The sequence below is a fragment of the Hydra vulgaris genome, chromosome 03 (assembly GCF_038396675.1).
Source record: "Hydra vulgaris chromosome 03, alternate assembly HydraT2T_AEP".
NCBI lineage: Eukaryota > Metazoa > Cnidaria > Hydrozoa > Anthoathecata > Hydridae > Hydra > Hydra vulgaris.
In genome coordinates this window covers 62013909-62085997 of record NC_088922.1, presented here as the reverse complement: position 1 = coordinate 62085997, position 72089 = coordinate 62013909, and the positions used below count along the sequence as shown (strand labels likewise).

Below are 72089 nucleotides of genomic sequence, written 5' to 3'. Positions count from 1 at the left end.
AATGATGAAAGTTGTAATCATCATACTGGGTTTCCATCAATTAATATTTGAAAATCTGTTTTAGAATTTTTAGATCCTGGTGAAAATGGAAGAAACATAATTTTATACAACAACCAAAAAACCAAAATAAGTTCATCCACCAGACGTACAAGAGAATTAAAGCCACTTGATGCATTTTTTTAAACATTGACTCGTTTACGCAGGAGTTTCGATCTTCGTCATTTATCGTTTTTATACAATATTTCAGAAGGAGCAGTCTCAAATACTGTAAATACATGGATAAATTTTATGTATATAAGACTTGGATCAATCTGCATATGGTCTAGTATGGAGTAAGTTACGAAAACAATGCCGCAACCAATGAAGGAAAAGTTTCCCAACTGTGAAGTGCATCATTGATTGTGTAGAACTCTACACAATCAATGATTTTAGACACAATCTAAATCATTTATGCACAAAATTATGTATTCAGATTACAAGTCACACAACAGTTAAAGTTTTGGTAGGAATTGCACCTGGGGGAGGATTTACATTTATTTCAAGTGCCTACCCAGGGAGTATTTCTGACAAAGAAGTTGTTATTAAAAGTGGATTTTAAAGTCAAGCATTATGGAATCCAGGTGAAAGTGCAATGATTGAGCTTGGCTTTACAATAGCAGAATACCTCAGACCACTTGGTGTTAATCTTGTTTTACCATCATTTTTAAGGGGTAGAGAACAATTTACTATTGAGGAAACAGTTTTAAGTCAACAAATTGCAAATGAAAGAATCCATGTGGAGAGAATGATACAGAGGTTAAAGTGTTATAATATATTTGATTACGTTATCCCAATGAGTATGATGGGTTCTTTAAATCAAATTATAACAGTAGCTGCTTTATTGCCAAATTTCCAAGATCCCATTATCGAAAATTAAAATGAACAGGTAAGCTAATTTAAAAGCATTTAAAAATATATATACATATATATATATATATATATATATATATATATATATATATATATATATATATATATATATATATATACATATATATATATATATATATATATATATATATATATATATATATATATATATATATATATATATATATATATACATATACATATATATATATATATATATATATATATATATATATATATATATATATATATATATATATATACATATATATATATATATATATATATGTATATATATATATATATATATATGTATATATATATATATATATATAATATATATATATGTATATATATATATATATATATATATATATATGTATATATATATATATATATATATATATATATATACATACATATATATATATATATATATATGTATATATATATATATATATATGTATATATATATATATATATATATATATATATATATATATATATGTATATATATATATATATATATATATATATATATATATATATATATATATATATATATATATATATATATATATATATATATATATATATGTATATATATTTTTAAATGCTTTTAAATTAGCTTACCTGTTCATTTTAATTTTTGATAATGGGATCTTGGAAATTTGGCAATAAAGCAGCTACTGTTATAATTTGATTTAAAGAACCCATCATACTCATTGGGATAACGTAATCAAATATATTATAACACTTTAACCTCTGTATCATTCTCTCCACATGGATTCTTTCATTTGCAATTTGTTGACTTAAAACTGTTTCCTCAATAGTAAATTGTTCTCTACCCCTTAAAAATGATGGTAAAACAAGATTAACACCAAGTGGTCTGAGGTATTCTGCTATTGTAAAGCCAAGCTCAATCATTGCACTTTCACCTGGATTCCATAATGCTTGACTTTAAAATCCACTTTTAATAACAACTTCTTTGTCAGTTTTTAATATTTGAAAATCGACAAAATGATGACCAAGCTGTATTTTGCTATCAATGTTTCGTGGCGAATCCTTTGTTTTCGATCACAGCCTTGCATCTTCGAGGCATGTATTCGATCAGGTGATCAATGAAACTTTGTGGAATCGTTGCCCAGGCCTTTTGGATTTATTCAAATAGTTGATCTTTATTACGAACACCTTAACGATTAATTCTGCGGTTGACGATCTCCCACAAGTTCTCGATAGGGTTAAGACTACTTTTGCAGTGTGTTTCGGATTGTTGTCTTGCTGAAAAACCCATTTTATTGGCATATTCCATTCAGCATGAGGTAACATAACATCTTTCAGGATATTTTTATACATGAAACGGTCCATTATTCAATCGTTTTTGATGTATTAGAACTAGACCGTTAGCAGAAAAACACCCCCAGACCATTATATTGGCTCCACCATGCTTCACGGTCTTATGGCAGTAACGTAAATCGAGGGGTTTTCCGGCCGGTCGACGTACACGGCAAATTCCATCGCTCCCAATGATTTTAAACTTCCATTCATCACTAAACAGGACAGTTCGTCATTATTGCACATTCCAGTCAATATGAGATGTAGCAAACAGGAGTCTTTTCTTCTGGTTTTTTAGTGAAATCAGCGGCTTTTTAGTGAAATCAGCGTCGAGAAAACAATCCGGCTTCAACAGCACGTCGTCTGATTGTTCGGTCTGATACAGGCAGCTTTGTATTTTTTTTTTTGCTTTGTATTTTACTTTGTATTTTACTAATTGCTTTTGTATCTCGACTGATGATATCTAGGGGTCCTTCTTGACAGATCTGACGATCATAGAATCCTCTCTAGAAGTGGTGGAACGCGGTCTTCCACCTTTGTTATCTGCTGCCAACTTCCCCGTAGAACGATATTTGGAACATAGTCTTGATATGGTCCCATTTTTTCACGCGTATTTTATGACAAATACCTTTTTGTGACATTCCACTTACGTAAATGCTAATAATTTTCTTTCTTAGTTCCAATCCAAGACTGTTGGGAGCCATTTTTGCACTTGAAGTCATAAAAATAATAAAAATAAATAATCACGCTTCTCAAGGCTTACCGTGTTACATTTACCTTGTGATGATACAATAATGCTCTGTGGAACACAACGTCTTGGTTGGAAGTGGACTGTATTGATGTAATGAAACACTTGTTGTATTTCACTTCTTGTATTGATGTTCTTCGATAAAACACTTTGATAAAACTCACTTCGATAAACTGTCTTGGTAATACTGACTGATTGACTTCCATATACTGACTGAATTACATGTCGATTTACATGTCTCTTATATAGTAAAATGAACCTGTGTGAACCTGTTCTAAAAGATTCTAGATGCTTCTTTTCGATGCTTCTGGAAGCTTCTGGATGACTCTGACTCCTGAACTATTTGCTGTGGTAGTATAGTTCGTTTCGTTTTTAAGACATGTAAAATTAGGAACACTATTTAGCATTGTTTGATGTTGGTTGCAAATGTTTTGTCCAATACTGTTTATATATATATATATATATATATATATATATATATATATATATATATATGTATATATATATATATATATATATATATATATATATATATATATATATATATATATATATATATATATATATATATATATATATATATATATATATATATATATATATATATATAGAGCTGACATGTTAAGTAAAGCGAAGAAACGTAAAGATGCTGCATACAAAATTAAAAAAATACAAAACAAAAAAAATACAAAAAAAAAAAAATAATTTTATTTAAAAACTTAAAAATAATTTAGTTATCAAAAAATAACTCCTGATGTTGAAAGAGTTTTAAATACTTTGTCTGATTTAGTGTTTTTTACTTAATGTTTTTTTAAGAATTACCTTTTTTTTTTGACTATATTATTGTATTCTATTTTATATTTAAGTTTATCTTATATTTATTAAGAATTAAAAAAAAAAACACATAAAAAACTTAAAAAAGTTTCATAACTGCCTTAACAAGAAAAGGAAAGAATCCAGAAATGGAGGGTTAACCTAAGGCAACAATACTAATACTTTACATTAACTGCCTATCAAGAAAAGGAAAGTATTCAGAAATGGAGATTTAACCCAAGGCAATAACATAACAATTTACAGATGGAGTGGAAAGCCCTATGGCTTACTTTCTTGTTGGTGCACTTCATTAAATGAGTTAGACAAGTTATAAATGTCTAATTTATGAACAGAATAGCCAAGGCAGCATTTTCATTAATTTTATTTTAGATGGGTAGTTGAAACAAATGCCAAGTAAGTGATAATAAAATAATACCTTCAAATTTAGTTGCTTGATTCTCAAAATCTTTATCATCGTATCTAATGCTTTTCATTAACCTGGACTCTTAGTTTATGATTTAAAAGATAAACATCTGACAGACGTTAAACTATTGAAATAATTTCAAGTGCGTTTGGTTTTAGTAGCTTGACTCACATAGCATCACTACAAAGAAAATTTGACAAGCTATTTTTGAACTTTTAACATCAATGTTTTTTTCCTTTAAAGTAATTAAAATGAATAATTATCCTAAATGTTTATAACCTTTATCTTGTAAATAACAAATAACATTTGTTAGCTCTATTCATAACTAAATTGTAAACAGATTTAAAACTTATACAAAATCTTTAATAAATATTATATTTGCATATTTACTGACATTAATGATTTATGATAATTTTTAAAGTAGTATGTAAACAGAATCAAAAGCAATAACTTTTTAGTAAAGTATAATATTATAATATATATGACATAATAAAAAACCACTTAAGAAAATAAAATAAAATTCTAAGATTAAAAATTTAAACTAAGTTGAAAATTTGCTTGAAATAAAATTCTAAATAACAATTTGCAAACCAAGTCAATCACCCTAGGTGAAACTAAAAAAAAACAGTACTCTGAGATAAAACATCAACCAGAGTCCGGATTTGTTAAAAACCAAAATTGATGTAAAACAGGAAGGGAAGAGACGTTAAAAGCATACAGCTGTATACAAGAATGAGGAGGAGGGGGGGGGGGGAGGTGTTAAAAAGTCTACTTTTAAATAATAAGAATAAATTAAAAATAACAATTATTTAGAAATATTGTTTCACTCAATCATTATGCTAATTTCATCAACAAATAGAGCACTTTCTAAGTTATCTTTTGAATGGTCAAGAAGGTTTTTTAATAAGTGAATGAAATAGAAATTAAGAATATTTTTTTTTAAACAAGAGATATTTTTCGTAATTGCTATTGTTTCGTAAAACTTACCATGATTCATTTTCTTTTGGGCAATATTGTTACCGATATTTTTATCTTTTCGAAAGCCCGATATTGTGTGCTAGTGTTTTAATAGTGTTTTAATAGTGTTTTAATAGTGTTTTAATAGTGTTTTAATAGTGTTTTAATAGTGTTTTAATAGTGTTTTAATAGTGTTTTAATAGTGTTTTAATAGTGTTTTAATAGTGTTTTAATAGTGTTTTAATAGTGTTTTAATAGTGTTTTAAGCCCCTTTTTACCTTTTACACTTTTTATTTTATTGCACAATGACGCTGTAAAACGGTTATTTCTTTTTTCAAACCTAAGTGAACAACGAGCTTAATAGCGTGTCAATCTCTCGATTTGATCAATGTCATCACTATTAATTTTAAGTGATTCAATTAGATTTAATGCCTTTAAATCTGTTACTTTTTGTAAATACTTATCAAGATTACAATGATTGTTGTTAAATGGGTAACTTGGATAATTATAGCTATTAAACATTGGCATATTTGTTATATCTTTAAGATTTGAATATACATTAAAGTTTGGTTGCATTACTGGAGCATGAATAGCAAGTACAGACCCTTATAACATCATGTCCGTAAAACAAAGAAGACAGTAAAATCTTTTCAACAAGCACTATTTTTGTATATACAATATAAAGTATAAACTTTTCTTATTACAATGATCTTTATAAAATAAAGAATTAAACAGACAGGGGCTCAAAGATGATGACAATACGTCATCACAATTTTTTCATAGATATATACTTTTAATAGAATATAGATATTATATTAATAACCCTAATGGGCATAAAACTGCTGCGCTGATCAGTAAATCAAATAAAGATAAAAAACTGAAAAATTAGAATCAAATAACTTTAGAGTTTCTCCAGCACAAATGAATATTAAATTTTAAAAATTTCTATTTTGATTTGAGAATTAAATGATTTTGATTTGATTTGAAATGATTTTGATTTGAAACTTTAATAACTTTGCAATAAATTTAAATCCTTTTTGATAGATATTCCATATACTTGGACCTCGATATGCAATGCTATATTCAGTATATTTATGAACGTTTTGATGCAGTTTTTTTTGTGTTACTTATATTTGCTCTTAGATTTTAGTTTTCATTTGTGCCCTCACATTTTAGTTTTTATTTGTGCCCTCACATATGGGCAGGGGAGGGTAAGCGTTTTAAGGCTTTTTGTTCACAGGCCTCCGCCATCCCGATATTTTGCAAGGCCTCCTCATTTGGTATAGGTATAAACAAACTTAAGTTATAATTTTGCACGATGTGTGAAAGTGTCTTATCTGGAACATCAAAAAGTTCTGAGGGCGCCCATACATTTGTGTGCATAGAGGAAAACTATACCCTCTACTCCATATACCATACATCTTTTTATGTTGGCAAACTAGAATCTTTAGTCAGAATGTTACTTTTCTATTGATTAGCTGGTTAATTGTGATAAATTAGAAAATCGAAGTACGTACTTTTAAATTGAACACTCCCCCCTCCTTTCTCCCATACGCTTTCGTACGCTTTTTGAAGACCTCCCCCCTCCCCCCTATGAGCGTACGTACTTTATGGACGAGGTCAGGCAACTTAAGAAGAAGGTTTTCTTCTTGTATTTTTTTTATGGAATGATATATAGTTTGTTTTCTCTGAGTTGAGCGAGAGTTTGTTAGCCCTAACCAATTATTTACTTAATTTAGTTCAATATTCATGTCTGCATATTGCGTCTTATTATTATTGTTACTAAGAAATAGATTAGTTACATCAGCAAACATAACTGAATTCAGTTTTATAGAAGCATTTCAAAAACTATTTGAATAAATTAAAAACAAGAGTGCATCGAGGACAGATCCTTGGGGAACACCACATAAAACATTTAATACTCCAGATTGTATATTACATACATATTATTTTCTATTGGTAAGATAACTTTTAATCCAATTGTAAGTTTTATCAATTATACCATAGTTTTTAGTTTATCTAATAGGATGCAGTGATCAACTATATCAAATACTTTTGATAAGTATATAAAACTGCCAAGGTAAATTTATTTCGTTTAAAACCATTAGTTATTTGATTAACTAATTCAATGATTACATGCTGATTCAATGATTACATTTGAGAGATTTTTTTGAAATCCAAACTGGTTTGGGTAAAATAATTTGTTTTTAGTAAAGTGAATATAGAATCTCTTATAAATTACACGTTCGAAAAGTTTTGAAAATACAAAAAGTATTGATATAGGTCTATAGTTGGTTATGTCCGAATGTTCATTACATTTAAATATAGGATTTAATTTTGCTAATTTAAGTGTATTAGGGATAAATCCCAAAATTTTTTGAGAGCCTTAGTATATGGATCAGAGGTATGCTTAAGCTAATTTTGTTGATGATAACTAACGGGTGATGCGGAAGTTATCGGACAAAATAAAAACGTAAATAACTTATTTATAAATAAAAAAACAAACTACTATTACATTTTTTTAAAATAAAGCATTTATCTTTTTATAAAAATAAATTATTTTTTATATGAAAAAACACCACCATCTGCAATTGATCTCAATTTTGCTCTGATGCCTTTCATACGCGACTGTAAAAAGTTTAAATCAATTTCTTGTAGTTTTAGTTTAATGCGATCAATCAAAACTTGCTCTGTTGAAGCTTGCCAATCTCCCTCGTAAACCTTCTGTGCCAAATGTCCCCGATTTAGAATAATGAGAACTTGCTAAATCTGGCCAAAATAAATAGTTAAAGTCTCCATGATACTTGTGAATAATTGGAAGTTGTTTTTCTAAACATTCATTAATATAGATTGATGAATTGATCGCTACAGCCTTGGAAGTGCGAAACAATGGCTCGGACATACCACGGTCAGATATGGCTATCCACATTGATAATTTTTTTGGAAATTTCTCTTTTCCTATAAAACGAACACTTTCTGGGCATGTCTTTTTGTTGTTTGTGTAGTATCCAGAATTTCCAGGCATGTTGTCCCCTGCAAAACAAAAGTATTTTTTGTCATCGATGACTGAAAGCGATTTTGTGTTATAGAGTTGGTTAACTAGTTTCTTGCTTCTTTTCTTTGCCTTTATTTGTTGTTCTATAGTGTATTTCGGAGTCTTTTCATGTTTTCTATATTTAATATTTATTTTTTTAACTGACAACCAATTGTCGATTGATTTACACCGAATTTAATACCTATTTTTCTCTGACTGACCTTTTTTCGATTGTTGACAAGTCTCGTTAATTCGGCTTTCTTTTCTTTAGTCCAGGATGTCGGACGACCAGGGTTCTTTCTATCAGAAAACGATTGAACTGTTTCAAGTCTTTTTAGGTTATCATATATTTTACTTCGAGCAAATCCTTCCTTTTCAAAATGATTTACGATTTATTTTTTTTTATATTAGGTTTATTTAGAAAAAACATTTTTAGTTGCTTTCGAAAAGATTCTCGTTTAGCTGCATTTAACCTTATTTTAAATAATTGTGTTTCAAATAATAAAGTTTATATTTTATAAAGCGTTTGTGCCTACGCATAAAACCACAAAAACTAATTATTACACTCAAATAATGAAATTAGGATTTGTCCGATAACTTCTGCATCATCCGTTACTACATGGTTTGACCCGCGCCAAAGTAGGCTTACAGCATCTAAATTTCATAAAATTTACACAAAAGTAAACCTAATTAAACAAAAGAAGTATATGACTAAAGAAATATTTTTGATGAAATTTTGGGACAAAAAACATTTGAGACTATTTCTACCAAATACGTACCAAGCCATATGCAAAAACATCTACCAAACCATATGCAAAAACTGAAGTTACCAAAATTTTTAAAAAAATTTAAAAAAAATTTTAAAATTTTTAATCCTGGAATGACAATTGACCTTAAATATCCTTATATATCAGTATCTCCAGATTTAGAAAACTTTTGTGATTGCTGTGGAAATGGAATAATAGAAATCAAATGTCCTTATTTCATTTGTGAAACAAAACCTTCAGTTGAAAACCTAGATTACTTAGTTGAAAAAAATGGCATTGTGAGTTTAAAGCCATATCACACATATTATACACAAATTCAAGGCCAAATGGCAGTAAAGAACCTTCAAATTGGTTGGTTTTTTGTTTACACTCACCATGGATATTATTTAGAAAAAATTAACTTTGACTTCATTTACTGAAATAAAGTTATTAAGAACTTAATTTACTTTTGGGAAAACTATTTGGCGATTTGATTTTGAAAGGCACCAATCAAAATTCTGCCATCAAATCAGATTTTGCTGAAAACATTGCTGCGAAATCAATTAATACCACTATTACTGGTTTAGAAATTATTCCAATAAAAAAAATAACAAGAAAAAAACAGTTAAAAAATCTAAAACTAAAGTATTGTTATATCTGTGTGATGTGTGCCATCTGCGAAGACAATGCTAAATCCTTTGATAAAATTTCTATTGCATGTTCGTTGTGTTCAAGATGGTATCATTTTAAATGTGTGGGTATATTGTTTAAATCTGATATTCCTAAAAAAAATAAACAATGGCTTTGTCGCATATGCGCCTAGTCGAAAACGCCACAAGAAATTTATTAATCAGCAAATATTGGTGGTAATAAGTTGCACAATGCAGAACATATTAGAACAATATCATCTATAAAAGAAATTAATTTGTTAAAGTTCATGTGCAAGAACCTTGAATGTTTTTAATTGCCTTATTACTTGTTCCACGAGGATTCTAAGATTAGCTATTTGCTAAGTTTTTTTTATTTCTGAAGGTAGCATTTGATGTAAACCTCTCTTTCCAGGTGGTACATAAAATGTTATGTTACGTGTCAAACATTCACTTTGAATGTTAAAACCTTTGTCAGCCATAACATTTTTTTTTTTTTTTTTTTTTGTTATTCACCTCCTTAAGGCCGAGAAGGCCACTACAGATGAGGAGGCTACTTAATAGTGGTTATAACCCTCTCTCAACTCTATAACTCCGAAACACGAACCTTAGGGAACAAAGTTAATAATTGAATTAGGTGTGATACTGACTAATACTTTTATTGTGTTATGATGTTTGTATTCAGACCAAGTCAACTTTTGCAAGTCAGGATTTTTGGATGTTTCTATAAATAATTATGTTGCATCAATAATTGAATTTATATCTTTGATATGATCAAATCGTTTTGGTCTTGTAAAATTTAATGCTCCTTTATCAGGAATAAAAATTGAATGGCGTAAAACAGAAGCTAATCCTTTAACCCATGTTACAAATATGCGACTTGCTAGAGAAACCGATATATTGAATCTATGAGATAAATCTTTTTTTGTTAACGCTAACCTTATTTTCATTAAAGTTAGTAACATTTCATCTTTAGTGCATAACTTAGTTTTTGCTCCAAGTTTATTAGGAAACTTTATAAATTTTTTGTTTATTATTGATTTTGTATAAGAGCCATTCCATTTTCTTCTTATGACTGGAAACACAATATTGTGTATGGCGTTGAAAATTTCTTTATTTTGAATACCGGTGTAAATTAAAACATTTTCATCTGTATTCAATATTTGTTGATAAAATTTTTGGGATTCATATTTGGCTAGTTTTCTACGCAAAATTTTATTATTTTCTAGAAGCAGTTTATTTTTATTTACAAGTTCATCTAGAAGTTCATTTTTGTTATTAAGCTCATTTAGCAGTTTATTTTTATTGAAATATTTTTTATTGTTTTCTGTCAAAAATGAATCAATATTCCCATTATTTTTTACTGTAATAGTATCTACGTTAAGCTAGTGCAATATTTCTGAATCACAATTTACTTTCTTTTGTGCTGGCTCATTTTGATTAGTTTCCGGTAACAAAGTCACACTCTCAGGAATTTCATATATATTTTCAATTTTATTAAAGTCTTTTGATTTAAAAGGCATTTTTCTTTTACAGCTATACGAAAGCGAACCTATTGGCACTAATCTTTGAATTCTTTGAGAAGCATCATATCCAAGATTCAATGTTGGATTGATTTTAAACCGGTTGAGTAAAAACTCTGGATTTTGCACCAGGACTCCAAATCTTTTTATTCTTTTTTCTATTGATGAGCAGTTTCCATATATTTCTTCTCTCCAACTCTTTTTTTTTGTTGGAAAGGTATGCAACCTAAAAAAAAATTAATTTTATTTTAGCTTTAAACAAATATTGTAGGCTAGCAACAGTATATTTAAGATTTCGTTTTATTTTGATTTAGATATGTAATAATATAAATATCTTAACAAGTAATGTTCTTATATTTTAAAAGCTTTTGCAATCTTATATATTTTCTAAAGAGTAAACAACAAAAAAATATATATATACTTTTACCTAAATGGCGCTTCACAAGAACATTTAGGATCATCCCTACACACCCCATGTTCTTCACAAATAGCTTCGTTCCATTTTATTAACTTATATTGACCATTAGAACATCCTTTTACCGCACAATGAGTCGACATTTTTCATTAGTTTTCTCAACTAAACTTGCATAATTGTTTTGTTTACCTCCCAAATTTTTGCGCATGACATTTGTAAATACTTGCGCATGTCAACTATCCAATTTCGCAAATCGTGTATTATTTTCAATAAACAGATTTTATTTAAATTATCTAGGGTTGTTATTTTATTATTTACAATAATAGTTCACGTTTCTTATTTATATTTATTATAAACAAAATAATTCTCAATATTTTTTTATTATCAATTTCAATCGTTTGAAACTATTTCTATAATTTATTAAATAAAAAACAGCAACTATATTTTTAAACACTTTTGTGTCTTCAAGCGAAAAACCTTTCGCGTTTTTTGTTTAAAGTTACATTAATTAAGATTAAAATCCTTATGAAAATGAATTTTGAAAAATGAAAAAGGCTCTCAAAAGCTAAAACAATAAAATTTGCTACGGTGCCCTATGTTATGTTATACAGTGCCCAATGTTATGTTATGTTATACAGTGCCCAATGTTATGTTATGTTATACAGTGCCCAATGTTATGTTATGTTATACAGTGCCCAATGTTATGTTATAAAGATGATTAATTTTATAATATTTTGTTTCTGTTTTTAGAATTAAAATAAAATAGGAAAAAAGGCTTATTTCAGAGAAGAATGGTTAAGCAAAGACATTTGCCCTCATTTTGACTCTTGGCTAATGAAAGGGAAAAATAACAGTCAGGCAAGATGCAAATTATGCAATAAAATAATTGAACTTTCGAACATGGGTATTCAAACAATAAAAAGTAACGAGAAAAGAAAAAAAAAATTCAATTTCAAGCAATTTCTCTTGTTTTTTTAAATCATCTGCCTCTAAAAATAATAATTCACCTAATTCAGTGGAAGATAACTGATAGTTTCTCAACGGGACAAATTAAACACCAATCGTTAGAACTCATTGTATCAAATTCTAATAAAATCTGTGCAGAAATTATGTAGGCTTTGCATTGTTGCTTAACTAAAATTTCTAACAATTCAAACAAAAATGTCACAAATTTGTTCCAAGCAATGTTTTCTGACAGTGATATTGCCAAATCTTTTCAAATGGGACCAAATAAAGTTGGATATAGCATCACTCATGGTCTTGGGCTTCATTTTAAAGGTTTGTTTAAACAACAACTAAGCCTGTCACCTTAGCTTGTCATATCCTTTGATGAATCCCTTAACAAAAAAAATCAAACTTGTCAAATGGATTTACTCATCCGATATTGGAATGAGAAAACAATGCAAATTGAAGTGAGGCATTGGGATCCCTTGTCATAGTACCAGTCTTGATTTATTAAATCATTTTAATGAAAAGATAAGTGATCTTAAAATCAGCAAAATTGTTCAGGTCTCTATGGATTGACCCAGTGTCAACTTAAAATTTCACAGAGACGCTCAAAACAAACATGAAGAACACGAACTATCTAAACTTATTGACATAGGCTGCTGTTCCCTATACATAATTCATGGTGTTTTTAAAACAGGAGTAGAAGCAACTGATTGTGAACTTAAAAAGACATTTAAAAGCTGCTTGACCTTATTTCATGATTCTCCTGCCAGTAGAAGTGACTTTATTATTATTACTGAAGGTTCTGTGTTCTCGCTTTTATTTTGGGTTGAAGACAATAAGGTAGCAGATAGATTAATTAGTATTTGGGTATCTACTATTTAAATTGTTATTGGGAGAAAAAAATAATTATTGGGAGACTCTGCCTAAAAGTAAATGATCATCTTGCAAATCATATAAGTTTGTTGTAAATGCTGTTAAAAAAGAACTTTTCCTTGTAAAATTCCTGTTTTTTAGCTACCTGTTGAGCATATTTAAACTGTTTCTGAAACTCTATCAGACAGACGCTCCAATGTTGCCTCACATGAATGGTGATCTTGTGCCGTTGGTTAAGAGTATTCTTAGGATGTTCGTTAAATCTGAAACTATTGAGGCATGCTCAAAACTTTCCAAAATTGATTTGCAAAATAAGGAGAACCATTTGAAACCCAGTGAAATTGATATTGGGTTTGCTGCTGAGTTATCACTGTCAAAGCTCAGAAAGAATGCTGCTGTTATTTTGAAGGATATTAAAGAATTTAAAGTTCAATGCATGCATATTTTGATTTCAGGTGGTGAAAAGTTATTTAAAAGATGTCTGCTTGATTCTGTGATTGTTAACACGAGTACTTGTTTGCTGCCCAATTTTTATGCTCAGATCACACCTGAAAAAAATAGGAATCAAATGAAAGTATTGCTGCATCATCTTATCTCACTTGGAATATTAACTGCTTCTTATTCTAACAAAGTTATCAGCCAGTTCTTAAAGTTTATGTCATCAGAATTTGCTATGAATGGGAATGTTTTCATTAGTAATGATCAAAAGAATAAACATCTTGAGGATTTTTACTTTAAAGACATTGACATAAAAAGTATCCAGAGTTATCATCAGTTATGGACAGGCATCAGTTGAACGGGGGTTTAGTGTCAATAAGGATGTGGTTACTGATAATATATCAACAAATGGTATTGTTGGGCGGCGTCTTGTTCGTGATTTCATGTTTTACAACAACCTCAACCCCCACTCTGTCCAGATTACATCAGAAATGAAAGTTGCCTTTAAATCTGCACATCAAAAATACCAGATAATGCTTGAGGAAGAGAAATCAAAGAATAAAAAACTTGCAATGCTAGATCCGAAAACCATTATTTTGTCTAAAATTGAAGAACTAAAATCTGAAATGGGTCTCCTTACAAAAACTTCAATGATGCTAGAAAAAGAGTTTGTCTTAACTGTGGAACAAGCGGAAAAGGGAAACAATATATCATTGGTCAGCAAGCAAATACTTTAAAAAGGTAAAGTGAGGAGAAAACGAAAGACGTTGCTAGGTTGCAGGAAACATTATCGATATTAGAAGAAAAGAGAAAGAAACTGAATTAACAATTGTTGCTTTTTGACAAATTGTTTTTTTATATATAATATTATTTATGTTGACATTTATGCAAATATAGCTAGTTGAAAGTCTTTAATTATATTTTCAATATAAGATTTTGCTTAAATATATTTAAAAGGTCTTTGCAATTTAATTAAAGTTAGTCTAGCTATCGATACTCAAAATTTTTTTTAATGTTTCTAAACATGTTTTGTTATACTGTACTATTTTTATCTAAAGGTATTGGTGAATTAGCAAAGATACAGCTACAAATAGTGATAACAAGCGACTATCCCAAAGTAGTCTCTGTTATAGACCAAATATTGCACAAGATGTTGAAAGATATTTACACAGATATTTAGTTTATTTTTTTGTTAGTGAAAGATGATTTATAAAATATTTTTTGTGCATAATATTAAGATACTTTTAAAGATCATCAGAAACTAAATTTTATGTGCATAATATTTATATTTTTTTTGAAGATCATGAAACTTCTTAGTGCTCATTCTTAGTCATCAATAATAATAAGATCCACACTAATATGTATAATACAATCCATACAAACATCCAACTTAACTAAACAGCTAAGTTTTATAAGTTTTGTCATTCAAAGCTTGTACAATTTTAGCATTTTCATTACAATAGTAATTTTAAACATATAAAAACCATTGCAAATCTTGAAAATGGTCATGGAAATTCATCTGATTTTTTAAAATAGTTAGGGAAAAGTCAGGGAATTTTATATAAATATTTGGCTAAGAACCCTGTAAATATAGATGATGCCATAACTGGATATATGATGTTTATAACATTCATTTCAAGAGTATTCTTTTGAATAGGGTAGATTAGGGTAATATAAGCATACTAAAAGATTTCTTAGATGTAAGCAGTGAAGTTAAAGTTGCTTTGTATTTTTTGAATCGACTTTATGCGGTGATAACAGGAATCAGTAGAATTATATGCAGTAATTAGAGACAATCATCTAATTAAAGCGCTGTTAAATTTTTTATGTTGTTGAAATAATATCATGAATAAATCTGTGGGGCGAAACTTTGGGGCTAAAATAATAAAAATAATTTTTTCATAAAGAAAAATATGTTAGCTAAAATCCCATCCATTTGTGTTTGAAAAACAATGTATAGAAACATTTAGTTTTGACTTTATTTAAAGATGCCATTTTTGTGTAATATGAGTATGCTCAAATTACCCAGTGTGTTTTATTGAAATTACCTAGTTTAAAGTCCTAAAATAGCAGTGATTTTAATTGCTTTTTGAATAAAAACAAAACGTAGTAAAAATTTTAATATTTTAATCATACTAAATATTTTTCTTTAATTTAAGTTCAGAAAATTTAAAATTTTATTGTTCAAAGATTTGAGTTAATAAAGTTGAAAAAATAAGGAACTAATTTTTTTTGATTTTGTTTTGCAGAAAAATTAGTAGTTTTATTTCATCGGCAAGTAGCTTAAGATTTTATCATTTAATAAGTTTCGTTAATAACGAATCATTATATTCTAAAAATGAGTTCTAATTGTCAGATTGGTATTTTATTACTTAATGCTATTTTTTTGAGCTAATTTAAAGTGCTCATATTACCAATTGGGCTGGGTAATATGAGCACTTTTGCTACTTCTTTAAAACCTGTGTTTTTAAGAAAAAAATTCGCCGTGCTCAAATATCAAAAGGAATCATGAGAAGGGATCCCTAAAAATTTTTTATTCGCAAAAATTTTGGATTCGGCATTGTTATTTTTGAAAATTTTTGCCTAAGGTGCTCATATTACCCTAATCTACCCTAAATTATTATTTTACATAAGATTATTATTAGACGTTAAGGATGATTCAAAGTTAGTTATATTTATATATTTCCCTATATATTTCTTTTTCACTGGTGAGCATTAAAGGACTGTTTTTAATATAACGATTTGTGTTCAATGAAAATCTCCTAGGAATAGAGCCATAAGTTGTATCATCAAAAGAAATGTTTTAAAAATAGAAAAAAAAAAGGTTTTGAAAATAGTAAACAAGAGCTCGTAAGATTTTACATTTATTTATATAATTATCTTTATAAATAAATCGCATAGCGAAGTAAAGTTAGAACTACAAAGTCACAGCAAAAACAACAACAAATATTTAATTACAAAGGAATATTGATCGCAAGTGATTGCACGAAATCTTTGCAACAAACAATACCAATAATTTTTTTTATTTATAGTCATAAAATATTATTATGACCGAGAAAAAATTAAACTTATGCCTTAACACAAAATAAAAATGTTTGCAGGAAAAAAAAAATGGACCGAAGATTCTTTTTTTTATTATTCTAAATTCCCGGTTCGTGTCCAAATAATATTAAATTTCTATAACTGCGTTGTTTTGGTAAAATGAACATCATAGCTTAATAATATGATTTGTTCTGATCGTTTATTGGCAATTTTTCTTAAATATAAACTCTTTCTTGAGCTAGGATCTATAGTAGATTAAGGCACTTTTTCAAAACTTTTTCATTAATGATTAAGTTAACGCTGCTGAGCAGAACTGATCTAAAGACTCATGGATGGTGCTCTTTAGATTCACAAAAGGAGTAATAAATAAGTTTTGGAAATTATATAAATAAAGTTTCTATAAACATTTTAAAAACTTGAAGCAAAAAAGGTCTAGAGCTCTTGTCATAATACGCTGACAAAATCATGCTAATTCCAAATAAAAGAATTTAAGTTATTTAGAAATCGACTCGGTGTACTTAATAACAAATAACATAACAAACAACAAAATTTATTAAAAATATCGAGAAGCCGTTTATATTACGGTAAGTTCTTAGTTACTGTTTTTTTTGTTTGTTTGGTATTTTATATCAACTGAATTAATTGATCACATCGACTATAGTGGGCTGACGACACGGGTTTCAAAGTGGAGAGAGATCAGTTTCTAGAGAAAGTTCTCTATATTTAAATTTTTTCCTTTAAAAAAAAGGTGTGAGGGAAGAGGCATGCGCCCCGCGACCCCTCGGTCCTCTTGCCCCCCGATGTTGTCGTCCCTGTTATAATCTTTTTTCACTTATCGGCATCAACTAAAATCTTTTTTTACTATCTTTTTTTTTTACCTACTATCCTTTCTCGACTAATATTTTAAAAAAGCCATTAGAAATTTATTTAACTAATTGTTAAATAAATTTCTAGTTTGTAATAATCATTAAAAAATTTAATGATTATTACAAACTAGAAATTTATTTAACAATTAGTCGTAAAATAAATTTCGAATATTAAATCAAGAAATGATAGTAGATAAGTAGAAAGCCCCCTTTTTTTCGAAAGGATTTTTTTTTATTTTTAAAGAAAATGCTAGGTATAGAGGACTTTTTTTAGAAACTGACGATTTGTCCCTCCACTTCGAAACCACTGTTTGTCGGCCATGTATAGTCGATGCGATCAATTAATTCAATTGATATAAAATACCAAATAAAAAAAAGGAAAAAACAATAACTAAGAACTTATTGTAATATACAGTAATAAAAACGGTTTCTCGATATTTTAAATAAACTTTGTTAACGAAGCACACCTACTATTTGACCAGAGCCATCGACACCGGAAGGGATGGGGGGGGGGCACGTGCCCTCCACTTTATTTCTAATGGACCTTTTTTTTTTTATTTCTAAAGAAAATTCTAGATATAGTAGGCTTTTTTAAAAAATTGGTAATTTTAAAAAAAAGTCTACTATAAAAAAAATTTGCCGCTACGCCAGTTAACATATATATATTTATATATTTCAAGGCTATATTTAATCAAGGCTATATTTAATATAATTTAAGGCTATATTTAATATAATTTTATTTATATTTAATCCTATATTTAACATATTTAATGCTATGTTTCACATATATCTGTTTATATTTATATCCTTATATTTAATATATAAGGCTAATATTTAATATAATCAAGGCTATATTTAATATAATTCTTTCAATATTTTGTGTACAGCTATAGCTTGCTTTAATAGTATATCTGTTAAAAATTTTGTGCAATTTATTAGAAGGAGGAAAATATTTGTCTACTAATTTTAAAAACGCTTTTCCAATATTTGTTAAAACATTTTTGCTGTATGGAGGATTAAACCAAATTATATTTCTATTTTGCTATTTTGCAATTTTTGTTTCAAATTTTGGCTCGAAATTTTTAAATCCACTTTTTTTTAGGAGCATCTTCATACACACGTTTATAAGAGTTAAAAATGTTTTTATTAGAAGAATTTTGATTTAGTCTATTGTTAATTGAAATAGGAATTTGTTTTAAGAATTGAGGGGGATGATTTGAATCTATATATTTATGCTTAACTTAATAGTAGTAGTGCCCTTTCGAGCGTGTTTGACACGGAACTCTTGGCAGCCATTGCAACCAAGGTAATGGCGAGTTATAAGAAAACATGTTCAAATATGTATGCAAATGTCTCACTTATGTAAACTTCAAACTATGTATCGTTAAAACATATATCAAGTTTTACAGTTTTAGTTTTAATTGTTCTCATGAGAGGATGTTTTCATTTTATTCAATTTAATTGATTAAAATGAACTATTCCATCGCGACACAAGCCTAATAGGCTTGTGTCGCGATGATGGTTTAAAAATAATGAAAAAAAATCAGGGCTTCAACTTGCTTGAAGAACAATGTTTAAATGAATTATTTTTCTACCATTTATTCAAAAAACATTAAAGTAAAGAAATAGAGAATAGGTAAATATCTGTATAATATAAAATTCTATTTTTATAGATAATGTGAAATAAACCTCCCTAGACCCGTATTTTATGTGTCATGATAGCTAGTTTATATTAATATATGAAAATTCATCAGGTTTTTCATAAGGCCTTTTTTATAAGAATTTTCCGAGAGGTTAAATGTGACATTAAGAAAATTCACAATTTTTAAATTAATTTTTATTTTATTATAAAAGCAAATGTTTTAGAAACTTTTTATTTTTTTTTTTCTGATTTTGTCAAGTTGAAGCCCTGATTTTTTTTCATTATTTTTAAACCATCATCGCGACACAAGCCTATTAGGCTTGTGTCGCGATGGAATAGTTCATTTTAATCAATTAAATTGAATAAAATAATTTATTTTAGCTTGACAACAACAACAACAACAACAACAACAACAACAACAACAAAAAGCAATATATTTACCAGAAATATAGATGTTTTACATAAGAATGTTATACGTTATAAAAAATATTTGTACAGTCTACATTCTGGATGGTTCACTCTCATATAGCTAGGCAAAATCGAGGAGAGCGACTTGAGAATTAAAAATATATAAACCCACAAATTCGCAAATTTCTGTAACATTTCTGTTACATCAAAGCATTTTTTTCCACGTCACGTTATTAAAGTAGAGTAAAGTTTTTCTGCAAAGTTAATTTAGACGAATAGTGTCGTCTGTAATTTCAGTGTGGATTTTTTCAAATTCTATTGTTTAGTCTTTAATTTCTGCCGTAATTGAGAGGTAAAAATCAAAAATATAAAATTGTATAAATGTGCCTTCATTTTAACCATTGTTATTATAAAACCAATTTATAACATAAGTGGTATTTTTCCACTGTTGCAAATTTAATTTTTTTAGAATTATATTATTTATTTTATCTAATTTAACTTTACTAATTTGCCCTAGTTCACTTTTTGAAGGTGCTAGTAGCCTACAAGAGAGTTTATTTTGAAAATTTGGTTTATGATCATTTAGTATGATAAACGTTTGCGCTGGCGCGACTGATTCAATTATAGCTTCTAAATTAATTGTTTTGTCTTCTAAATTAATTGTATTTTCCAAGTTCTTGGGGGCTTTTACGTAGTTAATAAAATTATTATCGCGCAGTATTTTATGACGATTATCTGGGGCTATTTGGTACATGTTGCTTGTTTTATCAACAAAAACTAAAATATTAAGGTTTGGTTTTAACTTATTAATGCCTAATTTGAGTTCTTTTTGGAAATCATTGTCAATATTTCAAAATTTTATTGTTTTAACCAAGTGTAGTAAATCATTTTTGAAGTTGTCTAGGTTGGGAATAAAAGGTGAAGCATTTTTTGTTTTGAATCCAATTTTTTTTTTTGTTGTTGGTTATTTTCAGTTATAGGATTTTTATTGGTTTCAGATTTTGTGAAAAAATTGGCTTTTTAGTGAATTTTTTTAATAAAGTGTTTTATTTTTTCAATTAATGAAACAGTGTAACTTTTTTTGTTTGGGATTGGGATATTTTTTAAGGAATAAATAAAATTGTCAATTTCCATGTTTATGTTATGTAAAATACAATTAAGAGTGCTTAACAAGTATAGACTTGGAACTTAATAAAAGCGTTTTTAAAATTTGTAAACAAACATTTCCCTCTCTCAAATAAATTGTACAAAACTTTTAACAGAAACACTATTAAAGTAAGCTTTAGCTGTACAAAAAATTTTGAAAGAACCATAAAAGGTAATAACTTTGCATTTATTAAAAAAAATGAATTTCTTAAAAAAAAATACTAATAATTGTAAATGCAAGCAAAAAGTTGACTTCCTATGATTGGCAAATGCTTATCAAAAAATATTATTTACAAATGCATTGTTTCCTCACAAAACAACCCTAATAAACAATATATTGGCTTAACCGAGGGCGAATGGCAAAAACGTTACGCTAAAATTATGCCAAACATTTTGCCATAAAAAAAACTCAAAAGAGACTATGCTGTCAAAATAAATTTGGCAACTAAAAAAAAAAAATTTAATTTTATATTAAACTGGTCTATTCTAAAAACTACGCCTGTCTATAATAACATTTCCGAAAAATATATACTATGTTTACAATAAATACTGTCTACGAAAAATTTGAAAATTTACTCATTTGGATCAAGAAAACATACTAAACAAAAAATCTGAATTTCTAAACGCAAACATGAAAATATGTAACTTTTAAAAAGTTATAAAAACAAATGCTCAAACTAAAATTATCCTAATTTTAAAGAATTCTTTTCATAAATAATTTTTTAATGAAGTTGATGCTGGTTTTTTAATGAAGTTGATGCAACTTCCTTTTTAATGAAGTTAATGCAACTTCCTGGTTTCAAAATAACTACAGTTATTACATAATTAATTATAACAATTGCCAATTTCCTGTGAAATATATTTTCTATAATTTGAATTTTTTGATGTTTAGACATTCTTCCTGATGATCAAGATCAGACAGATCGAGAAATAATTTGTTGAAGAAAAATCTAGATAAGTGTTTTTACTAATTTTATTGCTCTGTTCTTTAAGAACATTGAGCACACTATTTGTATTATATTATATATTAATTTATATATTTGTATAAATTACATAAATTTTTTTCATTTTTAACTATTTTTAGAATTTTAATCGGTTTCATATGTATTTTTGTCTATTTAAACCAAGAAAAAAAAAAAACTTGAAAATTTTGAACTATTTTTACCCCTCCCGCCACCTTTTTTTAAATACTTTTTTTAAATTTTGCCAAAAAGGACTAAAAATATTTTTTTTAATCAACTTTGTTCACATTTTTAACAGTTTTCTTGTTTAGTTTTAGTTTAATAAAACCTAATGACATTTTTAAAAAAATTTCATATACGACCCCCTTACAACCCTTTTAAAGTGTTTTCCTTAAAATAATCCCAAATAAACTTCTTACATATATCTAATAATATATTTAACTAAATACATATTTTTAAATAGTTTTATATATAGTTTTTTATACTAAAACTAAATAAAAACTTATTCAAAAACAATTTGCCAACCAAGACACGCGATCTCCCACCCCCCTCCTCCTTATACTCATGATACCCCAACCAAGCATTTTTAAATGGCTCATAACTTGGAGTTTGACATTGTCCGAACATCGTTAAATAAACAGATGACAAAACTCTTTCTAATATATGGCGTCTGCAAGCACACCAAGTAACTTTTTATTGAAGTTTTCTTCGGTTAACTTTGCAGAACTATTTATCCATTCCTAATTTGATAGAGTTGTGTCAAAAACTATTGCTACAAGTGTTTTTTCTAGTTTCCAGATCTTTACAGCATCTATGGTTGCTGTTGCCTAACTTTTCCCAGTTCTATCGGGAATCTTGGACACACACAACAATTTTACTTTAGGTGCACTTGGTTTTCCTGTTACTGCAACAGCCAAGCGTTCTATTTTATCATCTACCTCAAATGCCAGCTTTGAATCCCAGTGAATGGAAGAGTACATGGGTAAAGTTAATGTTATTTTAATGTCATCGGAAACTTGCTGTCAAATTTTATTACCTGATCTGCTTGCAGTGCTTTTTGAGTGTTTTATCCAAATTGTGACCTAATACTTCAGCTAAAGCTAAAATGATCCAAGATCTTTCTCTGTTGGATGGATTTAACCTATCAGCCATTATAGAAACTTTAGGATGTTCTAATATCCAAACTATTTTTTCTGTCTAGTAATAGCAATTTCTTCTTTTTGATTGGGTTCTTCATCGTCAAATTCTGGTAGTATATTGGATCTATTATTTTTATATTTTGTTTTCTTGATTTCTCTTTTTCAATAGCTTTTATTTTCTGTGATTTTTTTGCTGTTTTCTTCTTACCAAGTTCTTCCTTCTTACCTTTTGTTGTTTTCTTCTTACCAAGTTCTTCCTTCTTACCTTTTGTTGTTTTCTTCTTACCAAGTTCTTCCTTCTTATCTTTTGTTGTTTTCTTCTTACCAAGTTCTTCCTTCTTATCTTTTGTTGTTTTCTTCTTACCAAGTTCTTCCTTCTTACCTTTTGCTGTTTTCTTCTTACTTTCCAAGTATAACTCTTATTTTCATAATCTGGCATAAGTACAAAATGGCTTAAGTGCAAAATGCCAAATTGCACTTATGTTTATATATGCAATTTTATTGGCAGTTTGCAAAATAAGTTTGCAAAAGAGCAAAGCAGTTAAAAAATCTGGCACTTATGCCAGATTTTTTAACTGCTTTGCTCTTATGCTAGTTCGCACTTGTGAAAGTTGGCACTTGAGCCAATGTTTGCAAATCCTTTTGGTGTACTTATGCTAGATCGCACTTATGCCAATTTGCACTTATTCCAGTTTTTGCAAATTCTTCTGGCGCACTTATAACAATTCACATATATGCCAGTTTTTGTAACTATTTTGTAACTTATGCTAGTTCGCATTTATGAATTTCGCACTTATTCAGTCTCCCATTTAAAACCTCTTTATTGTCATTAATGCTCATCTCAGGCCTAATAATAAACCTCAAGTTTACTTTTATTTTAAAAATGAACATCACCTTTGCGTTTTTTGGTTTTATGCGCTAGCTGGATCATACTAATAACTGAAAAATAGAGATTTCAATTAAAGTTTGTCACCAAATTTTAGACATATTATACTGTTTGAGGTTTCCTCTATTAAAGTACTTTAAACTATAGTTTTCTCAATCTAATGACCAAGTCTGTTAGATTAAAAAAAGTTATATGATAAAACTTTAACAAACTTATGATATGGTAAAACTTTAACAAATTTACTTTTTGGCTTTTAGTTATTTTTTTCTATAGGCAATTTTTTCTTTATAATAACGGTTCTTTCACTAAAGATTTTATTAGCGTATAGTTTTTCATTTCCAAAGTTTTAATTTTCTAAAGGTAACTTTGAGGTTAAAAAATATTGCTACAAATCTTCTGAGTTGATATTTTTAAACTCTGTTTCAATTCCTTCTTGTTCAATGTGCGCTTTCCATAGCTACATCATACGTAAAACATAAAACGTAAAAATGTGGATTTTAAGACTTTTTTTTTAACTTTCTTTCCATCATTTGTTTTTGCTTTCTTCGACTCTAATTAACCTTGGGTCGTTTCTACGACCCTAGTCTTCTAATTCGACTTTCACATTAGTGTTGTTATCTAGTTCTTTCGAATTATTGTTATCACTAAATTTTATGCTATTTGTTTGGTGATCAATTGATATTGTTTTATTATTCAGCTCAGTTTTTTTCAGTTCATTTCAGTTATCTTAAATCAACAAGTATCGCTTTATACTTCATAATTTCATTTCATAATTTTGTCATTTTGTTTTTGTTCTAGGTATTTTCCATTAGTAATAACCAATAAGCAAAGTTTTGATTTTAGTTTGGAGTTAATGTCGGATAAAAAAAGTTTTGATAACCTTGCTACCCCATTCAGAGGATTTAAAGGACTTTTATGTCAATTCTATTAAAATTATCTTGATTAATCAAAGTTTCCTTAATTTATTTAGTTAGCCTTTCAGTCTTAAATCAGTTTTTAAGTCATTAGAAGTTTTTTTAAAGATTTTTAAATTTTTTAAATTTTTTTTGGCGTTTATTAGGAAGTAATTATATTAATCTTTGGATACGCATGTGCATGCTGAAGGTTCTGTTAGCTAGAGTTTTTTTTAATCTGAGAAAAAGCTTATCATTATTTATTTTTTCTTTAAAAGTGTTGTTGAGAAAGTGAAATTTTATAGTTTTAAAATTTATTAAATCTTTTTTTAAGAGATACTGTTCTTTAACTAGGAAAGAAAATTTTTAAATTTCAGTTAGTGAAAATAGATGAGTTTATGTTTCCAGGTTGTTTTTTAATGATAAACAGTACTTTATATCTCATTCATTTTATATAGGCTTCAGCTGTCTTAAGTAATTGTAATTTGAACTTTTCTTCCGAAAGTAAGGCTATATTTTCAATTGAGTAACAAATTATGGTGCATAGAAACATGCCCTAAGACCTTGCAACACATCCCACTAAAATTTTTTTGTCTATCATCAGAAAACTTTTCCTTATTTCAAAAAAATGGGAAGAAATCACCTATAATAGGCAATTGCCTAGTAATTTTGCCTTTAAGATAGGCATCTAAAAGCCATGTGTCATACTTAAATTTCTATTATGTTGATACTGGTATCAAATGAGTAATTTGAGCTAACCAAACGCCGTTTCAACCCCTAACTGCCCTTTCCTAGAACTACGTCTCTTAAGATCATAAAATATTTTTTGAATCTACCATAAATAAGATACCATAAATAAAGTTTATCAACAGATTTCAAATTTCTTCAAAAAATCTCCTTTTGTTTAAGATTTATGACCATAAGAAGTTTAAATATCCACTCATTTACCCCCAAAAATAACTTTGAATGGTCATGTCTTTTAAACGAGAATTTTTTTTATGATGAAATTTAACATCTGTAGATGAATTTCACTTTAGTTTACAATAAAAATTCCCTTGAGCAACCATACACCTCTCGGGGTTGGCTATTAGGAATCCAATAGGGTTTGCTACTTTATCGCTATAAAAATAAATTTTCTGGTCTATGTGGTTAGATTATTATTTATATTTTGCATTTAAAATATCATCATATCATATATCAAAAAGTTATGCTAAACAATTTTTCATGGAAAGTTAATATTCATTCTTTACAATCTACCTGCAAATTAATAGAAACTTTAAAAGTGTTTGTAGTTTTAAGCTATAACTGTCTTTTTTAGCCCTTCAATATAGTTTGAACTGTGCTCTCCAACTTTTCTTATTTGCCAAAACTGATTGAAATCCTGGTGAATAGATTCATAATCATGTTCGGTCCAGTAACCTAAGCCTACAGAATATAAAATGTACGATATATCTGCTATATGTCTTTACCATAAGTAGAGCCTGATGATTTTCCAAATTAGCCATTCACTATTTTTTCAAAATCTCTAAGTACTTACATGTATTTGGCAGCGAGATCTTGAAAACAATGCTCCTAAAAACACAGCTTAAAGTTGTTTATGTTTTTAAGCAACTTAACTCAAGCATTGTCTTCCAGAAGCTCTATTTTTTTTTGTCTCCTGTTAATAAAAGTGTTGAATAACATTTGCGTACATTTTTGCATTTTTTTTTAAGTTTTGTACCATCAGATTTCTATTTATCGTATAATCTGCATAAAAGTTCTAAAGAATAATGATCAGCTTTTTGAAAGTTAGGAAATGCCAAACGAACAAGGGTGTTTTGATGTTGCCTTTTACTTTCCAATTGTTTGAAGCAAAACCTTTAGATCTTAAGATACTGTTTAATCTAAGGAAGAAATGTTCAATTTATCCGCAGATTATGTGCAGATTATGTGCAGATTATCCGCAGGTTATAGTATTTTTTAATCAATGAAGGAAAAATGGCTAGTATAATTATTTTTGTGTACACTTGAACCATTGAAATCTTTGAACGCATATCCGTCTCACTTTCTCAGTTTGTTTTTATTATTTGTAATTATCAAAATACCTTTTAGAAATCCCTGCCATCCATTTAAACCTAATTTAATACCAATACCATTTGTTTCTTGATATCAATGATGAATCACCATTGCTACAAGCTCTTTAACGTCACTGCAACACACCATAGGAGTATCTTTTTCTCCCAACTATACATGCATAAAAAATTAAGATTGAATTATATAGATTGTTTTCTTGTTATCTAAAAAGATTGCTGGTTATAAATTAGTTATTTCTTTGTTTTGATTTACTCCTAATAACATTTGGAATTTATGACCATTGAATAATTTTCCAATCAGCTTGTTCTCATCAATCAGTTGTTTTCAGTCTTTTTAATATGTGGAGACCAGACTCCACATTTTTCCGTCCTCCTTTACTCCTCAGAAAGTGTGCAACTTCAATCATATTGCGATGACTTAGAATATAATAAAATTATTTAAAAAGTTGGCTTTAAATTCTTAAGTAAATTATTAAAAAAAATTATTAAACATCAAAAGTTTTGAAAGCTGAAATGTTCCATGAATCATTTATGCTGAAACTTTTGATAGAACTGGACAAAAACTTTCCTTGCGTTGTAGGGGTTATTTATCTTACAATGATCGTCAAGTTAACTTGTCTTTCTTACTTCGTACAGCGAGGTGGAATTCGCTAATTAACAATTAGCGATGACTTGCCGTTGCTAGTTGTTAGAATTTGAAATAGTAGTTGTAACAACTGAATTCTAATAATAGTAACAACTGAAAGTATGTATTTACTAAAGTTAATAGTTCAGTTTGCGATTTCATTTTTAAAAACTTCAAAAACTTTGATACTAACACCTTAACACAAGATAAAGTTGGGTAGCAACTTTATCTTGTATTAATGTGTTAGTATCAATTAAAAATGCAAAGCAATAAAACTGTATTAGGAACTGAGTGTGCGAGACTGAAATTTAGAATGAACTGCAAAAGTTCAAATGGACCATCTTCCATACATGTTTTTCTTTTGCCTTGTTATGCGACATAATCAATAAAACCTTTAAGTATTTTTCTTTCAACAAGGAACTCTTCTTTATTAATGTCATCATTATCATGACACAGAAATTGAAATTCGTAATTATCGTTCAAAAGGTTTGATGGAATAAAAATGGCACAATGGAATATTTTTCAGCAAATTATTGAAAATGTTCAAATCTTTTAACAATTTCTTGAAACACTCTGTTAGGAATAAAAATGTTTTCCTTGTCAGGTCATTTTCACATGACAATGCAGCATCGTGTGATTCTTCCCCTGCTATCTGTTTTTTTTTTTCTACATCAACAATCCATGATTATGCCCAGATTATCACAAATTTCTTTTGCATAAACAACTGCGTTATTAACTAATTGAACCCTATTCTCTGTTAAAAATAATTTTAAAGCTTGTTCTTTAATATCTTATTGTTGTTAGTTAAATTCTTTTATTTTGAGGTAGAACTGTGTATCATTTATTTCCGAAAGAACCAGTTTTCACATTCAGTGAAAGCATAAAAACAAAAATAATTAACCAATAACACCTCAGTATTCAATTTAGTACATCTGTTTTTCTCTTTAAGTGCCTATAAGTTTTCCACAAGTTAAGTGTTTAAAATGTTTTAATAATTTTTTTTAACATCATTAACTGTATCTTCCATTGCACTCCATCTAGGGTGGAATGCAAGAAGCAAACTTGAGTGAAGCTCGACTTGAACTTTGAAGTCTGACTTTCTCAAGTTAGAAAACTAACTTTGAAGCGATTTTTGCTTTTACAAGTAGCATTTTTAAGTTTAACTTGAAAACAGTTGGTTTTTAAGTATAACACGAGTTTAAGTTTGCTCTACGCATGCACTAAATTCAAATTTCATGTTTGAATTGTGACTTATAATTTCAAGTTCGTTTCTTGCGTTCCACCCCAAGTTTCCATTATGTGTTTGATACTTTGACCAGTGACGAAAGTCAAAACACCCCAGCAATGAGTCGAGGAAGAGAAAAATGTGAACAACTGCTCCATAGATTCAAAAAATGTAAATTTAAAACAGAATTTACAGTAGCTAATGTTGAATGCACACGTGCTAAATTTAGTAACGTTGATTAAGGAAATCAACGTTAGACAAAGTATTTTTTTCTTTTGCATCAATGAAACCAACAAACTTTTTCTCCTGAAATTTCAACAAACTCGTTTTAATTGTTGGTGAAAAGTAAAATAAAGAATTTTTTTTTCTTGTTCGTTTTTCAAATGTGTTCATCTAGCATTCGGTCATACTATGAACTAGTTACAAAATATGACCCTTTCAACAAAAGAACTAGTTCTATTCTATTTTCAATGATTTTATCTTAATCTTCATTGATAAAATATTTTCAATAACCTCTTAGAAGCAAATTTTGTTCCGATAAGAATCCCATGACATCTATCAAGCTTGACAGTATTAACCGCCACTTCTTGACTTGACCTTCAAGTTTTTTTTTATCAATTGATTCTCCAAGTCAAACTTTTATTTCCAACTCCTTTCATTTGTTAAAGCTACTACATGGTTTTAACTAGATTCTAACTATTGAACCTATTCCCAAATTGAAAGTTTGAAAAACTTTTTCCAACTAGCAGTTTGTAACATAAACAGTAAATAGGTTTCTTTGAGGGAGAGTACATCATCCATGACCTCAACATTTTTTTGTTATTTAGTAGACTTTGAAAAAAAAATCACGTGTCAGTTTTCTGTTTTTCCTCCAATTAATTCACCTTCACGAAAAACTAGATCATAATTAGAATCTAGATATTGAATAAAGAGACACCTTGACGTACAAATATGATCCGTATATCATCAGTAGTCTCACTAGGCCAAAGACCTGCATCACCTAAGTCAAAAGCAAGCTCCGTATTACTAGTTGAGCTTGAAGAAGACCTTGATATTGATAACGGCTTTGATTCTGAAATTGCTTTAGCTTCAAGACTAGCATTAGTAGTTTTAGGAAAAAAGTATTTAAATAATTCTTCCTTAAAATCAGTGACGGATCCAGGATTTTTTGGTGTTTGAGACACAGAGCAAACTCTAAACATTTGCATGTTTAAACTTATGTCAAGTAATGATGCTTTGCAAAAGATTGCAGTAATTGGAGGCTTGGAACGAAAAAGCCCTTTATATTTATCAGCTCCTCCCCCCCCCCCTCCCTCCCAAAACATGAGTAGCAACAAGTTGATAAAATATTTTTAATACTATTCTCAACCAGACTTATATTCATCAATAAATTTTAAGTTTCATAGTATTATCTCTCAGCGTTCAAATATTATGGCCATATATAGTTTAAAACTCCCTTAACTGAGACGATTACAAACTTTATATTGTCATAATTTTTGAACACTGAGAGCTAATACTTTAAAACTTAAAATCTATGAATGAATATAAGTCCAACTGAGAATAGTACTAAAAATATTTTCTAAATTTGTTGCTCCTCACGTTTGAGTTGGTGGGGAGAGGGAGGGGGGGGTAGTTATAGGGCTTTTTCGTCTCCAGCCTCCAACCATCGCAATTTTTTGCAAAGCATTATTATTTGACATAAATATAAACATCCAGAGTTAGCTCCATATCTGGAAGTTAACTCAAACACCAAAAAATCCTGGATCCGTCACTGCTTAAAATAATACAATTAATAGTATTAATTAAACTAAAAAAATTATATTAGGAAAAAAAATACATATTTATTTAAAAATTAATCAACATAAAAAACAAGTCTCAACTCGTTCCACATATATGCTAAACTGGGGTAGTTCTACCCCCTACTTCTAAAAAATGTTTAAAGACCAATAAAATTAAGAATAAGAAAGCAAGAATTCCTTTTACTTTCACATTTTATTTAAGCGAAGTGTTGATATAAAATTAAAATTTTAACAAAAAACAAAACAAAAAAATAAATCAAAAAAAAAATTTACATATGTACAAAATCGAGACAATTCCAAGCCTTTTCAAAAAATATTTTTAATGCATTTTTATTTAATTTTAGTATAAATTTACACGAACTGATGTAAACACGATAAATAACGATAAATAATAATTAATAAAAATTTTTCATAAATATACGTAAAGGGTTCCTGAGAAAGCATACTTTCATTTTATGTTTGCGGGGAATGCATCACCTTCAATAAAAGTCAGAGTTATTGGCATCTGGTTGAAATCTAATACTAAATACAGATGTTATTATTACATAATTAATATGTTGCTTAAGGTTACTTACAAGCAAAGGTTCAAATTTTGTTATTATAAATTTGTATAAACATTTCATAAATAAACTGATACCACTGGGGTATCAGTTTATTTATGAAATGTTCATACAAATTTAATGTTTAGTTGAGCTTAAATGCACTTAAATGAGCTTAAAACGAAAAAATACACATTAAACACATCCAAAAAATAAATGATGAAATAAAATCAATGAAAATATTTTTTAAATGTATTTTAAAGTACATTTATGGTACTTACATTGAAGATGATTTTGGATTTCCAAAAAAAGTCTTGAAAAACCAATTGCAGTATGGATCAGGAAGCAAATACTTTGTGATAAACAGAAAATCGGCAATCAATTTTATTTGTATATATCTATATATTTGTACGATATCTTTTTTGTGGGTGTAATTACCCCAATCTACCCTATAGCAAAACAGAAAACGGTATTTAAATAATATAAACTGTATAAAAAAAACGTCTTATGAGTTGAATAAATGAATTTAAAGGCTTGAAATGTTTTTTGATGTTCAACCTTTGGATTTTTTTCACTGAGTTACCTTTTTTTATTTTTTTAAATCTTTGTTTAAAACCTTTTCTCGTTAGTTCATTAGTTATGCTCTATGCTTTGTTTTTACTTTTTTAATTAAATAAAAACTTCTACTATGGATGTAACTCTTTATTTTTGAGACTAATTTTTTTTTTTACAAAATTTTAGGGAACACCCTCGTAATCAAGTATAATATAAAATAAAAAACCGTTAAAAACAAAACAAAAACAATAAACAAATCAATGCCATAGTTCTTTTTAATTCAAATATCGAAATATAGATTTTCAAAAGAAAGCCGTTACGTAATCTCCGTCATCGTGATTCAGACCGCCGTCTAAAGGTCTAGGCGTTGTATTTCAAATGCCTCCCTCACTTTTCTGTTAAAAATTTTCACCTCTACTATTAAAGTACTTTTATTGTTTCATGTAAAATTACCATGACAGTTTTTTGAATGTTCCACTATTACTGAATAATCCCATTTTCCTTTGTTTGTGTTTTTCTGATGTTGGTAAATGCGAGATGAGATTTTTAATATTGTTTCACCGATATAATATTTTTTGCAGGAGCAATTTTCTTTAGAAGACACTTCAGATGCATTGCATCTTTATTCTAGATCTCATACAGTATAATTTAATCTAGTAGAAAAGCTTGTTTTGCCAAGTATACAAGAGTTAAAACGAATGACAATAAATAAACTTGAAGATACTGAATATTTAAAAATGATATTTAAAGAGCTTTAGGAATTTCAAAAATACTTATACGGGAACTATTTTAATGCTATCTTATTTCAAACCCAACTGCCAGTTATATTTCATTGGCAAAAATTTAAAAAAATGTAATCTGTAAAGGTTATTTTTCAAAGTTTCTTAAAAAAGAAGCTAGAAGATTTTTTAAATTGTTTTCTCCATAATTTATTATATTTACACTTTTTGACAAAATACATATACTGTTTTAAATTGCTTTTTTTGGGTTCTAGCACATCAAAAAAGATTATTTAGTTTATCAAATTACAAGATTTGAAACTTGTTTTTATGATAATGTTTTTTATGTCTGGACTTAACAATTAAAAATATAATACTTTTCATAATTTTTTTGATATTTTTCTTGACGCCATTATCTCCCTTCAACTTACATTGCGAGTTATTTAAGGTTAACTGATCTATATCTGGTTGCGTCCTTATTCTGGCCAATATTCAAAAAAATCTTCGATGCAAGGTTGTATTTATTGTTTTAATGTAAAAATACAATATTTAGACTTCATAGTTTATAAATATGCAGTTTAAAGTATTTAAGGACTCGTTAACTGCTTTGAAAACATTTTTTTAAATTTGATAAATATCATATTCTGTAAACTCAATGTTTAGTATTTTCAAAGTTTTCCTAAATACATATAAACATTTTGCGTTTGTAAATCTTATAAATTGCTACTAATGTTATCATATGATATTGTTAAAACTGTGTATGCATTTATGCTTATTTTGTATAACGTTTAATAGGTCTTTTTTTTTTTGAGGATATTTCTGTATACAATTTTATAACATATTTTCTAGCCATTATCCTATATCTGGCCATGATAAGTCTTGATTCTGGCCATGCATGAAATGCATAGTTTTTAAAATTATTCACATAAACACAGATATATATATATATATATATATATATATATATATATATATATATACATATATATATATATATATATATATATATATATATATATATTCATATATATATATATATATATATATATATATATATACATATATATATATATATATATATATATATATATATATATATATATATATATATATATATATATATATATATATATATATATATATATATGTATATATATATATATTTATATATATATATATATATATATATATATATATATATATATATATATATATATATATATATATATATATATATATATATATATATATATATATATATATATATATAGGGGGTTTAGGCAATATTTATAGCAAATGTAAATATTTTTATATTAAATGCATTATATTTCTTAATATATTTCCTTTTCAAAATGGTTTCAACCACCTCTGTAGCTTATTTAGTTCCAAAGATATACGTGTTTTAATATTTTCAATTCATAGACTTTTTATGAAATATTTACTTAAAGTATCTCGTTCAATTTTTGGCACCGAAAAAAAAAACTTTTTTTTTTTTTTTTTTTTTGCGTAAAAAGTTGCGTAAACTAACTTATAATAAAATTTTATTAGAAAATAAATTGTAAATCTAAATTATTTGAACAATTCATAAGTAGAATTTTTTGGGGGGTTAACGCAGACGTACCATGAAGTAGTCAAATAACTGTATAATATGTTTGAATATGTTTTAAACCTTTTTGACACAAAATAAATTTTCAAATGTTTTAATTTATAATACGTTGAGCGTAACAAAACTTTGATGATAAATATTAACTTAAATTAATTTTATTTTTCTTTAATAAATTATCAATTGAACAACGTGGACCCAAATAAAACACACCGAAAACGTCAAAATACGTACAAAATAAAAATAAATCTAAAATTTATTTTTACACAAACAAAAAAAGAAATTAGTCAAAGACTTGTTAATAATTTCAGTATTGTTATAGATTCAAAAAAAGATTTTACCACTTATAGTCTACTGATTCGACTAATTTATTGTTTTCAGCACCTATCATAATATAAAAAATGTTATATTTTTTAATGGGGTTAGGGTTTTTAACTTTTTGAAAATTTTGAAAACAATGAATGAAAAACTCGTTGAATTGTTCTATTTCATTGTGTTTGGCTTTATTTGATTGTGTACTCTCGAGTCCTTAACTTAAGGGGGGGGGGCGTTTATTATTTTTGGGAAACTTTACCACCCACACTAAGCTTATTAAGACCCCCTCCCGTTAGGGTTAGGGTTAGGGTTTAATTAATGGGTTTAATTAATGGTTAGGGTTTAATTAATTTTTACTTGTTTTAACAAAAAAATTATATCTAAAAACTTAAAAAAAATCAGTGAAAATCAGCTTTAAAAATCAAAAAATACATACTAGTTACTGATAAGTAATAAAACTTTCAGTGTAAATTCTGACCCTCCCCTCCCCCGGTTCATTAAATCTTGACTAAACCCCCCATCCACTTTTATTACCCCCCTCTTGTATTAAGAAATTGAGATTACATAGATTAACAGACACATGGAAATACTTATACGGATTATCTTATCTATCTATTTGTCTTAAACTTTTTAATAGATGTTTTAAATCGTTTTGTCTTTGAAATAAATTATCGCACTATTAATGTACCCAAATTTGACTATATGTTGCAAATTATTTGAACTCAGAAAAAATATTTTAATTATCGAATTTCAATTCAAACTTCAGAGTAGGCTGTGTATGTATTGTTAACAAACAATTTTATACATAATTTGCCTTGGCTATTTCGTTCATAATTTAGACAAAATTGTCTAACTTATTTAACGAAGTGCACCAACGAGAAGGTAAGCCATAGGACTTTGCACTCCATCCGTGAGCTGCCATGTTGCCTAAGGTTAGCCCTCCATTTCTGGATTCTTTCCTTTACTTGATAGGCAGTTCATGTAAAAGTAATAGTAAATTAGCCTAAGGTTAGCCCTCCATTTCTGGATTCTTTCCTTTACTTGATAGGCAGTTAATGTAAAAGTAATAGTATTTTTGAATAAGCTTTTTTTTTTTTTTTTTTAATAATAAAAATGTGCAGTTAAGCTGCAAATAAACAACAACAAATAAACAAAATTGGTACAGATAAACATATCAGATATGATTCATACTATTTGTAAAGATAAAAACCACTGAACTCAAATGCAGTAAAAACAAACTATTGGAACATAACAATAAAAGAAATAAGATTAATATATACTGTAACATAATTCTAAATTTACATTAAATAAAATTACCTCGCAACCCTAGCTACAAAGAATAAGATCACCTTTTTCAAAATCAATCAATAAAGGAAATGACCATACTTCATCAGGTTCGTTATCATACTTAACAAGGTATGTAGTTCTTCTACCGTTTAATTGATCAATTTGAACCACTTGCGCACGTTCCCAAGATACTTTAAGAGCATCTTCTTCTCTAAAACGATGTTGTATAGAAAAACCTACAAAATCAGATGGATTGTTAATAAATTTTGATAAGGAGTGCTTTTTTTGTTGCTCTATTAGTTTGTTTAGTCTTGCATCCTGAATTTTTTCCATTAATTCTTTTTTTTTGTTTTCAACAGCTGCATCACGTATTGTACGAGGCTTTAAATTATTACTTATATTATTACTTAAAGATTGTTTGTTTGGTGTTAAATTTGCTTGAATAACAATAAAAAGATTTTGATATAATTCCTCTGAAGACAAGTTTATTCTTTTGCTTCCTTCTACTTTTGTTTTACAAAAATGTTTTTTGTCACATTCAACACATAAGATAATGCGATAAAAATTAAGTTGAGCAAGGAGTACTTTTGATTTCAATGGCTCTTCTATATTAGAAACTGTTTTCTCTGCTTCCTCTAATGATATCCATGCCCTTACATTTAAATTTATCAAATCATTACAAGCTGCAACCTTTTTATGTTGTAGTTTAATTTCTTCTCGATTTTTTTCTTCTTGATTTGCTAGAAGGTGCATAGCTTTATCTTTTTTAAGAGCTTCTTTTCTTTCATCATATTTGCTTTTCATTAATGTTACTTTAGTTCTTGAATATTCAAGCAATTGTTTTCTTTCTTCATCTGATTTACTATTAAGCCATTCTAATGTTTGGTTCTGAGACCACATGTATTGTGTATTGTTAACAAACAATTTTATACATAATTTGCCTTGGCTATTCCGTTCATGCATACATTGTCAAAGCCTGAATAGTTTAAACATTTGCATTGGGTTTTGTGCGAACCATTAAATCCAAAATGGCAAAGTCGCTTTCTGATGCTTTATTAGTGACAGGGACATTAGAAGCAGCTTCAGAAACAGAATTAGATGGATTCCAATATTTACCACCTGGTAATTGATTAGCACACTGACGTTCCAAAATAACAAGAATTGAATGGAAAATAATTTCAAGTGATTGAACAGTTAAAGAATCAAACTCATCATTTTGAGTGCATTCAAACAGCTTGGTGTAAACCACATCTTGATGAATAAGATTGGTATCCTCAAAAATTTTTCCATTAGCAAACAATAAAGAAGATGCATCGATACAAAGAGATGAAAGTCTAACTTTCAAGCGAAGTAGGTAGGGGTTTAAAAAATAATATACTATCAAGTGATTCAATAATTCTCCACATTGGACCAGTAAGTAGTTTGTCAATAATACCTAATGCACGGACTTCAGCAATGAATACAAGATTTGTGATATCTTCCTTAATTGCTTTTAATAAATTATTAGGGTTAGGCCAAGCATTAAGAAATTCTGTTATAGAATCCTTATGATAGTATAGGGCAGCTGCATTGTAATACAAAATATTAAATCGATTTCCAATAAATGGAACAAAATAAGATTTATCGTTACGAGAGGAAAGAAAAGAATTAAACCATGATGCAACACCAGCTTCCTCACTACCCCTTGAATGAAATGCCTTACATGTAGTACGAACTAACCGTACAGCACCACATTCTTTACCACTAAAAGCAAAAACAGTTTCAAAATCATTTTGAAGGAGAATTTTTTCAAAAGAATTTAAAACTTTATCAGTTTCAGAAGCAAAATTAGCAAGCAAATGAAGTTTAAAGAAAAAATTACTCATGTCCTTCATATTGTCTTTGACGTTTGAGGAAAGAAAATCCCAGTTACTAATTGCAATAGGCAAAAGTTTTTCCCTTAATTTTTTAACTGTGAGTTAAAAAGAGGATTAACCGAAGAAAGATCAGACATTGTTGATTTTATTGATGTTATTAGTTTAGCAAAATTAATTTCTTTTTCAGTAGCTGAGTTGCTAACAACGTCACAAATGTCATCTACTATATTAGTAAAGTTTTGTAAAACAGTTGCTGCATCTTTGCCAACCACTTCTGACAGACCAAAAGATAAAGTTTTCCCACTAGTTGTAGTAATTTGAAAGTTTTGATAATGCTTATGGTATTTCTGAGTACCATCACCATGCAAACAATTGCCTATGTTAGAGTTTTTATTTATCAAATTATTTTCAAGCATTGCTTCCGCAACTTGAAATTGACCTAAAATTGAAGCTTCCTGCATTAACCTAACACATCGCTCAATAAGTCCGTAGGATGACATATAGATGGCAACACAAATACCGAATCCGTATTGTTTTTAGAAAGTACCAACCTTCAAACGATATCTGTCAAAGTTTCATAACAATCGGACCATTATTTACCAAGTTAGTGTGTGAACGATTGAATCAACTTTTGTGAATTGAAAAAAATGGAAAAATCAGAATTTCGTGTGCTCATTAAGCATTGCTTTTTGATGGGAAAAAACATGGTGCAGACCAAACAATGGCTTGATAAGTGTTATTCGGACTCCTCTCCATCGAGGCAAATGGTTGAAAAGTGGTTTGCTGACTTTAAACGTGGTCGTACAAACACCGATGATGCTGAACGCTCCGGTCGCCCAAATTCGGCAGTTACTGAGGAAAACATCAAAAAAATCCATAAAATTGTCTTATCCGACCGCAAATTGAAATTGAAGGAGATTGCCGAGGCCATAAAGATATCAGAAGGCAGTGTGTTTACAATATTACACGAACATTTGGGTATGAGAAAGCTTTGTTCGAAATGGGTGCTGCCTTTGCTAACACCGGACCAAAAACAACAACGAATCGATGATTCTGAAGCATGTCTAGCACTATTTCACCGAGATAAAAAGGATTTTTTGCGTCGCTACGTCACAATGGATGAAACATGGATCCACCATTTCACTCCTGAGTCAAATCGACAGTCGGCTGAGTGGACACCAGCGGGTGAAAGCCGCCCAAAGCGCCCAAAGGCTCAAACTTCTGCTGGCAAGGTTATGGCCTCCATATTTTGGGATAGCCATGGTATATTGTTCATTGATTATCTTGAGAAAGGTAAAACGATCAACAGCGAATATTACATGGCATTATTGGAACGATTGAAGGCTGTAATTGACGAAAAGCGACCGCTCATGAAGAAGAAAGAAATTCTCTTTCATCAAGACAATGCACCGTGTCACAAGTCAATGAAAACAATGGTAAAAATGAATGAATTACACTTCGAATTGTTGCCCCATCCACCATACTCGCCTGATTTGGCCCCCAGCGATTATTGGCTGTTCTCAGATCTCAAAAGGATGCTCCAGGGAAAGAGATTTGGATCGAATAAGGAGGTCATTGCCGAAATTGAAGCATATTTTGAAGGAAAAGATAAATCGTTCTACAAACATGGTATCGAAAAGTTAGAGAAGCGTTGGAATGACTGCATCGCCTTAAAAAAAGACTATGTTGATGAATAAAATCAAATTATGTCAAAATGTTGTTGTTTTATTAGCTATCCTACGGACTTATTGAGCGATGTGTTACATTTTACAGCGGCTGATGGCAGTCTAGATATGTTCTTTTTGGCTAGTTTGTTTAAAACTGCTTTTATGACTTCGTTGACACTATTCATACTCACGTTCATTGAAAGAAGTTTCATTATTGTTTTTCGAATGTCATCACTGTATCTGCCATCTTCAAATGTTATTACTTCGTCATCATCCAGAAAAGAAACCAATTTTTGAAGTTCTAGATTCTCCTCTTTTAAAATGTTTGTCTTACTATATAACGAAACAACTTCCTTTTCTAAACTTATAACATCTTTCATATTGTTGTCATTAATATAGTTGGTTTTATTTTGCAAAATAACTTTTAAATTACTCACTTTTTTTTGCAGCTTTATTTTTTCGTTTTTTAATTCAGAAATGTTTATGTCTGAGTTTTCAAGAACTGAATTAATATCTGTTATTTTATTTTTTAATTGCAATATTATTTTTTTTTCTTCATTTTTTAACGAATTTATTTTATTCTTTTTTATTTCCAGCTGAGTATCACAATATTTTATTTTTTTATTCAAATTTCTAACATTAAATGATTCTTTTTTTGACTTTAATAGCTCTAATTTGTTTTCGATATTATTAAACTTTTCTTCTTTTTCACAATAACACTTTTTAATAAAGTTTAATTCAGCTTCTATTAGAGAGTTTTTTGAAATAAGTATTTTTAGATTGTTTGACATATCTTCAAAATCTTTTAGATGTGTAAAATAATTCATTTGTAAATCCATCATAGATTCCATTTTCCTTTTTAAAATTTTATTTTCTTTTTTAAGCATTTTGTTTTCGCTTATCAGCATTGTTTCTTTAAGAATTTCGGATGCATTCACTGTATTATCAGAAAAATTTGCCACAGGTGGAAAAAAGGCTTTACCTAATAACAATGCTAATTTTTTATTTTTTCGTTGTTTCTTTAATTTTCTGATGGTGTCAACTAATCTATTTATCTTTTTGGCTAAAGCTTTCTTGCAGCAGAACAGTTCAACTTTAAAATCCACACAATATCTACAATATATTGCATCATAAGATGTATCTTTTAAAGCCAAATACCAATCATAAATACTTTCATTTATCATTTTATCTAAATAAATAAAGATTTTCCAGTCATCAATTCGAAAAAATATATAAACATATAAATATATTATTTTAAGTCTTTTACTTATTATATATATATATATATATATATATATATATATATATATATATATATATATATATATATATATATTTATATATAAACTTAAAAACTAAGTAAATTGTATAAAAAGAAAATTGTAAGTTACAAGTAAGACTTACTGATAAACTGCTGTGATTCAATTACCAAATGGTTAGCAAAAACCACATTAACAACACAAAACAAACTCACTTTAGAATACCTTTAGTAAAAATTTATAATAAAATCCCAGCTATATAAAATATTGAATTCAACGTGTGCAAAAATCTTTAGTCAAGTAAAAGAAGAAACGGCAAATTTACCAAAAATATCTAAAGACGGGGGAAATTATAATAATCTTTACTTAGAAAACAAAAAACCCACCCTATAAGACTACAAAAAAAAAAAAAAAACTTATTCAATTAATAAATAAATAGTTGTAGAATTTGTTTTTACGTGGGGACGAAAGAATTATTTTAACTTACTTGTATTTTAACAAAACTGAAAGATTTAAAACTAAATAACTTTATCAATTCTAAACCAAAACGTCGTCCCCAAACAAATTATTGTAGTACAACCTTTTCTAAAAAAAATAACATCTACATGTACGTATATACTATTTATTTTCATAGGTGGGTTTTTATTCTTCAACACCTACATAAAATCATTTCTGGCATTTTTTGGACGAAGTTTTTTAAAAATATATTAACGATTTTTTTCCGCGATAAAATGTCACGTGACAAAACTCCCTAATATATATATATATATATAATATATATATATATATATATATATATATATATATATATATATATATATATATATATATATATATACAGTGCCGGTTTTAGCACTAGCAGCGCCCTGGGCGAGATTTCTACGGCGCACAGTGACCCAGATTAAGTTAAAAGCGGCAAAAATTACCTAACTATCTAACTAAATCTAACTAAACTAAATTACCTAACAACATCTACATTTAGCTTATACTATGCATTAAAATAGGGGTTTTTGGGGTCAAGGAGTTCAAATTAGCAACTTAAATTTTTTTTTATATGCACTAATTACCCGTATGATGCACATGTACGCGTCAAAACACGCGTTAGAGGACTTTAAAACTTGTAAATAATATTTTTAGTAAAAAACTTAGCTTCTTTGACCCAAAATATAACATTATTTTATTATTACACAAACGCTCGCGCACGCGTTAGAGACTTGCACACGCGTTTAACGCGCGCGAATTTGCTAAATGCGCGCAGACGCTTAACAAAGTGCGTTATGAGTCTTTAACGCAATCTATAATACAAAAATAAACAAGTCAGAATATTAAAATCTTTTTAGAATTTACTTTACTAATAAGTTCACTACTTCTGGAGGCAAAGTTCTTCCTTGATAACTCCTGTGTTTTACAAATGAAATGCTTGAGATTTTTGGATCCGATCTAATCAAAAGGTAGTGCATCTGATCTTTCATCGTGTTAATTCCTGATATTTTTGTCGTGTGATGCAACCTTACATTTCGGATTTACTTGTTTAGACTTTCCTGAGCTTTCTCTGAGTATTGGGCAATTGGCAAATCAAATTGCTTTGAAATGGAGCAACCATGTATCAGAATTTTGCGAACACTGGGTGGCAATATATACCAACCATATTTATTAACTATAACTTTAGCTGTATCATTACAATAAACTTCAAATTGATTACTATCAATATGGTACCCAGAGGATATTGTAATAAGGACAATGTACATTTTTCTTATAACTTCGATATCAACCCCTGTTATTTCAGAGAAAATCGCAGAGTTCTCAAATGCTCTTCTTGAAGTATTTCCATCATTGCTATTACCAAAGCCTACTTTGGGCTGGTCAACAATGAGACTCAACTTTTCTCTGAACTTTGATTTAATAAAATTCTTCTTTAAATTTACAGTTAGCTTCTCTTTTTCAGTTCTGGCTTGAAACTTCTGGATTTCCATTTCATAACCTAAATGTAAGATAAATTCAAAAGATCTTATCCAACAGTGCAAATTTGAAATACCTAATTTAAGGGTTTTCTTATTAACAGGCTTTTTTTTAACTAAATCTATATCATTCATCTCTTTGGGAGTACAACCACACACATTACAAGACTGAGTTGACTTTGTGTCAGTCAGTCGGATATATTTTTACATTGTGAGAAAGAGCTGAATTTCTCAACATTTGGTATTGTAAATCACTTAAGTCAGTTTGCGTTTTCAGAGCAAGAGCCTCCTCTAGCTTCATAGTTGTTGGAGTCAAGGAATCAATACTTCTTCTCATCTGAGCTACATCAACACATTTAGAAGTTTTTTTCAAAATATAAGCTGAATCGTTTTCTTCTGCTGATTTAGTACTCTTTGATGCAGCAAGAGATAGAGCTACATGGTGTTCATTAGCTAAATCTGCAATCTTTGCTCTTTTACTTCTTTCACAAAGATCTCCCCATTCCTTAATTGGTCTTCCAGGTTTTGGATGAAAAGACACACTATAATCAATGAGATTTTTTCCAAGGCAATTATTTTTGTACTTTAAAAACTTTTCATAGTTTCTACAATATTTTTTAAGCTTATTTTTCACTTTCGAAATAAAAATCTGTACAATTCTATTTAGTTCACCAAGTTTATCTTTAGGAATTATTTCGGATTTTTTGATAAATTCAATAAGTATTTCAGGAAGTGCTTCGTTATTTATTTCAGATTCGCGAATTTTTAAAAATAAATCCAACCTTTTCATTTCACTTTTAAAGCTTAATTTTTTCTTTCCAAATAATATTATGATTAGACTTCTTTAATTTTCAAAATAAAAGGTAAATACTAGATTGTATATAATTACACACGCGTCCGGAAACTGTTTTTAATCCGGAAGGGGAGGGGCGGGTGTTGCATTTGACAAAACTATGCATGAATCTATTTAAAATATCTCCTTAAGGAGCAGGAGGTTGCAGCAAATATTGCAGATTTTACTTGGCTATAGTTTAGTGGTTTTGTTTCACTAAAATTGAACGTGGAACAACGTGGAACTTTTTTTTGGCTGGCACTTATGTTTAAACTTGTGTACTAAAATTTTAATTTTTAAAAGAGAAATTAAAAAAAACTTGTTTTTTAAATCTAAAAAAAAAAAGTAAATAAATTTTAAATATCTATGCACTCATTCCTTTAACAAAAATAATAATAAAGTTTTGTATGGAGGTGGGAAATAAGGTTGCTTACAAGATAACCATACCTTAAGTTTTCATAATTTTATGATGATAAATTTAACTTTTTATACATATATCCCTTTAAAATTACACAATAATAATATCTGTGAAATTATTTAAAGTTGATTTTAGACCAAAAAGTAGTTTACTTTAACATTTTAAGTCTAAAAATTATAAAACTTCCACTTTTTTTTTCGGACTTTTTGCCATTTTTAGGTTAATCTGGGTCACTGTGCGGCGCCCCTAGCTCAATTTAACCCCATTCAAAAAAAAGGCAAAGATTAAAATAACCAATTAGTTTCGCCCCTTTATATTCGGCGCCCTGAGCCATTACCCAACCAGGCCCTACCCTAACGCCACCACTGTATATATATATATATATATATATATATATATATATATATATATATATATATATATATATATATATATATATATATATATACAGAGCCGGAACCAGCTTTTTTTGGTCTTTGAGATAGCTAACTTCCAGACATGGAGCAAACGCCAAACATTTATATGTTTATACTTATGTCAATAATTATGCTTTGCAAAAAATTGCGATGATTGGTGGCTGGAAACAAAAAAGCCCCAGATTTTGTGCCACCCCCTGCCCTAAACGTGAGAGCAACAAGTTGATGAAATATTTTTTGTACTGTTCTCAACTAGACTTATATTCATCGAGAAGTTGCTTAGTTTTTTAAATTCTGAAAACAGAAAAGCAAAAAACCTGGAACAAACATTTTTTTATTAAAACTGATATATTTAAACAAATTAAATTTAATAAAGCTCTAGGACCTCCTACATTATTGACGGCAAACTACAACACATAGAGAAAATAGAGAATAAACCATAGGATCTAAGGTGGCAAACATATTTGATATAGTTTTAAGAGGATGACATCTTGGGTAAATAACAACTTTTCTGGAAGAAGGTGGAGCACCATCTTCGCCAATAAATACAACTGCAACATCACCATGTGAAGGGAGATTATAGCAACGTCTATTTTGCCCTTCAAGTAAAGACACTATTACAACTGACACTGAACGACCTTCTATAGCTGCTCGGCGAATTTCTTTATCTTCAACTTCAGCTATGTTTTTAAATGCAGGAACAATTGGGTTCTCTTCACTAATAATATTTTGCAATCAAAACATTAAATCTTTAAGCAAAGATCATTACCACGTTGTCGCATTCTAAAACTTACTGCTGCAATTGGATCATTGATGTATCGCTGACAATATATCTGCGGAACATCTTGATTCGGCCTAAGATTACCTACATATTCTAAAACTTGGCGGCCCATGGTTCATGGGTTGAACTACATTAGCTTTAAATGAAGCAAAAGAAAGACAGACATAATTTCTGAGATATTTAAAAAAATTTAAATTGGCATTTCCATCTGCATAATTTCCTTTAATAGTTAGATCTTGTAAATCTTGTGGAAATAGTGAAGGTTCGAAAAAACTACCTTTCCATTATGGCAACATAAAAAATGTGTTTCATCAAATTTCTTAGCACCACAATGCTGACAAATATAATTCATTTCTCCTAAAAAATTATAATCTGGAATAGTATTACTTCTTGCTATACAATGCATTCTTTCGTATCTAGCAGCAATTCTAGCATTTTGTCGATTATTAATTTCATCTCGCCTAAGCTTATCTCTTTCATTTCTTCAACGATTATTTTTAGCTTACCTAGCCACACTCTCCACATTTGGGTTCCAATTATTTGCTGCTTGCCGAGCAGCATATCTAGTACTTTGTCGATTATTAATTTCATTTCGCCTAAACCTCTTTCATTTCTGCGACGATTACCTTGCCTATTAACATTTCCATTTTCTGAACTAATATCTGCCTCTAGTCTAATATCATCCATTTAATCTTCACTTTTAATTGAAAGTAGTAACATAAAATCTTAAACGAATCTCGATTGTGACCTTTCCTATATAATTTTTTTTTCTACTCTAAATAGCACCCACAAATAATTTTTATATATTACAAACTGTCATTTAAAATAAATTATACAATAACCTTATGACTTGAAATATATATATATATATAGAAATTTAAAAACGACGCGGGAAAATTTAAAAAGATTTAAATTTAACAAAATATATATTACACCTACCCTGACATGACATGTCACATGTTATTTTATGTAAAGGTTAAATTTTAAGGTAAAGAGTATTGTTTGTATATATATTATATATATACAAAAAATACTCTTTACCTTCATTTTTTTTTTCATCAGAACTGTAATCCTCATAACAAAATTTAACCTTTACATACAATAACATGTGACATGTCATATCAGGGTAGGCACAAAATTGTAATTTGTTTTTCAAAATTTTCTAAAAAAGAACAAAAATAGTTAATAGCATCACAGAAATTTCAAAGTAGTAACAACCAATTTTATGAAAATAGCATTAGTATAACTTTTTTGTTGCATAAAAAACAGTTAGGCCTCATCCATGCCCCTATTTTCCTTCTAAAAAATAAAATAACAAAAACTGCTAAAAAAAACTAAAGCTAAAAAAAAAACTAAAACAAGCAAAATGTAAACATTTTAAAAAATTAATAGGAGTGATCCTTTCTACTTTATATCTAATAACAATGTTATATATAACTATTTTCTATACTTACTTCAATTATAATATGGTCTTAACGATGATGATTTATCTTCATATGATTCTTTATGTAATATTTCTAAACTAATAAATAATAGTTAAATTTCAAAACGAAAAAAGTTTCAACTCGCTTAAGAGAGCTTTCTCCAATGACCGCGTGACACTACAAAGTGACTACCAAATCGATGGCAAATCTAACATAAAAGAGAACTCTAACTTAAAAATCTAACGTGAACTAACTGGAAAGAACATCATTTTTTTTTTAAATGAAGTTTGAAAATAATCGCGCACAAGTATTTTTTTTCTTTCCATTTTGAAATATACTGCAGAATACTTTTAACTGTTTATAAATTTCATCAACATATTTTTAACATACTTTTTTTTAATTTAGTCTTGTTAATTTATTTTCAAAATAAAACACAGTGAGCGCTCTATATAAGCAACTCATGTGAACCAATTTAAACAAAAGTTTCTTAATGGGAAAAGTTGCTTATAGCGAAAAAAGGAAAATAAAAATACTTAACGTCTGGAAATATACAGAACAGGTGAACTAGAAGTAGCATATAAAGAATGTTGCTTATAGAGAGGTTGCTTATATAGAGCGTTCACTGTATTATCTGCTTATATTTTGTACTTTAGTAATAACAAAGTTATTGACACACAACACGGAAGAGAATTTAACCACGAAGTTCACGCCTCCTTCCTTCATCAATGTCACTTATTGGGCTAGAGCCAACGTTGATCTTTGTACCTCTTGGTTCTGAACCAAAACTCTAGCCACGGCATCAGCAAAAAAAAAAAAAATGTAGAAATCCATTTTTCTTGGTTTTACATAATTTTTAAAGTAATTTTTTACTTATAATTTTTATTAATTTTTTAGAACCAATAACTAAATACGACGACATTACGACTACATACGACGACATTACGACATTACGACTTAAGAGTTTATCTGTAATACGTGAAAGGAGAGTGATAACGAAAACTGCTGAAACATCCAGCCGTTCTTTATTTGTATTTTTTATTTAAATAGATAAATTATTTTTATCTATTGAAATTTGTGTTATTTGTAATTCAATATTATAGCGGTACTAAATGTGATCGAATTTTTAAACCGCACGTGCGTCGTTTAAACGTACTTTCAGAACGTTTTTAGCACATCAAGGAAACAAAATAAAAATTATTATTTGCAAAACTCACAGAGTTTCTTTTAAAAAAATAACTTTATTTTAATGAAAAACATTTTGATTTTATTTATTTTGACTTGATTACATCTTTTTAAAACTTAGTTTTTATTTTATTTATGAAGCATTCAGCTAACTTTTGAAAACCGCATTTTCCCGTTGCCAGCCAGATATCAAAGATATCTGGAAAACCATTGACTTCAAGTACTACTATACCTTCTGCATGTGAATCTAAAAGATCAACACCCGCTATTAGTATATTCCCTATTGAACTTATGGCTTTTTCAGCAATTTCTGCATAAATACTAAATTTTGGATGAAACATTAAAGAGTTCATCCTAAACTTGTCTCCATAACTTACATTTGACAAAATAGCCCCTGAACGATCCTCTAATTCTACGATGCTAAACGCTTTTCCATTGAAGCATAGTACTCGTATTGAACGACCGATTGAATCTGGAACAAATTTTTGCAATAAAATATACTCTTTTTTCCAAATAGACTTTCCGACAATATTAACTATGCCGTTTTTATGATCAATTTTTGAAACCCCAGCACCACCATAGTCGTCGTGCAACTTTATTATGCACGGTGCAATGTCTACCAAAGCAACAAGTGACTTGGTACTTTTAATATCAAAGGTTTGATATGTATCTGGTATTGGAACTTTTGCTTTTCCAAAATGAGTAGATTGCAGAAGTTTACTGTTGAGAACGCGATCTATATTGTAAGAATGAAGACACGTAACACCCTTTTGCTCCATCATATAAACAATGTGCATATATATCTCCGTGTTTTCTTTACTTCGATATCCGTAAGAAAGAAAGCCATCGAGCTCAGTTGCTTCATTATTAATATAAAGATCAATTCCGTTGCTGTGAGCTTTGAAGAAAAAATCATTATATGTAAATGGTATTACTTCTGCTCCTTCGTTACGCAAATAGTTGCAGATGACATAGTCCATTTCGTTATAGAATATTTTGTCTGGGTTGAGCAAGAATGCAATTTTTAAAGGGCGTTTAATTGGTTCATAAACAGAAGCACCCCAATTGGAAGAATATTTTTCCCCTAACAAATGTTTGTACCGTACCGTCAATATATGAACATCTTCCGACGTTTTACATTTTGCTAAAAATTGTTCAAGAACATCACTCTCCTCTTTATCAACTGTTGTTTTTATCAATGCTAGTTCGTTTTTGATATCATTACTCAAATCCATCGTTTCGTTTCTCTAAAATGCAGCTAAGTAATTTTAGAATTAAAAATATTATTATAATGATCTTCTGATATACACAAAAAAATATAAATAATATATAAATATATTTATGTAAATAATAGTTTAAACAATAACAGCTTAAATTCACAGTTTTTAGATCAAATAGAATTTTTTTTTTATATGAAAGCGAAATATTCTTTTTACATACATTTTTAAAATTAAAGTTTTAAATAGATATAATGTATTAATTAATTACTATTCTTTTAAATAATTAGCAACCCAATATAAAAATAACCAGAACAGTAAAATTGCATTCTTCTTTTAAATAACCATTGTGAACAATGCTAAGTTTGAGGGCTTAGTATCAAACAACATCAACTAGAAAATTTCATATTTTCAAGACAAAATTGCTTTTGATATTTATTGATAGCAAACCCATTATGTGTCATTTGAGTCTCTCATAAAAATAAGGGCCAATTATTTTTTTTAACTCTTAATTAAATTTATCGTTTAAAAATGATCGAAGGGTTTAATGAATGAAAATTTTTCTTTATTTCTGAAAACGTGCAATTTTGCAGTTGACGTTGTTTGACACTAAGCTCTTGAACTATCGAGAACAATAAGCTATCAAGAATAACGATCTAATATGCAATATCACGAAAATATTTTCATTGTTATCTGCGGAAAGCGAATCTTGCTTGAAATCTTTTCGGAATTTAATAAAAACATGGATGATTGAGTTTTTTATTTTTATTTTTTATTTTTTTTAATTACCAAGTTTAAGATAAATCAAGAATATTAGTTTATTTACATGTCTAACAGGTTGATCGCGTTTGACAATAGGTCAATAATTAGTTGTATAGATGTTGCGAGATAGTTGCAAGATAAAAATGTGAATAAGGTAGAAAGTCTTTGTAAAACCTTGCTGTCATTCCAGTGACAGTGTCACTATAAAAATACTCTAAAAATGATTGATTTTAAAGAGTGGTTCATTTATCCCACATCAGCAATATTACCTTTTTTTCAATGTTTCCTTCTTTAAGCAAAAACTAGCACTTCATATTGCCTCTGAGATATCTTTTTAAAAAAATAGAGTAAAAATTCATTGTTAAAGGTTGTTTTTCTAAAAAAATTAAATAAACAATATTCAAATTGTTCTAGCCAATAAGTTTTTTGCTTCTTAACTTTAACCAATGAAATCTTAATGGTTTAAAACAAATATCAAGTAAGAGTCAATAAAATGTTTGTCAATAATAAAACAATTCTTTTCACGCCACAATTATAAAATAAACTTAAAGATTTCTATAAGAACATTTTTAAAAAGAGTTACAGGTATGTCAACTTTATTAACAGAAGAAGAAGTTTTAAGTTTACTTGAATCAAGTATTAAAGCGAAAAAATGTTCGTACTCTCCTTACAGCAAGTTTCGAGTTGGTGCTGCATTATTTACATCGTGTGGTAAAATATATACTGGCTGTAACGTTGAAAACGTCAGTTATGGATTAACAATATGCGCTGAAGTAACAGCATACGTCAAAGCAGTTAGTGAAGGCTATACTTCTTTTAAAGCTTGCGCAGTCTCAACAGATGTAAAGGATTCAGTACATTGGCCATGCGGCGCATGTCGCCAGTTTATGGCAGAATTTGGCGATATTGAAGTTTTTTCAACATTTGACGATAAAACCCATACTGTGAGAACACTCAAAACAATATTACCATCACATTTTTCCGTTGAAGGTTTAAGAAATGGCCAGTCTATATGAATTGCCAATCTATTTTATAATTATATTCATAAATTTTATTTTATTTTTTATTTTAGATAAAAAAAAAACTTATTATATATATATATACTATATTTAAAAATGTTAATGTTTTACCTATGTATATTATACTAACAAACACATTTTTTTTTAGCGGAGCAGAGATTATGGTTTTACAATATAAATAACGATTAGTTTAAAAGTTTTGTATTTTTATTAATCCAGCTAAATAATTGCTTCATTTAAAAAGGGCTTGTTTACCCCCATCAAAGCATTAGTTTTGCATTATTTAAACTAATAGAAATGACTTTTAAAAAGTTATATACGCCCATATTTATATACACACGATATTTGTGTGTAATTTGTTGTTGTTGTTAATATGCAGGGTTTTTGAAAAAAATATTTTGAAACCTTTTTCTAAACTCTAAACTCTAAGAATATTTAGTCTTTAGCTATCCTGTAAAAGGTTGAGTGTGGAAGAAGGCGAGTGCTAGAACCTTCACAATCAAGAGGTTTAAGGTTCAAATTCATCCTACATCCTATCTGGAAATATCGCGCTAAATCGTCCATCACCAAACTCTGGAAATACTGCGCAGTCATCAAGATTCGTTTTTCGAAGCTTGGAGTTGAGAAAGAGTTTCATTTATTTTATTTTTTTTTAATTGATTTTTTAAAAAAAAATAAAAGAAATTCGGCGTTCTCTTTAAGCAATTTGAACGTATTGAATTTTTTATTACCAAGCCTCACTTTCCTTTTTATATAGATAATAAAATGTTAGTTTTCTTTTACTGAAAATTTATTTGCATTAAATAACAAAAAAGTTATTGCGAAATGAAGCAGTTTTCTTTTAATTAAAAAAAGACTTCATTTAATTGAACTACGACTGTAATTTGCATCCTAATCTCAAAATAAATGATCAAATCTCAAAACAAATAATTCTAATCTCAAAATAAATGATCCTAATCTCAAAATAAATGATCCTAATCTCAAAATAAATGATCCCAATCTCAAAATAAATGATCCTAGTTTCAAAATAAATGAATAATAAATTCATTCGTTTTGCGACTTGGTGGAAGAACAACAAAACAACGTTTCTATGACGTAAAAAAACAAAACTATGACTGCTAGTAACATCATTTGTTTGAAAATCTCCTGAAAACTGATTAAAGATTTTTTTATATGTTCATTACAAAAACTTTAAAAATTTAACAAATGTTATTTAAAGAAAAAAAAACTCCTGAAACCGCAAATTATTGATAATGCATCTTATTATACATTTAAATAAAAGTTAAAAATAAAATAAATGCTGTGGTTTTGACAATTTAAACAAAAATTGCACTAAAGAAATGTAAAATATTAGTGCATCGCCAAATTTGATGAAAAAATAATATGTGGTAAGCATAAATACCGCTCTTTAAATGAAGAAATTCCTTTGCTAATCAAACACTAGTTGTTTCTGGATTAAGATGTGCATGTATTACTTGTTTGAACTCTAAATATGTGTTCAAGAATTAGTAAGTAAACACAGATAATCCTGATATTTGCAAAAGTTAGTTTAAGAATTGCATAAGAAGACGTAGGTAGTTTATATTCTATTTATATAAGAAATTCTATAAGAAAAACATTACGTAAATCATATATTTATATTTAAAAAATTAAATATCCCAAAATATCTTTTATTGAAAAACCATTAATATTGACAGAAGAACTTTTTTACCAAGCCACAGAGCATTGGTACACATGTCAAAAAGGATAACTTGACCTACTCTGAACAGTGGGCCAGAATGCACTTTTACTGGACAAAATTCATAACTAATTTAATATTAGAGCTATATTCACTAAAATTAGTATGAGTACTAATATGATGTCTGCGCTTTTTATGAAGGTAATATTTTTTTATTTCGTTGCTATGGATACCTTTATTTTGCTTAGCAACAACCTACTTTTGTTATCTGCAGATATTTTATAAGTGCTATATTCACTAAATTTGGCATGAGTACCAATATGAGATCACACTTCTTACAAAAGTGATAATTTTTTAAATTTAGTTGTTATGGATACTTATATTGCTTAGTTACCGGATACTTTCCTTAGTTACAAAGTTGTAAATTGATATTTGAATATCTTATCGGATTTTTGACCCACCTATATTGAATAAAAATTGAGTATTTAGGTAAGTAATGTTTTAGGAATAATAAAAGCAAAAAATAGTGCAAGAAAACCATTGAGCCATGTAATACCATGGATAAAGGGACACATATAGTCTAAAAGTGTCAAAACAATAATCCTTGAACTTTAAGCAGTCTATATCATATCCTGAAGAGAGCGTTACCAAGATAATGTAAAATCTGAATATAAGGTTTTGGTCAATACCCAGAATTTCAGCTGTTTGTTCATATGCTGCAAAAGCACGCCTTGAGGTATTGCCATCATTACTTGTTCCAGAACTAGTAATGATGGCAATACCTCAAGGGAAATCAACAACAAGTCCCATTTTGTTCATAAAATCAGTCTGAATCTTTTTTTTAGCTACAGATGCCTTTTCTTTGTGTTCTTTAGATCTTGCTTGCCACTTTCTTGTTTCTTTTTTATATGCAATGTGCAATAACATCTCAAAAAATCGAATCCATGCATGAAGACTGGAAAGACCATATTTGAACTCTCTGTTAGTATAATCTATATTAAGGATATCAAGACTATTCATATTTTTTGGAGAGACACCACACACTGAACAGCATTGGTATGAGTTATTTTTTCCAGATAATATTGTTTGAACCTTCCCATCAATCATTGTAAGTTCAATAATACAATTCACTTCAATAGAAGATCCGCAAACCTCTAATAAAATCATACCCAAGCTTTCTATCTCACTTTTAATGTACTGATCTTCTTCAATCACAGATTCCTTGGATTCCATTTTGTATGCAAATCTTATGGGTCTACAATAGGCTGTGGAGGATGACTTTTGATTTCTCCAAATAGGCACCTTTTCGTTGCTGTTGTTAAATCCAGTCAAATTCAATGGGACAAGACAAGTAATAAATAATGATTCTTCACGCTTTAAATCTCTGTTAATGTCGGGTTCTGATAAAACTTGTTTATAAATGCTTTGGCCAGTAGCACCATCAAAACCAGCCTTACACGTTAGTGTCATTGTTTTTATTGCTTTGTCGTTCAATATCAAGTGCCTTAGCACAGGCTCCTGAACTGCACAGATTCTTTGCAAAGTATGAGTCATTAAATCTTTTAAAGGAACTGATGCTGAATAGTCCTCCACTGTTATGTTTGCAGGATAACATTTCAATTTTGCATCTCTGACATCATTGTAAGCGGGGTAGATGTTATATTCTTTCTCCAAGGCTCCGCTTCTAATCAATTGATAGGAAGCTATTGTCAGACTTGCATCAATTATTAAAGCCAGTGCTTCGTCTGCTGAATATTTAGTTGCTTTATCTGTATTTGATATATTTAAAACATTCTTGGCAGCAATAACAACAGATTCATCTCTAAATTTTTTATTAGCAGCAAAAAATAATTCATTGGATGAATGAGATTCAATTAAACAAGATACACGCCATTTTTTAGTTTTATTAGAACTATTATCAAATGCAACTGGTTTTCGACCACGTCTACTTGCAGTTGGTTCATTGTCTTTTTTTCTGACAATTAAATATTCATTAAGCCAGTTCACAAACTCCTTTTCAAAACTTTTCACAGTATAGTTTGCAGATTTCCACTTTTTTTTATACAAGTAAACAAATCGTTGAACAGCATGTCTAAAATCAACGTCTTTAAAATCAGCAAATTTTGGCTGAATAAATTTTAATATATCTTCAGTAATATTTTGTTTTGAAATACTAAGATTGTTTTTTTGGAGAAAATTATGAATGTCTAAGTTTAACAAAACCATATCTAAATAATTATTGTAACAAGTATTTTGTATTTAAAAGTAAAATGTTATAATATATATGCCGCCTGGACTACCAATACTTGTTAGTAATTAAGTTACTACAAGTGTTAGTAATTAAAATTAAAAGTAATTAAATTACTGTCAGTGTTAGTAATTAAATTAGTAACAACTACCGAAAATATGTTGTTGCTATGTTATGCAAAGTAAGGTATCCATAGTAACCAAAAAAAGTTAACCTCATAAGAATTCTGAATCTCATTTTAATGCATACCCCCAATATTGTGTATTTAGCGCAAGTAAAATACTGTTAAAACAACGTTAATGTAAAAATGAGTTGTTGCTATGCAAAATTTAGTACCATAGCAACCAAGTTAAAACATACATAAAATCTGAACGGGGATTTAAGGGGACGAGAAATCAATTAAAACTCGATTGAAGCATCATATAGCTCAAATAAATATAAAACAACACATGGAAAATTGTGGTAATTATTAGTTATTGTGCGGCAAAAAATAGGTTTCTTAAGAAATTTTTTTTTTTAATCTGTGATTTTCAAAGTATAACTGAGATAACATGCTATAACAAATTTATTTCACACATTGGTTTTTCTTATCTCTAAATACTCTAGAATAACATGTACTAATTTTTTGTTTCAAAAACGTAGATGTAATTGAAATATAACACAACGTTGATGTCACCGTTAATTACTTATTTATAATTTTTTTATTTTTTTATTTTATCTCAATATTCAAATGCTTAGAGTCCTGGTAACTAAGGGATTTAATATAAATAAATTATCAATAGATTTCTCCTAATATATGTAGATACTAAAATTAAATAGGTTTTCAAGATTAGACAACTAAAATTTTTCCCATTTTGTCCACCTACTGGCCCACTGTGCTCTGGTTTATTTCAAAACTAAGTTGCAACAACTGTCTACACACCTAAATTACTAAAAGTGTATGAATTACATCCTTACAAACGGTGGCTAAGGATTTAGTTAACTTGTGTTTGATGGCTTCTTTTCCCTATACTTCAGTAACAAGCATGATTTTTTCCGATTTCTTGTGTGGAAATTGGTACGTAGTGATTAACCAATCAAATACAGTTTTTATATAAACTTTTCTTTTTACAGCGCGCGTTGTAAACACAAAACTTTCATTCTTTAGTTTTGTAAAATTTTAAAATGGCTTCTCCAAAAATATTTTGTAATCCCCTTGAATATGTTTATGATTAGGGATCGTCGATAAGTTACGCAATGCTAAATTTATTTAAAAAATAGATGTAGGAGATCTTAACCACTTTTACGCGGCAATTTTCATTTAACTTAATGAGCAGTTTTGATTTTTTATTTAACTTATGGCTCTGCGAGGGAAAACTTTTGATCTTTTTTGCTTTGTTTATTAGAAAATTTAGCGTTGGGTAAATTATGGACGACCTCATGAGTGTTTAATTTGTATTTATATCTGTTTATATGTATTTATAATATGTACTGATATGAAATATTTAACATTTATATGCCTTTTATATTTAATAATGCAATATCATATTACATATAAATATTACATACTGTTATATAAAACATAAAAATATGCCACGCAATAATAATATATATTTATATGCATTTCAAAGGCATGTTGTAATTTTTTTTTATTTTGTGCAGTGTAATTTACCTTACTTTATAAGACTTATTACTTTATTTCCAGGGGCGGATTGGGGGTTAAGGGGCCCAGAATGCAAGTGGGTCCAAGGGCCTACCGGCAACCGTTTCACGTAATTATAATTTTTGTATCACTTTCATATTATTCTATACTATCTATATTATTCTTTATCTTTCTAATCTTACTTATTTTATCAACTGGAATTAACCAGTTAATATAAAATTCTAGTTAAATTTTATTTATAAAAAACACAAACTGTAATAAATGTATTTAACTATGATCTAAAACTGATACTTTGTGTAATAAAACAAAATCAAACAGTGAATGTTACTAATACTTATATGTAGTACATTAAACACAAACAGTGTTAACTGTCAAACAAATTAGCACAATCGCTAGTTATGTTAAGATTTTCCGAAGTACTAGAGATGAAACTTTCAAGGTGTCTACAACAGTTTTGTGATCAGGAAGCAGTTTTTTTCAGTACTTACCAGAAGTAATGACTCGAGCAGGTGTTGGTTCATGGCTGATCTTAATCAGTTTTTAATAAATTTTAATTTTGAATATGCTCTTTCACAAATTACTTGAGTGCATGCTTGTGTCAAGATGTATATATATGCATTGTATAGATTACTATATGAACTAGTGTGAGAGTTAAATTTGTGCAACAAATTAAATGCACATGGAATGCGTTATTTACAAACATTTGTGTCATTTTTTTTTTGACTCTGTTCCTGAACTTTGGTATTCTCATTCAGAATTATCATTATCATCCTCTTCAACTTCCTTATCTTCATTTTTATTATTAAAATCTAAATTTTCATTTTCGCTGTCCTGGAATACTGTTTCAGAACCGTTCATCATTTTAAAAAATTCACATTCTGTGAATATTTAAAAATGTTGAGCGATATAAATATGCCAATGTTTGAAAAAATTATTTATTTTTTCCATATCTATTTTTAATGTCATTTTTAAATTGTCAAATATAACTCTAAATACATTAACTCTTAATGCTGATATTTGATCATTTGGGACTTCATCAGATGTTAGTTCTCAAGGCATTCTTTTTTTAGTCTTTTTTGATTTTTCAGGAAATTTTAACTCAATAATAAAATGTTCGAAACACTCTGTTTTTATATCAATTGCTTCTATAAACTGTTCAGTCTATTTTAGAATTTCGGCAAACTTACCTAATAAGTCAACTGTATCAGCAATTAGTTATGTAATTTGATTCCATGCCGAAACATAATCAAGTTTTTTAGTTTGCAAATATTTTGAAAGAGGTGTTGTCATTTTAAAAATGTCAAGAATATAAAAGCAGTTAAAATTGTTTCAAATTTTTGCCATTGTAATAAAAGGTCTCTTGCAATTGTTGCAGTTGTAGGATCTATGTCTTTGCTGTAACCAAATAAATGAAGAGCTTCAACTAATTGTTTGAAATAATTATTAATATAAACAGATTTTTTGAATTTCTTTTAGTGCTTTTAATGTTCCATCTTATTGAACCTTTTTTTTTGAAGAAGTTTTCTTTTGCCTGATTGACTATTACTTAAAATATTTCTCTAAACTTGTAGTCTTTTGTATAAATCAGAAAAAAAGTTTGCTGTAATTTGTAACAAACTAAACAAATTTTGAGTTTGAATGCAAGAGTTTGTAACCATTAAATTGAAATTGTGTGCATGACAATGGATGAAAGTTGACGTCAGAGGTTCAAGTTTGATAAGTGCCTGAAGTCCTTTATATTTTCCGGACATATTTTACTGCTCTGTCAACTATCTTATGATGTTCTTCAAATCCAAACCAGGTCTTGTTCACTCAGTTTTAATGACCTGGTACTGTGCTTCGCCCGTAGAGGAATTAAATGAAATTAGGCATAAAATCTTTCTTGAACACAACCATCAACAACATATCGTGCACAGACACACTTTTGATTTAAAACACTAAAATCTTATGTGGAATCCACAACTAACTTCTAGCTCTTTTAATCAGCTATTTTGGTTTGTATTAATTACCAATTATACTTAATATTTTGTTAATTGTTGTTTTTGAAAGCATTGTCACTAAATTCAGGGGCGTGTCTCGGGGATGTCTGCTACGTTGTTGAACGAATCAACAACAACAACAAAATTTTCAACTCGAATATATTGTTGAAAAAAAAATGTTTTACAGTATGTATAACAATTAAAACTACAGCAATAACTAAACAAATTATGTACGGTTAATTATCTGAACCGGTTCGAAAGCAATTTTAAACCGGAATACATAATAGTATTTCGTTTTCATAATTTGCGATTATTTAAAAAAAAATTTTTTTGATAGAGGTTACCCAAACTTTTGGGTTGCATAACTTAATTACAAACTTGAATTGACTTATTTTTATTTTGCTATATACAATTTTATTTTTTAATATTTTCTTTTATTAGTTTAAAATAAATGAAATGATTATTTTAGTTAGAACAAATCTCTTTTGTTTGAAACCAATTAATAAATATACACTTAGAAACAATAATTTTATACGTCAGCCCTTTTGTCGAACCAAGTTTAATTAGTTTTGTATTGCATATCGTGCACCCTATCTTTGGAATAAAATTGCATATCGTGCCTATCTTTGGAATAAAATTGCATATCGTGCATCTTATCTTTGGAATAAAATTTTTTGTTCAATTTCGGCATGCATTTTACTTTTTCCATTTTCAAATACAAAATGATAATTTAATTTTCTTAATTGATGATGTAGTCAGGTTTTTTAATTGTAGTTTTATATTTTCTTTAGAACTTTTGTTGTTAGTTACGTTTTATTTTGTTGATTATGTTTTGTGTTGTTTATAAACACACGCTTGTAAAAGGTTCTGATGATAAGATCAGTACGATCTTCTTTCAGAAACCTTGTTTGTGTTTGTGAAAGTAATTTATTTTTTACGACAACAAATGTAAAATAGAAATAAAGAAAATAAAAATTTTATATATATATATATATATATATATATATATATATATATATATCATTGTTCTTATTGTAATGTTAATAGAAAAAGTTGTTACTACTTTTTATACATAAATATTTTTAAATTAAATCGCAATTTGTATTTTTTATTAACCTTTTATTCACCTAATTTTTATTAACTTTAAAGGATATAAAAGACGACATTGAAAATTTTATTTATTCACAAATTATTAGCTAACCTTTTCAATTACCTTTAATAATATACAAAAAGTCAAACATTAAAATGGTTATTTTTTAAAATTTTTAAACACTTCACTAAAGATCTTTAATCAATTGAAAAGAAGAATGGTTGAGGAGATTTTAATTCAACTTGTATATAATACTCCAGCGAACTGATAATGTGCCAAATCAGTATCTATGGCCTCAGGAGTCATTTAAAGAATACTTTTGGATTTATAAATATAAGCAATAATTTGCAAAAAGTGCAATTTCTTTGAAGATGTATGATTTATTTCAAAAAGTCAGATTATTTTTAAATGGAAATGCAAGTTTTGTAATAATAACATTGACAAAAAAAGTATCATTGTTTACAATAATCTGTAAGAAATTCACCGTCAACAATTAATGGCATTTCGAATTCTCAATCAACCAATCAATCAACCAATCAATCAACCAAAAATAATCGTGATAACTTTTGTTAAAAATTTTAAAGTGATTGAAGGAAAAAAAGAAAACAATTTTTTGAGATTTATTGATAAACGTGATTTTTTTTGGTTAAAACGATAAACATTGTAATTATTAGGGGTGCCACGAATATTCGGCAACTATTCGATACTTGGTGTATTCGGCAACATTTTATACTATTCGGTATTCAGCCGAATCCTGAAACCCTGAAATACTGAAACATGAAGAAAATTACAATAGAAATAGATTATATTATTACTTATTATCTCTCTAACAAAAATCTAAAAAACGAAAACTACAACAACAACAAAAAAAAAGAATTGTTATGCTCAAAAATGCTTTAAAGGGCAACTACCCTCATAAATTTTTAATAAGATTTTTTTTTAAACGTAAAAATGGTAGCTTTTAAAATATATTTTTTAAAGATATATTTTTTATATTTTGTTTTAAAAATGTTTAATTTTAATGAATTTTTTGTTTGTTTTTGTTTTGTGTTTTCTAAGATTTTGCATTTCTAACACGCCGTTAAAAAAGTCTCTAAAAGTATAAAAGCTATCATGATGGAATTTTCATGATGGATTTTTCATGATGGAATTTTCATGATGGAATTTTCATGATGGAATTTTCATGATGGAATTTTCATGATGGATTTTTCATGATGGATTTTTCATGATAGATTTTTCATGATGGAACTCTCATAATGGAATTTTCATGATGGAATTTTCATGATGGAATTTTCATGATGGAATTTTCATGATGGAATTTTCATGATGGATTTTTCATGATGGAATTTTCATGATGGAATTTTCATGATGGATTTTTCATGATGGAATTTTCGTGATGGAATTTTCTGGGAATGTTTATTTTATGAATATTTGTGATATGAGAACCCAGCTAGCACATTTACATTGGGCCAACGTATGTAAAACCATCGCGAACGTCGGCTGTTTTTTCCAATGCAAAACCAACGTTGTTCCAATGTCATTTGTTTCATGATGAAATTAATACCGGCGGAACTAAAAACAGCTGGCATATTTACATTGGTTCAACGTATGTAAAAACATAGCAAAAAATTGAAAGTTTTTACGATCTAAACCCAACGTTGATCCAATGTATATAACCCAACGTTGATTCAATATATATAAATCAACGTTGATCCAATGTACGTAAAAACATCGTAAAAGGTTGATTTTTTTACGATAGATCAAATTTTATATTCTTACACAAGAAATGATAAGACTTATTAATATGCAAGATATCATTAGCAAACAAATGGACTGATGAGATTTTGACAGAGTTATTTAGATTATTAACATTAACCAAAAACAATAAAAGACCAAAAATAACAGAATTCTGGGGAAAACCTCAAACTATGTGTTTGGTATTTGATTTGTAACCATTAATGCTAACAAACTGCTTAGTACATGAGAGTTTTGAGGCATTTTTATATACTGGAATGACTCAAGGTAATTTCAAAGAGTCAGGAAAAATTCTATTTATAAAAGAGATATTGAATAGCTTAGAGAGAAAATGAGAAAATTCAGAATTAAGATCAGTTGGAATGTTTGTTGGGATGCTGATAGGATTTATTGATTTTCTAAATTTCAATTTACATATAAGTGATAAGATTTCGAAATGGTTTGTTGGAGATATCAGTAAACGATGAAGATTTGGATATTTTTTATAGCTTATGTAAGATGAGTGATTTTTAGAATAAAGTTTATCCGTTATATTTATGAAAAAGTTGTTAAATTCTTTTCAGATTAGAGTTGGCTCAGTTGTGTATGTTTCGTTAACTTGTGAGCAATATGGAGGTACATCATTGACATTTTTGACATTTATTAGACATTTTATGACTTTCCAGGTTTCAAGAAGATTTTTTGCATTTTCTGAAAATAATTTTTTTTAATGTATTTTTTTACTCAGTTTTTATTAGATTATTATGGTATATTTATAACGTTTAAAGATAGTTTTTAGTTTAATTTTATTTGCTAGATCTTTTATCCTTAACATTTTCCTTTGAATAAGATTTCGAGTTTGAATTGATTTTATTATTTCTGCAGTAATACATAGCTTGAATTGACGCTTGTAGCCCTTAATACTAATTATTTTTAGTGGCACATGATAATCTAATTACAATTTTGTTTGAGAAATAATAGCTTCAAAACTAGAGTTAACATCGTTTTTATTGGTAATATCATTCCAGTCAACTTTTAATAATTAAGATTTAAATGATTCTTTATTATAATTTTTAAAGCTCCTACGGTATAAACTATGACTGCATGATATAAATAATTTGTTGAAATTAAGACAAATAAGAAATTGAGCTAGATAATCAGAAATAAAAGTTGTTAGGTTTCCTGAAATAATTTAGTAAGTGGTTGCATTTGAAAAGATATTATCAATGGTTGTAGCAGAATGGTTAGTAACTCTCGTAGGTAGCGTAATAAATGGGCAAATATTATAAGAAGTAAGTAATTTTAAAAACTTAGAAGTTGCAAAGTTTAGGTTTGACTGTATCAGATCCATGTTAAAATTGTAAGTGGAAAGACAGATTTACTTTTAGTTGATATAAGTAAGAAACAAAACAAGATTTTTTTTTAACTTTTTTAAGTTAGACGTATGTTTGTGACTTTTAAGTCAGCAAATACTGTTTAATAATCTTCAACTCTTCTTTTCTCTGTTTTCTTATTTGACATTCATGACACAGAGGTTAAAAATATTATTTAAATAAAATCAAAATAAACTGATACGGCGGAAACTATTTTTTCGAGTAAACTCCACTGAAAACTTGACGCATTCTGTATACTGATTCAATATAACCCATTTTGTTTGCGTCAATTAAAAAAATTTTAAATGCTTTTTGACACGTTAAATAAAATAGTTTTAGTATAGTAAAATTTACTAAGTAATAATATTTTTTGTTAATAAATAATTCAAAAATTTTGACATAATATGATTTGTTATTATTTTGTTTACGATTTCAATAAAATTACGAGTTCAACTAAAATTACGAGTTCAATAAAATTACGAGTTCAACTAAATAAGCGCCGAGCTAATTAATATAGAAATTAGGAGTTTTCCATAATTACGTCACGTTATGGGAAGAAGGGGGAGGGGTTAGTGACTCATTGACATTGCTACTGAAGAGTTAAGATATTGTAACGGAGGGTGGAGGGCAGGGTGGAGGGGTCAAAAACGTTTGAAAATTACATTACGTAATTTATCGACGACCCCTTAGCATGAAAAGTTAAAAACAAAAGAAAACTTTTTAATCGTTAAACATAAAAGTAAAATAAGATAATATATTTTAACAATAGTTCTTATTATTAAACAAGCATAAATTGTTAGCAATGCAAATAGCTTTACTTTTCTGTTATAAAGTTGTAGCTGACGTTACCTTGGCATTAAAATATAACTGCATAGCCTATAATTTTTTTGAAAAGCACCAAACTTTCAAGCAACAAGTCAAACATAGATTAACGCATTATCAACTTTTAAAAAAGATGCCCCTAACATGAGCTGACGTTAGTGGAACACAAATCAAATATTGTCAAATGTCTACATATGTATATTTTTTCTCATATGTACTTCTGAGATAGTATTTACCATAATATGATATATGAAAATTTTAACCTTCTACTTTTTCTTTTGGTTTCAAATTTTTTTTTGAATATTTATATGTTATGTACTGTGAATGTTTATGTTATAAACATTCAATGTACGTACCATAAAGAAAAATTTTAAAATTAAAATAAGAGCAAAAGGTTAAGTCAAGAGTTTCAAGGTTTAGACCAAGGACTTAATCAATAAATTTATTTTGTTTTGTTCACATTTAAAGTTTATAACACCTATACTTTTTTACTGCTGAAATATGCATTGAACGCATTCTTTCCGTCTAAGGCTACCAACGCGATTTAGTATTTATGTTAAAATACTTATTTTTAAAATTTATTCGAGCAATCAACGAATTGATAAGGTTTTAATTTCGAGAAGTTTTATTTATACATATCTTTACACAAAACACAAACGTCATAATTTTACGACGCTCACTTAGTTTAGTTTTTAAATTACAAACAATTTTGCTGATAAAAAATCTGCTGAAAATACTACTGGTTACTTATAAAATTATAAAACAAAGTTCAAATGATTTATTAGCTACGCGTGATTGGTATTAACAAATTTACAACTTTATCATGATTACGCGAACGGTTAGTTACAATCTGATTTGTAATTTGTCAAGCTTAGGAGTTTTTTAATTTTTTTAATTGTAATTATTTTTTATTGAAATTTAAATTAAAATATACTGTTTTTGAAAAGCGCTCTTTCTAAAGATAAAAAAACTGTCTAACGAACTCCACAATTTTTGTACTGTCATAAGGTTTCTCGGCAATACTATCTAAAAGAATGGCTTCACCTGTTTCATCAATTTTTCCATCTTTTCTAAAAATAGGAAGATAAATTTTACGTAGTTGTTCTTCTAATATATCCAAATGACCTTGCATAGTTAATATTTTGTTTCCAAATGAAACTATTTCGTTTTGACATTGTTCTGAAGAACCCAACAAAATCGCGTTTGATGGCAAATCGATTACTTCCTCCTCGTGCATTTTAACTAAACGCATGAACTTTTCGCTATGAAATACGTTACTGTAATAATCCATACTCTGAAGACTGCTAAAAATTTCAATATCCGCTACGGAAATAATGAATCTTCCTACTTTGTTTTTAACCACACGTGCTCCTAATGTTTTGCAAATTAATTGATGTCCAAAACAAAATCCAAAAAGTTTTGGAGCGCTGCGAGATTCCGTTTGGAACTGAACAACCTTTTTGATAAAATCGGTTAGCTCCCTTATCCATTTAACTTCATCGTTAGCAGAGCAATAAGAACCTGTTAAAATAAATCCTAAATAATTTTTGATCATACCAAAATCAGGTAGATGTCCAGATACTGCCTTAAAATATTCCCAATTTTCAACTTCATCTTTTTTAAAAAGATCAATGTAAAATTTTCCATTTTCGTCCTCTCCATGGTAATCATCGCATACAAGAATCGCAACTGTTTTTGACATTTTAAATATAAATATGCTTACTTGCAGACTTGCTTATTATTTTCTGCTTATTTTATCTATTCAACAAACTTGATTATATTATTAGGAACGTTTGATAAAAATAAAAAAAATGAACAATTGAATGTATAATCCTTAAACAATGTTATCGTTTTAAACCAAAAATAATCCTTGATTTAAACTGAAGCGTTCTCTTTAAGCAATTTAAACGTATTGAATTTTTCATTACCAAGCCTCACTTTCCTTTTTATTTAGTTTACAAAATGTTAGTTTTCTTTTACTGAAAATTTATTTGCATTAAATAACAAAAAAGTTATTGCGAAATGAAGCAGTTTTCCTTTAATTGAAAAAGACTTCATTTAATTGAACTACGACTGTAATTTGCATCCTAATCTCAAAATAAATAATCCTAACCTCAAAATAAATGATCCTAATCTCAAAATAAATGATCCTAATCTCAAAATAAATGAATAATAAATTCATTCGTTTTGCGACTTGGTGGAACAACAAAACAACGTTTCTATGACGTAAAAAAACAAAACTATGACTGCTAGTAACATCATTTGTTTGAAAATCTCCTGAAAACTGATTAAAGATTTTTTTATTTGTTTATTGCAAAAACTTTAAAAATTTAACAAATGTTAGTTATTTAAAGAAAAAAAAACTCCTGAAACCGCAAATTTATTATTGATGATGCATCCATCTTATTATACATTTAAATAAATAAAAGTTATAAATAAAATAAATGCTGTGGTTTTGACAATTTAAACAAAAATTGCACTAAAGAAATGTAAAATATTAGTGCCAAATTTGATGAAAAAATAATATGTGGTAAGCATAAATACCGCTCTTTAAATGAAGAAATTCCTTTGTTAATCAAACACTAGTTGTTTCTGGATTAAGATGTGCATGTATTACTTGTTTGAACTCTAAATATGTGTGCAAGAATTAGTAAGTAAACACAGATAATGCTGATATTTACAAAAGTTAGTTTAGGAGTTACATAAGAAGACGTAGGTAGTTTATATTCTATTTATATAAGAAATTCTAAAAGAAAAACATTACGTAAATCATATATTTATATTTAAAAAATTAGATATCCCAAAATATCTTCTATTGAGAAACCATTAATATTGACAGAAGAACTTTTTTACCAAGCCACAGAGCATTGGTACACATGTCAAAAGGATAACTTGACCTACTCTGGTTTATTTCAAAATTAAGTTGCAACAACTGTCTACACACTTAAATTACTAAAAACGTATGAATTACATCCTTACAAACGGTGGCTAAGGATTTAGTTAACTTGTGTTTGATGGCTTCTTTTACCTATACTTCAGTAACAAGCATGATTTTTTCCGATATCTTGTGTGGAAATTGTTACGTAATGATTAGCCAATCAAATACAGTTTTTATCTAAACTTTTCTTTTTACAGCGCGCGTTGTAAACACAAAACTTTTATTCTTTAGTTTTGTAAAATTTTAAAATGGCTTCTCCAAAAATATTTTGTAATCCCCTTGAATATGCTTATGATTAGGGATCGTCGATAAGTTACGCAATGCTAAATTTATTTAAAAAATAGATGTAGGAGATCTTAACCACTTTTAAGCGGCAATTTTCATTTAACTTAATGCGCAGTTTTGATTTTTTATTTAACTTATGGCTCTGCGAGGGAAAACTTTTGATCTTTTTTGCTTTGTTTATTAGAAAATTTAGCGTTGGGTAAATTATGGACGACCTCATGAGTGTTTAATTTGTATTTATATCTGTTTATATGTATTTATAATATGTACTGATATGAAATATTTAACATTTATATGCCTTTTATATTTAATAATGCAATATCATATTACATATAAATATTACATACTGTTATATAAAACATAAAAATATGCCACGCAATAATAATATATATTTATATGCATTTCAAAAGCATGTTGTAATTTTTTTTTATTTTGTGCAGTGTAATTTACCTTACTTTATAAGACTTATAACTTTATTTCCAGGGGCGGATTGGGGGTTAAGGGGCCCAGAATGCAAGTGGGTCCAAGGGCCTACCGGCAACCGTTTCACGTAATTTTAATTTTTGTATCACTTTCATATTATTCTATACTATCTATATTATTCTTTATCTTTCTAATCTTACTTTTTTTATCAACTGGAATTAACCAGTTAATATAAAATTCTAGTTAAATTTTATTTATAAAAAACACAAACTGTAATAAATGTATTTAACTATGATCTAAAACTGATACTTTGTGTAATAAACCAAAATCAAACAGTGAATGTTGCTAATACTTATATGTAATATATTAAACACAAACAGTGTTAACTGTCAAACAAATTAGCACAATCGCTAGTTATGTTAAGATTTTCCGAAGTACTAGAGATGAAACTTTCAAGGTGTCTACAACAGTTTTGTGATCAGGAAGCAGTTTTTTTCAGTACTTACCAGAAGTAATGACTCGAGCAGGTGTTGGTTCATGGCTGATCTTAATCAGTTTTTAATAAATTTTAATTTTGAATATGCTCTTTCACAAATAACTTGAGTGCATGCTTGTGTCAAGATGTATTTATATGCAATGTATAGATTACTATATGAACTAGTGTGAGAGTTAAGTTTGTGCAACAAATTAAATGCACATGGAATGCAATATTTACAAACATTTGTGTCATTTTTTTTTGACTCTGTTCCTGAACTTTGGTATTCTCATTCAGAATTATCATTATCATCCTCTTCAACTTCCTTATCTTCATTTTTATTATTAAAATCTAAATTGTCATTTTCGCTGTCCTGGAATACTGTTTCAGAACCGTTCATCATTTTAAAAAATTCACATTCTGTGAATATTTAAAAATGTTGAGCGATATAAATATGCCAATGTTTGAAAAAGTTATTTATTTTTTCCATATCTATTTTTAATGTCATTTTTAAATTGTCAAATATAACTCTAAATACATTAACTCTTTTTTCTATCAGGAAAATTTGAAGAAATGAATCCGTACCCGAGAGGGCTATTCCGCGTCCCATTGAACAAACAATTTGAACTTTTTAACACCATGTATATATATATATATATATATATATATATATATATATATATATATATATATATATATATATATATATATATATATATATATATATATAATTAAAAAAGTAAGATGAAAAAAAACAACTTTTTACGAATAGTTATTTTTTTTTTTTTTATCTTACTTTTTTTTTCATCTCACTTTTTTAATTAATTAATTATTTATTGATCTATTTTATATATATATATATATATATATATATATATATATATATATATATATATATATATATACATATATATATATATATATATATATATATATATATATATATTTACATATATATATATATATATATATATATATATATATATACATATATATATATATATATATATATATATATATATATATATATATATATATACGGTATTAAAAAATATACTGTGAAAATTAAAACTGTAAAAATCTCAACTCAAAACTTAATAAATAAATCAGAACTGATTTAAAAGATATGGTACGTATTTTTGAATCAATTCTTACATTCTTTTTTTTTGTTTTGTTCTTAATTACAATTGTAAGTGAAAAATATCAGTGCATTTATATGCATATTTAGTTTACATTACTACATAAAAAATAAAAAAGTAAATTATTCAATGTTTAAAAATACAAAAATATATCATCAATAGACAAAGTAATTTCATTAAGCTTTTTTTCGAATGAAAGGTAACTCCATTCCAAAGAAAAATCAAAATGTTTTAAAACTATTTTATTCCAAAGAGAAGCTCCACGAAATGAAATGCTTGATTTTTCAAAATTAGTTTGAAAAAATGGTTGACGAATTAAATTATCATTTGTTAAGTTGTATTTATTTTTATCTTTAAGGTATACAAATTATGGAAAGAAACTGGGTTGTAGTTAGTTTTACATTTGTACATAAAACAAAGAATATTAAAAACATTTAGTTAATATATATCAAGAATTTTCATTTCAAATAAGAGAGGTTTGGCATGAGTAAATGTATCTTTAAAATTAATAAGACGAGCATGCTTTTGTTGACGATAAAGAGGCCTAAATTTGGATTTACTAGCACTACACCAAGCAATATTTGCATAGTTTAATGGACAAATAATAGACAATCGATAAAGGAGTAATATAATTGAGTTACATTACGTTTATTCAAAGTACTTCTAGCTTTATACAATATTCCTATACTTTTAGCAACGTTATAGCACAAGAAATCAATGTGATATTTCCAATTAAGGTTTTCGTTGATATAGATACCCAAAAAGTTTGTATTAATTACTCTTTTTATTAGAATTTTGTCAATAAAAAGTAATGTTAAATCGCAAGGCAGAAATTTTTTTTAGCTGGATGAAAAAGTATTTAATTAGTTTTTTTTAACATTAAGTGAAAACTTGTTTATTTTTAACCATTCAGAAATTTTTGTTAATTCGATGTTAATTTTTTGAAATAATGTTGAAATGTTGTTATCAGATAAAAAGAGGTCAGTGCCATCTGCAAACGTGACAGCAATCAAATTCAAAGCTTTATGTAAATAATTGATGTAAACGAGATATGGGTATACCTGTTTTATACAGGTATGGTGAGTAAAACGACTTTAAAGCAAATAATTTATAGGTTTTACATATTAAACATTTCTTGCATAGTAGTTTAATATGTCATTGCGTAAGTTTTATTATGATTTTTTTTCCAGATAGTTAACATACACTGAATAGTTATGTTAATATTTACACAGTAAGCCTAGACCTATATAGTTTTTGAAAGTATAACATAGGTGGGAGCTAAACTCTTAACATGATTTGTTCTATTTCCTTTTCAACTTTTGTGGCAATGTTGTTTTTTGTTTAATTTTATAAATAATACTGTGTGTTTTCTAGCTTGTATTAATTGTAAATTAATTTTTCTGATTTCTTTGTTAAGGTGGAATAAAAATGTTAGGACATTTTTAGAGAGGCTAACTGCGTGGATATCTTTTTCAAATTTTATGAGATAAAAAGCAAAGACAAACAAGACTTTTGTATTCAAGGATTGATAGACGTTACTAAAGTTAAAAGAAGAGCGCCTCATCAAACTTCTCCTATCATGTGATTCTAGGCAATGTACGCATAGAGATATATTGGAGTGCACTTTTATCTGTCTTAAGTATTAGTGAAAAACGATTACGGAGAATAAGGAACCTTAAGGTTATTGGAATAACCACTGATGATAAAAGAGGAAAAGGTATTACTTATTGTCTTTCTCAGAATATTCATGACGTTGTTAGTAATCACAAAAGATCATTTCCATTTAAGGAATCTCAGGCAAAAAAAGTATATTAACTCAATGCAAGTTTAAATATAAAGACAATGCGGCAACTTTTTTGTGAAAAAAATCCAAATTTAAAAGTGAGCAAGTCTTTTTACTGGAACCATTTTAAACCAACTTTTAACTTTTGGTTTGGGCGCCCACAAGTGCGAAGAATTAAATCTTAGATTGAAATCACAACATCTCAATGACATAGCTGAAATAACAGCGCAGGCTGATTTAGATGTTCATAAGCGCAGAAGTAAAAAATTTTACAATGCTTTACAACATGAAACATTTTGTTTACGTTCTATCATTAGCATTTGACTATATGAAAACGATAAGCTTGTTAAAAATACCTGTCTAAAAACTTTATTACATGAGACATCTATCAGTCAATGTTTTTTCTACACATAACATTAAAGAAGAAAAAAATCATTTATATATGTACCACGAAGGTCATATATAAATGATTTTTTTCTTTTGAAGGCCTAATGAAGCAGCGACTTTTTTAAATGATTATTTGATCTCAGTTCCACCAAAGTAGAATACACTACGTTTGTTTTGTGACAACTGTAGTGGAAAAAATAAAAAGCAAACCCTATAACGTTTTTGTTTCTACTTAACTGACAGTGGTAGGTTTGATAAAGTTAAACTGTTCTTCCCATTGTAAGGGCATTGTTTCCTATTATGCGATAGAGATTTTGGTATAACTTCAAGTGTTTTAATAACACATGACCATCTTTATCACATGCATCAACTCACCGAGCCTATTATTAGCGGCTGCAGATCACAAAAGTTTACTGTAAAAAAAAAAAGTAGATGCAACCAAATTTTTTGATTTTAAAACTTGGAGCCCAGAATATTACAAAAAATCTTGCATTTTTTCAGAAACCAAAGGTAAAAATACCCTAAAAGAAAAGAAGGTTCACTTTTAGTATTAGTTTCACTATTAGTAAATTGCTTCATTTTGTATATGAGCATTATAAAAAAGGCTACATTAAGGCATTCACCAATCCTAATAGTTTGGTCTATCATGCTTTTTTTATGTCCTAACATACGGGTACTGTACCACAGGTGGATAGTTTAGCTTATCCAAGTGGCAAAGTTACACTGAGAAAAGCGAATGTGGAAGACCTTAACAAATTAAAAGAATTCATTCTTGAAGAATTCAACGCATTTTATAACGAGCTGTACTCCGAGCCAATTAGTGAATGTGAGAATCTCTCTGATAGTGACTTTGAGGAAGAACTAGATTAAAATGCTAAGACTTAATGCTTACTGATAGCATTTTAGTTATTAATTCATATATATGTATTAGATTTATTACTGGCACGTTAAAACATTGTTTTAAAATACATAATTGTAGTTCATAAGGAGTTCATAACGATTTTTTTTAAAAGGGCAAATTTTTCGAATTTTCATATATTAGTTATTAACAAACGAAATGTTATAATAATTATCAAAGTGTACTAAAATGTCACTCTTGCATAGGGGAAGTGGGGGTATAACCGCCTCCATAACATATATATATATATATATATATATATATATATATATATATATATATATATATATATATATATATATATATATATATATATGTATTAAAAACTTTTTAAGATATACAAAAATATAATAAGATAGAGATTTGTACTCTCAGCTTTATAATTTAATCAAAAACTAATTTATACAAATTGAATAAAAAAATACGAAATCTAATTTCCAATATCTCAAACAAAACTATTTCTACTCAAGTTTTTACATGAACGCATTCAAGCGTAACGATTGTAATTATTGTCTTTCGTAATTGACTAACTAATAAGTATCAAAAGTATGCGGTTATGCCTTCTGAACGTCAATGCGGTTCCGCCCCAAAGGGCAGTTTTTAGAAAGAATAGTTTCATAGCTTGCTTATAAGGTTATGATGATATCAAAAATGGTTTACACTTGATGAAATACCGCTGATAATATAAATCTTTAAGACTAAAATCAAGTATTGTTTAATCCTCAAAATAAATGTTTGGAAAAATATGTTGTAAATATAACATTTTTATCAAAATAAACATTATGCACAACTTCTTAGAAACGCAACGGGCACTCTTTTTGATACGAAATGAAGGAAACTGTTATACCTACGCGTCGTTTATTTTTTG

The 72089-nt window shown here is 28.1% G+C and overlaps 4 protein-coding genes across 4 annotated transcripts; 1 reads left to right on the top strand and 3 right to left on the bottom strand.

Annotated features, from left to right (window-relative positions):
* Window positions 1-39041: 39041 nt before the first annotated feature.
* Window positions 39042-40569, bottom strand: LOC136078326 (repetitive organellar protein-like). Its single transcript, XM_065793927.1, has 2 exons — window positions 40464-40569; window positions 39042-40248 (listed from the first exon to the last, which is right to left on the bottom strand). The coding sequence occupies exon 2, from the start codon at window positions 40241-40243 to the stop codon at window positions 39125-39127; it is 1119 nt and encodes a 372-aa protein (XP_065649999.1). The 5' UTR covers window positions 40244-40248; window positions 40464-40569; the 3' UTR covers window positions 39042-39124.
* A 6815-nt stretch (window positions 40570-47384) lies between these two features.
* LOC124808644 (uncharacterized) lies at window positions 47385-49718 on the bottom strand. The gene is made up of 2 exons (XM_065793926.1): window positions 49578-49718; window positions 47385-48576 (listed from the first exon to the last, which is right to left on the bottom strand). Exon 2 carries the CDS (start codon window positions 48562-48564, stop codon window positions 47440-47442), a length of 1125 nt encoding a protein of 374 aa, XP_065649998.1. The 5' UTR covers window positions 48565-48576; window positions 49578-49718; the 3' UTR covers window positions 47385-47439.
* Window positions 49719-49895: 177 nt separating this feature from the next.
* Window positions 49896-50324, top strand: LOC124808390 (probable cytidine deaminase). Its single transcript, XM_065794634.1, has one exon. The coding sequence runs from the start codon at window positions 49896-49898 to the stop codon at window positions 50322-50324; it is 429 nt and encodes a 142-aa protein (XP_065650706.1).
* Window positions 50325-56642: 6318 nt separating this feature from the next.
* Window positions 56643-64595, bottom strand: LOC124808643 (uncharacterized). Its single transcript, XM_065794633.1, has 2 exons — window positions 63893-64595; window positions 56643-56773 (listed from the first exon to the last, which is right to left on the bottom strand). Exons 1-2 carry the CDS (start codon window positions 64593-64595, stop codon window positions 56643-56645), a joined length of 834 nt encoding a protein of 277 aa, XP_065650705.1.
* Window positions 64596-72089: the final 7494 nt, after the last annotated feature.

Excerpts from the sequence above, each read along its gene's own strand:
- LOC136078326 (XM_065793927.1), bottom strand. The coding sequence starts at position 40,243 with ATGATAAATGAAAGTATTTATGATTGGTATTTGGCTTTAAAAGATACA.
- LOC124808644 (XM_065793926.1), bottom strand. The coding sequence starts at position 48,564 with ATGGATTTGAGTAATGATATCAAAAACGAACTAGCATTGATAAAAACA.
- LOC124808643 (XM_065794633.1), bottom strand. The coding sequence starts at position 64,595 with ATGTCAAAAACAGTTGCGATTCTTGTATGCGATGATTACCATGGAGAG. Across the intron at positions 56,774-63,892 it reads TGCCGAGAAACCTTATGACA|AATGTGAATTTTTTAAAATG; the intron begins GTACAAAAATTG and ends AAATATTCACAG.
- LOC124808390 (XM_065794634.1), top strand. The coding sequence starts at position 49,896 with ATGTCAACTTTATTAACAGAAGAAGAAGTTTTAAGTTTACTTGAATCA.